The following is a 67,920-nucleotide window of genomic DNA, read 5'->3' as shown; positions in this document are numbered from 1 at the left end:
AGATCCTGCTCCAAATTTGGCACCTGTCGTGTTACTCAAGTTATCACAAACCTGGTGAATATTGGCAGTCCAATTAGGTACATTACTTTCGTGAAAAAGAAAGGGGACTTCAGTTATAACATAAGGAACATAGTATCAGATATCATCTGCGTAACCGTTATTCCATAACAGTCAACCAACTCGTTATAGCAGCCGTAAAATTGCGAAGTGATGATCTCATCTTTACCATATGGAACTCTTAATTTATCCTGCAAGCAACAATCCTCTATTAAGGGCATACGATACAGTTTTGATCCTGCATTTACAAGTTCGTGAACATTTGTATATAGGCTATTTTTTACCTGATTAAATCAAATATGTAATAAAAATATACCTTCATGTGCTACTTTTTGAGTAAAATGAGGTCGAAATTTTGTATATTTGCTCAAAATTTAGATTTGTGACCGTATTTTCTTTTTCAAAAGAAAGACATAACTTTTTTGTTATAGAAGATAAACACAAAATATTTTTGTTAAATAATCGGTAATTTCTGTATTTTATAAGTAATCTAAAAAATTGTGCAATTTTTTTCAGAAATAACTCATATTTATCAAATGTTCATGAATTGAGAAAAATACGTCATTTTTTGCTGCATGTTTATTAAAATTAAAAAAAATCCTTTATTTACAGTTTTATAAAATTTGGGTCACCTAATCTCCCTGCAAAATGAAACAAATTTCTGTTTTGAAAATTAGGGGTCCATGAACTCGTTTTCAAATTTAATCAGTTTGAATGATAAAAACCAGTCGAAAAATGCATCTTTTCCCGATATGTCATAGTTTGACGTCGCGAAATAACATTTTACGTTAGCAACGTCATTACCTCCCCTGTAACTGTATCGTATGCCCTTAAGGACATAATTGTAGGAAATAAAAGCCCGGGAATATCGTATCAATTAGGAGATATATACTCCGAATGCAGACGCTGCCGAAATATTGCTACATATATAGGAATGAAACGTTCACATTTGAAACGCTGAAATCATCTCTTTAGTCGTAAAGTTGTGTTTTCAACCGACCCTCATTGTCAATTTTTAAATGTTACTCAAGATATGACGCAGACTTAACTATATCTGATGTTTTCTTTTTTTTAGTTCGATTTTAAAGATACGTTCAACATAGTCACTTAAGTTTGAGTTATTTAGTAGTGGAATACGTTATGAACATCAACTATATAGTTAGGTCATCCCTCCTGTCATGAATACAACTATGCATTAGTTATGGGCTCTTTGTTGCGCTCATTAGCGTACCTCAATGACATGAAATATGTCCAAAAAAAATCATTTACGTCTATAAAATATCTCCAAAAATGTATATTTACATCCAAAAACAGCTTTAAATCATTTTAGAATTTACTTCGACGAACTATATTCTGACGGCAAGTTGAATGTTGTTATAGTCATACAATATCAAAAACAAATCCGGACCACAAACTAAAACCGAGGGAAACACATTCTTTATAAGAGTAAAACAACAGAATAGAAGAAACACTGAACTACAACAAAAACAAACGCCAATATACATTAAAACGAGCTAGTATATAACAACTGCTATATTTTTGACTTGCTACAGAACATTTTAGGGAAAAAACATGATTAATCAAATTAGCAGCTAATTAACTCATGTTCACGCTTGCCCAAACACAAATACACTTAAATATAATAATTTTAAGCTGTGAAATAAATTGGATGGCTTATCGTGAGACATATTCTCATATATAAACAAACATATATATTGAATTGCATGCTTAAAAAAATCATCTTTTTAAAAACACACACATATATATATATATATAGCAGACAGGAAACAGTAAAAAATAGTTATTGGAATATACCTGTTAGATAATTGCCGACTAAACGTAGTTTAAAAAGCTGCACTTTTTCTTCAGGCTGCTTGCCCCATTGAACACGAGCTGTTTGTTTTGTTATGTTGACCTTTACTATTGTGCCTACATAACTTTTGTTTTCAGATGTCCATACTATTTTAACTACTCTTGAACCTTCTTCTTTTTCTCTATCAAGAGAACATGTATTCTTAAATACTAACCTTAAGTGTAGGTAAAACTGTGAGAGTTGTTTCTTGACTTTTTAAGTTTAATAATAAGTTATTCCAATCACGCATGTGCCAAGTGGGAACCAAATAAATTTCAATATAAATCAATACAAAATATACATTTTTTTTTCAAACAAACATTATATTTCGACTAGCTGCTACGTTTTCTAATTTTAGGTAGACGTCATCAATGACACGACTCACGGTGTTCCCGTTAAAGTTCATTATAGAAATACAGAGTACAGATTCTAATCGAAACAAAAGTAACCAAAACAATTTAATTGCAGTTTAAACAAGCAGTGGCAATATTAATTCCATAAAAAGAAACACACAAAAAATGTATAAGCTACGGTTTGCCAATTACGACAACCAAATTTAGTTAAAAAGAATAATTTCTTCGTAGTCAATTGGTAAATTGTATACATTTGAGCGCCTGCATACAGAATATCAATATCAATATGAAACACATACGTATGTACTTGAACTAAACCATGACAAATTTGATCAACACCATGACAATCTCTAGAGACTTAAAAATAACTTACCAATCGCCTAGTAACCAAATCAAATTAATTTCAATATTTTAGTTCTCCTGTGAAAATTTCTTAAAAAGAACAATTTCAATTTAGACTGTATGACTATCAATAAAGATTCAAACATCTAATTTGATTTCTTTTTATTAACTTGAAAATATTGGAAGCAATCGTTCCTGGAAGTAACATAACTAAACAATTATCTACTTAACCAAAATCAAAATGTACTAAACGCTCCACGATATGATGATGTCACTACCCGTGATTAATAGTTGTTGCCAATTAGACGACCTAATGTACATTGTAATACGCAGACTTAATTATATATTTTATTATTTTGATCTTTCCGCAAAAGTAGAGATCATCATTAACTCTGAAAACAAAAATGCAAAAGCCCCAATCTAAAATAAATAATCTACATGAGTAATACCTGTTGGCGAATGGTTGACTAGACTCTAAACGTATATCATGAAGATTAACTTTTTCTTCCGTCTGGTCCCATTGGACATACACTTCTCTTCTTAGTGGCTTCATCATGACTATTGTACCTAAAGGCTTTTCTTCTTTGGGTATCCATGATTTATTTACCACTCTTGAACCTTGTTTTATTTTTTCTATGAATTAAAAGATCAGAAAAAGTCAAATATAATCGTGTAAAATTTAAATTGTGTCAAAGTACAAGCGTTTGTTCCTGAAAAGTTTTTGGGTCAAATATATTTAATATATAAATACATTATATAGTTGCAACATGTAACTTCGAAATTTAAGATGGAATGCAATTCATTTTACACTAATACAAAATATACTATTATTTTATTTTTAATTTTTTCCTCCAAAGACATGAAATACTAGATAGGATATCTAAGATTGATTTACAAAAAAGTAACAATTGAATGATAACCGACATTTGATGAATACAATACTTAAAGTAAAACAATTCTTACCAGTGGCACTTAATTTATTACAATATACATTTTTTGTAGATGACTAAAATTACAGCAAAAAAAGAGTGGGTAGAAATAACAATAGGAGAGGGATGTTAAAAGTTACCTACTGATATCATAATTTGAATTTGGCATTCCGAAATAACTTTGCAGTGTTTTATAGAGATATAATAATCAAAACTGTTAGTTTTAGTTATAACCTTCCAACATCTTATGAGTGGTGTAACATTTATCCTTTGGCCATGGATTATATCTCAAAAAGGGTTCTACAGTGATCCAAAGTCCTTAAAGGGGCGCTAGCTACGAGATAAACAAAAATCTAATATATTATTTTTATTGCTCAATCATTTATGAAAAGCTAATAATGAAATTATTATTCTCTTTTAGCAGCAGGTATGGTTCAATTTTGTCAAAATAAAACAAAAACAATAAAATAAGACAAAACGTTGATTATACTTATTTACTTGCAAGTGAATAATTTGACCTTATTGAATCCGTATTCATGTGAACCCTCTGATCTTTGGATGTGAAATGTATGTGTAAAGCTATTTATAGGAAAAAAATGTCAACATTGAAAGTGAAACAAAAGTAAATCATTTGAATGACTGATTCGATCCACAAAAAATCATCTATTTAGAGATAAGAACGATGATAAACATTTCTTTCTCATCTATAATATGAAATCAAATAGACCAGCAAATACCCATGGCCAACATCACGCATTTGCTCAATCTATTTATATCTATATTTATGTTTACATCGATTATATGGTCATCGGATGACTTTAGAGGTCAACTCAATAGTTAATTGGATGGCGTATAGACTTAAATACACGCAAAACGAAGCAACATATTATCATTGCTGTGCCCTATTAATTGTTTATTTCAGACTTTAAACAGTTTAGATAAATGCTTTACATCGTTATAAATTAGATATGAGAATTTGATTTAAATCGGTGAACATGAATTTGAGAGCAAGTGCCCCGTTACGTTTTAATTCAGTATCACAATTTTCAAAATTATTATTCACCTATAGACAAAGTTACAGCTCCTTGTATGCGTGGGAACTCCCTGTTTAATATGTACAACTTTCTTGTATGTTCTTTCTGAAAGGGCACGAATTAGTGTTTTGTTTTACCAGGAACCAAAGTATTTGAAATCCAGATCTAATTCAAATTTGAAGACCCGATCAAATTAGAATGAACAGATAGAGTAGTAAAATCAAAAGATTAAGAGCTTTGCAAGAGGATGACATAATCCTTAGCATAAACTAATTTCTTAAGTTTTGAAAAATCACATTTTAGTTTGCATATCCCACTTAATTACCTTAGACAAACTGACTTGGCATTTCTCTATACTTGTCAAAACAACTCACTAAATTGACAAGTCTTATCTTTAGTCTTTTCGCTTTTCGGCTTTTAAAACACTTATCATCGATGGCACTTGAATCGGAACTCAATCTGATTATAATACAGATTCTAAATGTATGCTAATTTGATTTAAATACAGATTCTAAGTGTATGCTTTGCATACAAGGATCGATCGTACAACGGTCTAATTGATCATTATTTTAATTTAAAAAAATCGGAATCCTATGGTTTTGACCCAGATAGAACCCGCTTAAATCAAAGAATAACAAGTTCTCAATTCGTTTTGAACATTATTAGTATTGCTATCTTTCTATATTTCAAATGGCCTGAGGAAAAGGCGGACCTTCATATTTTTTTAATTGTATTGCTTTACCGTAACATTTTAAAATACCCGAAATCATCTATTTCATTTAATCTCTCTGTTTTACAACAACGACAAGTTCGCAATCAAAATGGAAAATTTAAAAAAGTGCATACTTATTGGCGCATTGTCTAATAAACGTAGGTTAACGTTTTTTCCAATCTGCATGTCGCTTACTGTACTGCTGGGTATAATAGTCCGTGACATTAAAACTACTCTTGAACTCTTTTCTATAAAAAAATACAATCATCAGAAAATGCTTAGTATCAATTATGTAAAAACATATCAAACATGCAATTTTTTAAAAAGACATGTAAATTGAAAATAAAAATTACATTACTAATTTAAAATAAAAATGAAAAAGAGACAGGTAAAACAATGTCCTATAGTCAAGCCAAAGTTATAGCAGTTATATAATATAATACCTTTATGTCGCAAAACAGTTGTGCACAACATTGCACAAGGAGACAGTATTTTGCTGACCTTTGGAAATTAAAAAAATAATCCCTGCTATTTACTGTTAAATTAATGACAGAAATTACTTCACAGAAAACCAAATAAAAATTCAAGATTGAGCATTATAAAACATACACGAATCGGTGGTAAACACAGGTGCCTCAGAATGGTCAGCTACTGTTTAAATCTAATATAAACATAGTTCATGATAAAAAGTTAAACAATCTATCATTATCCCTGAACTATTATATATTTGTTTAGGGGCCAGCTGAAGGACACCTCCGGGTGCGGGAATTTCTCGCTACATTGAAGACCTGCAGGTGACCTTCTGCTGTTGTTTTTTATTTGGTCAGGTTGTTGTCTCTCTGACACATTCCCCATTTCCATTCTCAATTTTATTAATTGGTGAATACCTGTTGCTGCAACTAAGCGTAGATCAAGCAGTTTAACGTTTTCTTCAATTTTGTCCCATTGAACATGGACTTCTTTTCCTGATTTCTTCACCTTGACTATTGTGCCTAACTGCATATCTTCCTTTGGTGACCATGATGCTTTTACAACTCGTGATTGTTGTTTGATTTTTTCTATAAATGTAAGAAGTTATTAAAACATTCCAACCTTAATTGTTAATATTTATATATTGGTTTTTTTTTTTGTGTTGTCTGTTTTCTAAGTTGGATACTTTGGAGATATAAATGTTGTGTTAAACTGCGTTTTTCTCTCTAATTACATAAGTCGATTTTCAGACAATTTGTTCACTTTTTTCCTTGTGATTTGCAAAACAAATGCGCATTTTTGACGTCATCATTCGCCTTTTTTAAAAACAACACAATAGGAAATTCATAGGAGAGCACGAAAATTTGACACAAGGAACGATGTTGACCAATGAAGTACTGACTTCCCCCACGGTAGTTACATAAAAATAATCAATAGGTCAAGAAAAGGATCAACCTGATAAGAATTTTAAAAAATGTTAAACAAATGCAATGCCCTGAAATATGTTTTTAACCTGATATGGTAGCGGTAACGGAAATAATTCGACAAATTCGAAAACTTGAATTTTGGTAACTTTATATTGAACAGACATGTTATTCTGCATTTTGAGACATTCATGATGATTTATTTGATAATAACCGGATTTCCTCATAATTCTGGGGTTTTTTTTAATTTAGCAAATATCTATTTAAAGTGATCATGTTTAATCTAACAGAAAAGGATGTTTCTAATCGATGTCATATATTTGTAACCATAATCTAATCTTGTAAATGTTTTTAAGTTAAAAAAAAAAACACCCCAAAAAAACCGCATCTAATGTCATCTCCATTTCTAGATATACAGTGTACGCTAAACTACATGTATTATGAAAATATGCGTAGCCTTAACGGTTTTGATAAAACTTTTTTAACATATGATTTTTAGAATGCAAAAACAATCCTATATTTGAATATATGATAAAAAGCCATTAATTACAAAAACACTCACCTCCAACATAGCGATCAGTTATTCTTTCACCAGCAAAAGTTAAAAAATATGACAAATAACCCTGCACTCGTGGTTTGTCTTGAATCTCTGTCTATCAAAATATTTACTTCAATATACATTATTTTCCGATCATCTTAACACGTGCATGCATTAATTTTAAAAAATATCAACCTAAATCAAACAGCATTACACAATGTCTCTTAATTACCCAACCGTCTTTCTATTCTCTATTCTATTTATGTGCCTGTCCCAAGTCAAGTGTCTGCAATATAATGTGTGCAGTTGGTTCAATGACGTCTTTCCTATTACTTTGCTATGGGAACTTTTTGTATCTATTTGTTATAATTGGCTATAAATGAGCCGATTGTTCAATAACCTCTTTCAAATGTTTGGTTCATTTATTTGTGAAAATAATTATATAAGATCCTCCAAATATTGATGACAACTTAATAATGACAACAGTACCATCTTACAAGAGAGTTATTCAGATTGATACTTGCAAACAATGCACAGACTGGGTTAAACATATATACATTTTACTCAGATTATGTTACCAAGCATAATGTAACAAGCTCTAAGAAGTACAATCAAAGTAACAAAAAAAAAGGATGAATCGTATGAACTCGAAAATGAGTAAAAGAACATACAATATAGAAATTAACATACAGAAATAAGGTCATATGTATTGTAGTCTTGTTCTTTTGTGACTGGCTGTGTTTGCCTAATGTCGTCAAACCCGCTTGTTCTCGATGTTTCACCAGGAGTAATATTTGATGTATCCGTTTTGAAATCATATTTTGAACTCGAAACTGCTGTCATACCTATAATTAAATAATGTTTATTCTATTTGAATGTTTCACAAGTACAATATAAGAATAGTTAATAATAGTTAGAAAAAAGTATTTAAACCTGTGTCATACATATATGTGAAATATCCAAATCGTGAAAATCTTGAAATAGTGTTGATCTTTGAATAGATAATATATTATCAGGTCGTTGCACATTATTCAAATGAACTTGATTATTATAAAAGAATATGTCTAGATTAAGGCAGATAAACTTTCAAGGACAATATATCGTATTTCCATTAAATCAGAGATTTCGACAGAGGAAAAAAATCATATTTTTATGCTATACATTTCATCATATTAAAGTCGTATTCAAGTGACCAGGAACACAATTAGAAATACATTTATAATTTCAGGTGGACAATAAGTGTGGTTTATCTAATAATTTATGTATTTTCTAGTTATTGTTTCTTTTTAACTTAAAAAAATACAAGAAGGAATCATCTAGCTTTAAAAAAGAAATATGTATATATTTGTTAACTATTCGTAGGGATGTAAACACACATATTAGTATGCTAAATAATGTAACTATTTAATGAACGAGTGATTGCACAAATTTACAAGGCTTATAAGTTAGTATGATAATGGTGCTTTTCATATACATAACGGTTATCAAAATAAGACTGTTTATGGAAAGAAAACAAAATGTTTTGTCTATCTGATGAGTTAAGCCTTTTTCAACTGATTTTTATAGTTCATTTCTTATGTTGTACTGTTTTACCACTGTCCCAGGTTAGAGGGAGGGTTTGGATCCCGCTAACATGTTTAACCCAGCCACATTATTAATGTATATGCCTGTCCCAAGTCAGGAGCCTGTAATTCAGTGTGTGTCGTTTGTTTATGTATTACATATTTGTTTTTCGTTCATTTTTTTACATAAATAAGGCCGTTAGTTTTCTCGTTTGAATTGTTTTACATTGTCTGATCGGGACCTTTTATAGCTGACTATGCGGTATGGGCTTTGCTCATTGTTGAAGGCCGTACGGTGAATATAGTTGTTAATATTTGTGTAATTTGGTCTTTTGTGTATAGTTGTCTCATTGGCAATCATACCACATCTTCGTTTTTATAAGATAACTACCGAGACTAGACTGTTTTTCTAATTTGTCTGTCTTGAATAGGATTTCGTTTTTTTGGCACTAGCATTAACGTTATTTATTTAAACGAAAAAAAAATGAAAATAAAAGTCATATCAATTCAAACACTGCCACAAGTGTGTTATGATACATCTCATTTCGAGACAACTATACTACAACATTTTAACTCCGCGGCTTGCCAAGCTTTTTAAATAATTAGAATATAACTGTTGACTTTTAAGAAAATATTGCAATACACGAGTTATAGTGGTTGAAATTTGTTTCTCTCATGACTTTATCCTTCTTTTCCAAAGCTTTGTAGAAAGTTATTATCTTTATATGTGACTTTGTCAGTCATAGTCCCCTTTTTTCATAAAGTCAAAATTTGAAGATTCAGAAGAAACCTAGACAGATTCAATGTTATAATAAGATTTCGACCAATCATTTGCCGGGAACAGATATCTCACTGGTGAGAAGAAATGTTTTCCTCAAACCGATCAAGATTTGTGAAATTAGCACAACAGTTAAAGAAAGCATTCTTCATATTGACAAATATTCTAATAGATGACCATATATTTTTTGTCTTTCATTTATTTTTCTATTTCATCATATGTGTACATGTTCTAGTGTCAAATCAAACTGAACCAGTAATGCTGGTCTGATCAGCTTTTAACGACGGAACAATAAATTATTAAAACGTTTTCAGGTCCATTTTCAGACTCCAGTAAATTCAGTACTGTTTGCTTACGGTGAAGAAGGTTCAGTCCTATCTGTTTTATACAACAATATGGCGAAGTTGTTATTGTTGACCTATTAAAAAGATCTACAGCCAAATTAATTGTACGTAAAGCTTCAGAACAGTACATAGTGCGGTGACGGATTAGGAAAATGTCGACTATTTAAATAGTTTAATTTTACATCAGGGTATACGGCTAAAAATTGGCACAGTCTTAGAAAAATGTTAAAACTTGAATTTAAGATGGTCGTCAAAAAGTTGTATGGTGCAGTTATTTTTATTTAAGCTTTTAGCCAGAACATTTGACATTACATGCAGATCATTTGTGGCATGCAGTTTGGCATTTAATTCAAACGCTGTCCTCAAACATCTTTTTTTTTTGTTGTATTCAAACATCCCACATAATGTTCTATGCATTAGGCGAAAAAGATAATCATCAAAGCCTTTTGAAGACAAATTATAAAGGTAAACATTTTTGTAAACGGGAACAATTTTTGTTTCACCTGATTCCAATATCATATGATAAAGCGCTGATGAATGGACTATATCTTAAAGAATACAAAGTAAGAAAACTGCAATTTTTCTATTCATGTACACAAATTTTTATGAGGTAAGATTGTAAAAAACAATATTTTTTCAAACTTTAAAACATCTCTTCTATTCTAAAACATTTCCGGAAAGTGGTGTCCTGTCCATGATTGGGCTGAATACATAGTCTTCATCAAATATTTTGGACTTGATATTTCTTGTTTTTGTTGATGTTTTCTTTTTTTGTTGAATTATTTGGGTGTCCGTTATTCTTTTTTGAGGTTGTGCTCATATAGTTTTATTTATATCAAAGGCAAAATAAGTTTTTCAGTTGTTTATTGAAGAAATAGGAATCCAACAACATCCCACAAAGATGACAAAACTAGAAAGTCCGTTGAAACTTGACATTTCAAATAAGCAAACACTCAGTTTAATTCCTGAAATAATGTTATTTTCTTAAATGCAGAAGTGGATATTGTATTTACCACGTACAGTAGACTGTTGTTTTTTTACATGTGATCATGTATACTGTCTCAGAGGTGGCTCTTTTACTTTTGTCTAGAGATATTAGTAGTTGCAATCAGGACAGGGTTCATTTGCCATTTGTCCTATAGGTGCACTGTGGAAAAAATTGTTTTATATTTCCCCATTTATAGATTTATACGGCAAAAATGTATTCTGCAATGACAAAATATTTTGAGTTTAATGTCCAATGATGCTGGATAAACCTTCCATATAGGAACATATGTATTCCAGCTTAAGGTCATAACTTCGTTATAACGTTCCAACATTACAAAAGTCATTTGAGGTCTGAACTTCTGTTCAAATGTAGTAATACATATATTTAGTGTTATATTAAACTGTCCTTGATAGAAACATTTTTTATCTTGAGATTGAATAACTAAATCTTTATCCATATTTTAAATGAAAGAAAAGGCGGTTCTGTTATTAAATATGTCTCTTTAAAGTTTTTAGTCTATTTTACAATGATTTATATTCCTATAGATACATTTCATTTCAAAGAAATTGGCATTACATTGTAGAAACTAAACTATAAATTTGTTTGAAATATTTTTTGTTGCCTTTTGCATGTACCAAACTCAATGTTTATGGCCAAATCTTAATATTCCGCTTTTACTATTTCATTGAGGCATATTAAAAAACATATCTGTCCATCTGTCTTATAAATTAAACAAAATACATCGTTTTAAACTGAAAACTATCCCCCTTTTTGTAAAGTCGCAAACGTGTACTCGAAAATCTCATTTAATGGTAGGTTTCCACCTTTTTTTAATAAGAAATTGAATAAGGAAGAAAAAGGAATTCAAGTGTTCAATCATTCTACTATAAAAAGTGTATTTAAAGTAGAATTGAATATTCAATTTTGTTTTTTCTAAAAAAAACGACATGTGCTCTTTGATCTTGATTTCTGAAAAAAATGCATCATATTTTTTTTTTTACGACCAAAATAATCTCAAAGTACACATATTTTCGAATCAAAAGATATATGATACAGCCGTATACCATTTTTGACGATTAAAATTTCATAATACCGACATCGGTCACCGGTCGAACATGATTAACTTCAAACAAAAAGTCATAACAGTAATGAATTTACAAAATCGGGTGTGAAACGTGAATATTTGTGCATGCGACATGTAAATTGTTAAAATCTAATTAAGATATGTCTATTAAATTATCAAATAATGTAAATGCGACACATATCTCTGTGCCTCCGTGTTAACATTTTAATTAAAATTATAACATTTACAAAAAATGATCTTTGTTTAAAGATGGAACGAAAAGTTGTAGTTAGTGTATGCACCTATTTTTATAGTATTCGTTGAGTAGAAGATAGACAATAACTTCACAATTAAATCTTAGATTATGAACATAAAAAGTAGTTATTCATAAACAATTGTTGTACGGATCAATAGCATTCTTTAGCAAGGTAAATGTTCGGAATCATTTCACAAAAATTCGCACGTGTTAATCTTTTGAAACAAAACAGTTTAGTTTGTTCGTCCAAAGAATTGAATTGCCCAAGAAACCAAATTTTGAATAAATGTCTAAAATTCGATCCCATTTATCTTAAAATGTAGCATATACAGTTATTTTCTCTTTTATATATTTAAACTGACTAGGTTCAACATAGCTTGTATGCAAATTTTCCAAAATAAATAAATCATCGTGGAAACAAATCTGTACCGTATGCACTTTTGGGTTTGGGTATTTTGTATGTTGTTTTTACTCATAAAGTTTTTCAACTGTTTCGATTCGTTTACATCCTTGACTTTCAGATATTTGTCTTTGATCATTCTTGATGCCGGTTCATTCATTTAAGGAGTCTCCCGGATATAATATTTTCAGAAAAAAATCAAACTTTAATTTTTTCATTAAAATTTTTATTTATTACCTTGAGTAGTTGTTACTCTATCATATGGTACAATAATCATTCCAAAAAAAATCAATTCGTTTTGGCACCAGGTGACTTTGAAAAGGTAGATATCATTAAAAAAAGCTCCAAATTATCTCCCTTTGGTGCAAACATACCATTTTTTGATTCGATTCGTTTACATCCTTGACTTTCAGATATTTGTCTTTGATCATTCTTGATGCCGGTTCATTCATTTAAGGAGTCTCCCGGATATAATATTTTCAGAAAAAAATCAAACTTTAATTTTTTCATTAAAATTTTTATTTATTACCTTGAGTAGTTGTTACTCTATCATATGGTACAATAATCATTCCAAAAAAAATCAATTCGTTTTGGCACCAGGTGACTTTGAAAAGGTAGATATCATTAAAAAAAGCTCCAAATTATCTCCCTTTGGTGCAAACATACCATTTTTTGGCTTTGAAATTAAAATATCGTTTATAAATCATCGGTGACCTATATTTTTTTATTATTGATTTCGAAGCTGTACATAAACTAAATAATTGTAAAATTTAAGCGATTTCTGTAATTCAGTTCTTTTTTATTACGATATTACCGCTATTTCTCCTATTAGATTAACTGAAAAAAGGGGCAATAACAAAAATGTATGCTTCTTCCGAAGGCAGATTGTGAGCGTAAATGAACGGTGACCCCATTTGTTTAATTCATCTTTCTATTAAGTATAAGATAAAGTTCATTTATAGAAAAATATAGAAAAATCACTTAAACCTGCGGGCCACCTTAAGCGCTTGAAATGTATATAATTAGTAATGTGTTGTTTAGCAAACAGGCAAATTTCATTTAGAAAAAATATTAAAACCAGCTACCAAGATCAGTTTAATGCAGAAATTTTACGTTTGATATAAAAAAAAAAAAAATAAAAAAAAAAATATGCAACAATTATATTTTTTAAAATACTTTAAAAGTCACGTTATTAAACAGCTTATTTAATAAATTTCAATCTTGTATATAGATTAGAAAATGTAAACCAGTTGGGCACATGACTGACTCTTACTATATTATGTCATTGTGTCGTGCTGTATTTAAAGGTTAAATCAGTTATGCACACAATGGCAATTTGACGGTTAATTGTAAAGTTGTTTTCTACATTCTACTGACCGAATAATATAGATATAAATAGCATTATGCATTGTAGCTATCAACATTTTCAATTTCACGAGCAAACATGTCAGAAAGTGATATAGATCTGTTCAGCCTAGCTTTTCTTTTCAAGTGTTTACTAATATGCCTTATATATGCAAACAAAATGCTTTTGGAAAAATAATATAAAACATTATACGGATGTTAACCATATATTTGATAAAGGAAACATCATTTAAAGTGTTGAGTATCATATTAAAACTGTTTTTGTCATTTAACTATTCAATCTACAGTATAGAAAATATTTTCATTTTGAAAAGGATGAAATGTTTAAATGATATGATTAATGGTACGATATTGTATATGATTATGTATATTTTCGCGTGACACTATAATAAACTATTTATTACTTCTTACTTACGCTGGATTGATTTCGTTTTTTTTGTTATGTTTTGTACGGGAAAATGTCATAGAAGACAGTACTGATGCTTCATTTACTGCCTTATTTAACATTTTACCATTATTGCATAAAGCTTTTAGATAAAATAAATTTATTGAGAAATTTGATTTCATCACAACAAGATACCAACGGACAGATCTACATGACATGTCTTTTGTAGACAAAACGCGCATCTAGCGTAAATTCAAATTTAATCCTAGTGGCTATGATGAGTTTAGTGTTTATTTACAGGACAGGTCAGAAGGCAAACATATTGAGGACTATTGACAGGTGTATATGATAAAGAATCTTAATTTTCGCTTCATTTCAACTGCTCTGCAGCATTCCTAAGAAATTAATGTCTGAATCCGGCATTTGTTATGTAAATTTTACGAATTGAGCTAATATTTTTCAGCTGATGTGATTTATTTAACTTAGTTGATAAGTTATTCTGTTATTAAAATGACTTATCTATAACCAAAAAACTTTTCCTTTGAAGTTCCGTAAAAACAAATATATCCTAGAATGGTTAACTGATATGCAACACGACGTTTTTCAAAGGTCATAGCATAGGGCTGTGTGGCATAGTATTAACATGTAAATGCTCAGAACTTGTAAGAATTTAAACTTTACCTATATATCCACTGCTGGCGAAGATTTATAACCCCAAGGGTATCACAAGCCTAGTAGACATGAATTGTCATTGATATGGTTATATTTATAAATTAACTGTTTACAAATTACGTAATTAACAAGTACGTATACAAAGCAAATTATTAATAAATATTATATGTCTCCCCTAAAGAGACGTGGTTTCTAAAACATCAGTATTTACATAATTCATCATTCCAATCCTTAAAATGCCTTTCTATTGTCATTATTTTCGTTTGCTCTAAAAGTAGAAACAAATAATTCACATATTCACAACGGGTTAGAATTACTTATTTTAGTTACAGAAACATTAGTGCACCTATGTTTGGACTTCTTAAAGCACCCAAACTGCCTAACAGTTAAAAACTGTACACTTAGATGTATTACTATTCATTTGTATAAGGTCGATTTCTACCCGACGCAGCTCATATCTCATATCTATAAACCAAATGAGTTGATTTATACTTTGAATATTTCCACAATTGTCACTTCCTTGGGAATACAGAATTCATTATTTTCAAAGATCTTAGATTTCGTGTAATATTCAGCTGAATCGAAAGTATATCACTGCAAATTAAGAATTAAACCTGAAATTAGACCCCACTAATTGTCAAGGTTACAAATTTACTCTGCCCCCTTTACTTTGATGCATGGTATGCCTGCATTAACGATCAATCAAAATTGATTGCTATCTGGATTTATCTGCTCATTTGTACAAATTATTATATAAAGTTTAAATTGCTTTTCGAACAGGGTCAATACGGCTTTTTAGAATAAATTATGAACTAATTATATTCTTATTCATTGTTTACCCGTATTGGTCCGATTGTTATTACGGGACGTTCACTTACGGTTAAATTTATAAATGCCTAACTTCATTCTGGACGTATAATAATATTCATATCATACATTTTAATATTTTGTCATTTTAAATAAAAAAGATAATCTTATTCGACGATTTGAAACGGATTTTAGAGAATTTGTTTTGATCAATCCGACTGAACACTTTCTAGATAAAATGAATTGCAGTAGCACATATTTACTGGGAGGAGAAATTGGAAAAGTCATAGTGCATAGTAACTTTTGAAATATTCAAAATTGCATTATCTATATCTTTTAACTTGGTCCTCTGTTTTAGCCCTCGACAAGACAAGTCTCGGTGCCAATCCAACAACTCGAATGTATATCAGGCCAATTTCAGAAACAGCATATTCATATCACTATATTATGCAATGCATAATAAATATTGCATTTCAAGCATGATATGATTACATTTTAAAAGCATGCTACATGTACTTATATAACCGTTGTGTGCGTTTGTATTTGTTCTGTTCGCTGGGTTAAAATGTCTGTTCTTGAATAGTTACTTGTGACTGTCATCTAGGTTCCGATTTAATTTTTACATAGCTTAGATATATTATAGTATTATTTACTAGCTGTTTCTGTATTGTTCCTGGTATAAATTCAATAGAAGCTTTAATACCCCCTAGACCCGGAGAGATGACGTCAAATACAGCTCACCGCATAACTATAGAAGAAACAGCTAGTTCAAACAACTTTTATAAGTTGAGTGTTACCATTCGGACTCACTCGAAATCTTACCGATAGGCAGATTATCAGAACACGAAATTACTTTTAAACTTGCTCTTTTCTAGTCACAGTGAATTGTTTCTTCAATGTTGATATTTGTTTTGTATTTCAAGTCAAGTTTTTCCTCGTTATGGATCAATTTTAACTCATGCATGGTTCTTTTCAGCAGGGCGATATCATTTGTAATGAACATGCTGATATTCTGTATTTATCTGATTTTCATTCACTTTTAAAAATAATATGTACATGTATGTATTGAAGAAAGTAAAATCACAGAAATACTGAACTCAGAGGAAAATCAATTCGGAAAGTCCATAATCACATGGAAAAATCAAATAACAAAACGCATCAAAAACGAATGGACAAGAACTGTCATATTCCTGACTTGGTACAGGCATTTTCAAATGTAGAAAATGGTGGATTAAACCTGATTCTATAGCGCATACCCTTTCACTTTAATAACAGTCTCATCAAATTTCGTTATATTTACATTAATGCGTTAATTTAACAGACACAATACATAAAATAGTCTCAATATGGGAACATCAGTCATCATTGTATACCAAATTTTAAAAGGAACAATTTAACAGAACACAAACACATCTGCTATCTACGAATATATTGATGGATTTGAGTGTTGACATTCTGAATTATAATATAAAATACATTTGAAGTAGACTTACTGTTTAGAAATCAGTATTCCAATCCGACAAATGGTAACTTTGATGTCGTTTATTTTTCAATTTAGTAACATGAAAACAATTTTGGTAAGACATTCATTTAACATGTCTAAGGTATTGATTGACTGATTTTTTTCTCCGAACCATGTGATATTTTCAACCTTAACGTATGGGTATATACATACTATGCACCTTCTACTACTTATGATAGAAGAAAATCGGTTGTGTGATAAATATTCAATCAGGTTTGATATCAATAGGTAACACAATTTAAACATTCAAGTAACAGTAGGATTAATTGACAAGGCCTTAAAATGGAAATGATGTTAGGTAATCAAATACTTTGAAATTACTCAAATAACAACCTTATAATTCCTTTTATTGGTGATTAATAAACGTTCCATCGGCGTTTAAATTTCATGACATTAAAAACGAATTTTGTATTAACTATCACCATTCTTGTAGGAGAAGTACTTTTCACGAAGACCATGAATTTGATCTTTATTCAAATAAAGAAGAAGCGTTCTCAAGCGAGGCAAAATCTAAAAAAAATGTATTTATGCCAAATTGTAAAGATTGAAAATAAAACTTTGCAGTATATCGATAAAATGTTTTAAAATGCACATATGGATAACAATTATGGATGAATGTATCTTACAACAATAGAGTAATAGAAAGAATGGTTGTATGAACTGATTTAGAAAGAAATTAAGTCTATTATAAATTGTCGATTTGGTTAATAGCGTTAATTATAATGACTTTCAATCATTTGACCTAAGAACAACATGACTTCAATTTTTGGCTTTTGATTTTTCAAGGTCGATGAAGCTTTAGTATTTGGTGTTTAAGGTCACATACCTTTGTCTTATTAGCTTTGGCAAAAGTCATCGCACCATTGTTTCTACTAGTATTATTCTTACTTATATTATTGTCTATTTAAATTCTATCATAACACTTAACATTTACATGTAGCTTTTTATCATATTCAATAGATGACCTAAATATATGTCCTTACACGTTTTATATTGATGAGATATTTTAGAATGTGATAGACAGATGTAGATTTAATCAACTCAGTCTTTTTGTGATAACTTTATTTTAACAATACGGCGGTGTCAAATGAACTCCATCTTTACAACCTATATAAGTGTGCAAGGTTTTGCATCATCAGACGAACAATTTAAATATGTTTAAACTTTATACTATTTTAGAAGTCACTTTAGACATCTACATGTTTTAGCTATTAGAAGTCCTGGTGAAAATGATATATTTGTTTTTTATTTGGAATGATTCAGTATCTGTATAACACAGTTACAGAAATTAACCATAATATATGTTTCATGTGCTTTGAAGTTATTTTTGTGAAGAGGAATTAGTCGAGGAGTTCGTTGTAAATATTTGTATATAAAGACGTCATGATTGAATGCACTAATTACTATAAACATTTCAGTTTTGATTAAATTATTATTTTTTTTTGTTCTGGTTATATCTATTCGGTGAATGACACGATAATTAAATAATAGTTCTTGAAAAAACTGGTCATTATCGTGATATATGGACTGCCCGGGTACATGACAGCGGTATTGGCTGAGCCGAAGGCAAGGTCATTATCGCTGTCACAGTCAATACCACTGTCCTACGGACAGTCCCTGTATCACCATAATGACCAGTTCTTCAAAAACTGTAATGTTCATTTCATTGAGGAACCATGTTTTTAAAAATTCTTTTTAATTCAAAATGTCCAGAGCAAACTTGAGTAGCTGTGTGATTTCTATGGCAAAGATTTAAGACTAGTCGTAGTAATACTGCCTTTCATTTTAATACAAATTTGCAGTATATGAATACTGAATCAAGGTCTCTATAATTTTAAAATTTACGAAAACAAATGGTAAGCAATTCAGCAACTTTAAAAGTATTATAACATGTATAACGAAAACAGGAAAATGTTTTATTAAAGAGACATCTCTCTAAACAGAGAAACCACGCTCCAACGGTCATTAACAGACGAAAACCACACCCACTGGTCATTATCATGTAAAAGTCGGTACACGACCGGTTTTCTGGTCCATTTTGTTCTATTAATGACCGATGGAATTTATTACCGAAGAATAATGAATGTCATGTGGTCCCTTTTTATCAAAAAAAGAGAACCTTATTCTTAACCAATATGAAATAAAACACAATATTGCTTAAACTATAACTTCACCATTTGTAACTCTTGGTTACATAGCTTCCTTGTGAGCAGCAATCCTCTATCAAAGAAATCAGGATAGGATATAATGTATACGATGTTTATTAAATTGACAACGGTTTTTTTTTACCATGCGATCTTTTATTTATAAGAGACGTTTATCGAGAATATTAATGACATCAATAGAAAGTTAAGTTATACATATGTTCCCTTGTCCTAATATTTTGTCATTAAGACCGAGAAGAAGGTTTGATGTGTTTCTAATATAAGGTTGGAAAATGTTCATGTTATGTCACGGAAAAAAGAGATTTAAACAGCTTTTCTGTTCACTGTTGATCTTAACAGGTTAGCCGCTTTTTGCCATTGGATGGGAAAATTTGTAGATATCAATGTGCGATCAAGCAACTGAAAAAGCAGCTACGTAACTAGTATCAGAAAACACCAGCACATGACGAAACAATCAACAGATAAAAAAAATATGTTTAACTCTTGTATTGCTTAATTCTAGCTCAAATCTGAGTTAATTAATTACACCATCATGACATCTTGAACAGGACCTGCTTACCCTTCTGCAATACCTGATATCACCCCGGTTATTTTTACTTAATCTTTAGTTTTCTAAAATGTGTGTTGTGTGTTAATATTTGCCGATTTGTATTTTCTGTTTTAGCCATGGAGCTGTCAGTTTATTTCTGATTTATGAGTTCGAATGATCATCAGGTATCTTTCGCTCACATTTCAAAAATTAACTATAAATCTAATTTCAGTCTGATCTCTATGAACAAGTGTAAATTATAGGTTAATAACAGTTTTATGTTACCAATGACTGTACAAATTGAAACTATTCATCTTGGCACCTCAGCTAATTTCAGCGCTGTAAATTGTGTAAAGTTATAAAAATATCAATCAATAATATAAGTGTATATCTAAATTGAGAAACCATAAACATCTTAAACTTTAGGGGACTCTCGGGTCTAAATCATTTTTTTTTATTTGATTTAGGATTTCGCTATAATTTTCTATAAATGAACTTTATCTTATACCTAAGAGAAAAATGAAATAAAAAAAATGGGGTCACCGTTCATTTACGCTCACAATCTGTCTTCTAAATAAGCATACATTTTTGTTAATATCCCTTTTTTCTGTTGAACTTATTAGAGAAATAGCGGTTATATCGAAATAAAAAAGAACAAAATTACAGAAATCGATTAAATTTAACAATTATTTAGTTTATGTATAGCTTATTTAAAAACAACAAAAAAAACATAGGTCACCGATGAGTTAAAAAAGATAATTCTATTTTTATGTCAAAAAAGGCATTTTTATAGCAAAGGGAGATAATTTGGAGCTTTTTCAAGGATATCTACATTTTCAAAGTCACCCAGGGCCAACACAAATTGATTTTGTGGAATGATTTTTGTACCATATGACAGAGTTACAACTACTAAAGGTGATTTAAAAAAATTGTAATAATTTTTTTTTTTCTTTTCTGAAAATCTTATACCCGCGAGCCTCCTTAACTGAACTATTCTACATATTGTACTAGTTAGACAGTAGATTTGCCTTTGCTAATTTTAAACACATGATTGTAATAAATGGGTTTGTTTAAAGATGGGCATTTTCGCAGTTTCTAGTTTATTTTTACCTACTTCAAGTTCATCTTCCAAGTAGTATACAATATCCAAGCCATTTCCGTGCAAATATTCTCAATTGGTTGTTTACATTTTTATAACAGTTAGTGTGCAGATGATAAACGAAACAGCAACATAGTAAAGCAATTGAATGTATTGTTCCAACGTCATAAAGGTAATATCCGGACTAATAAAAGGCATATTTATAGCAATCTTTTAAAAATAATTTCACATTCAAGACTAAAAAATTCATCTTTTAATTTGAATATTCATTTCTTTTAAACCTCATATCAAAATATTTTGAACAACAACACGAAGCTAATTGATATTAAACGGTTTAAATTGAATTTCAATAACACAAACGAAATTCAGTTATTCTAAAAGTGCATCAGCTTTATATTTTGAATAGTTATTTGCAAAGGAACAGGTCCAGTAAGACCCCTTTTCGGCCCAAAAATATTGCAGTTTTACAAAATTGTTAAAATGTTAACTTTTAGTTATTTATTACACATTAGAATGCTTCTGCTACATAAATATGGGCTGTTTTTTGACAATACATTGCACATTTATCGGATACTTGCATATTAAGTCATGCTAAATTACTGAAATCTTCACAATTCTAGCTAAGCATTTATGTTAAATTTTTGACGGTTTTCGTGTAAATTGAAAGGAGCCGCATTCGTGTTCATCCTGTCTATGATAATGTTAGTTGTATTTTATGATAATACATAACAAATATAAAGGTTTAAGATGAACACTGATGCCGCCACTTTAATTTTGGCCAAAACCATCTGAAAAGTGACATTTTTTGACATATTTGGTAGATTTTTCATATTTGAAATCAGATCGTTTTTAATGACTAATTCAATTAACATATTTCACATAAACTAATTGATTCAAATAAAATAGACACTTAAGTGTTTGAAAAGTGGTCAAATCTTTTGTCAGTTGAACCTGAAATCTGAGGCCAAAATCGGTCCTTACCGGACTTACTACTTTGTTTTTATCAAATGTAGACGTTTCCTAAAGTGAAAACACAGAACAACTGAAGAGGTGATACTAAGTTCGACAGTTACCAAGCTTTGGTGCAGTTGTAACAGATGCCATCAGATAAGGTTTCCACTGTCCGCTGGTCCGAATGGAGACTGCTGTTTATTCCTTTCCAGTCTTTCGTGATGTTGTTGATTATAAACTAAAATAGTATTTGGAATCGGCCGCAAGCCGGTTTTTCAGTTTACGGCATATTTGTTGTTCAATGCGGATGCGTTTAGTCTGCTTCCTAACTTTGATGATAGCATCTTATAGAAATTTAAGACCTGCTGCATCTTCTGCCGGATATCAGATCTGCCACTTAACAAGCCAATAATATCACATACAATTGACGCTAAACTGTATTTTGTTTCTTTCCTCTTGAAGATTGACTGAAACTTCTTGCCTAAGTTGGTTGCAAATTTATCATTATAAAATACCTTTTACTTTAAAAAATGTAGAAGTCTTCTCTTCAATATATGTCTTTATCACCAATAAGGTTTCCAACAAGTTACTATTACCAGTGTGAAGATTAACCGCAGAAAAAGTATTCACATTAGGACCAGCCAATGATTCATGGTTGGAATCAAGTGATTTCTCGCAGTCAGACATGCAACAAGAACGAAATGCTGCTATATAACCATAGAGAAACTTTGAATCACCTGAGTAACCCAAACACACCCCTTACATTTTACTTTTTCATCAAAGCTTGTCAGGAGTCAGATGAGTTGCATATACCAATTTATTCCATATAAACCATCGAATCATAACAAGCATTAACACAAACCATGTGTTCAGTAAAATTTAAAAGTAAAACGATTAACATTGTATAATTATTTTGTCATTAAAACTTGTAAATGTAGCATTTGGAACTCTGGTTGACACTCGGTGCTATATAAGATTTCCATATTTCATCGTAAAAAGTAAAATCACAAAATACTGAACTTAGAGGAAAATCTTATCGGAAAGTCCATAATCACATGGTAAAATCAAATGACAAAAGACATCAAAAACGAATAAAAGAGAACTGTCATGTTTCTGACTTGGTTCAGGCATGTAGACAATGGTTGATTAAACCTGGTTTTATAGCGCTAAACTTCTCACTTAGTTGACAGTCTCATCATATTCCGTTATATTTACAATGATGCGTGAACGTAAATGTCGTTTATTTTCTATTGCATTTTTCGGAAATTTAAATTTTGAGAGAAGCCTTACCGTTTAACACCACATAATTATCGAATGTATAAAGGAATTCTTGTGATATGAATATCATTAACCGTTTTTTAAGCAAGACATACACAATATTTAAAGGACATCTGTTAATAATGGCAAACAAATCCAACATTTACCAACATCTCTGTAAAAATCATTCGCTTCATCCTTATCAAGTTGAGGTTCGTGTTGCTTAGTCTTAAGTTTTCTATGTTGTGCCTTGTGTACTATTATTTGATTGTTTGGGGTTTTTTTTGTTTTTGACCATGGTGTTTTATTTTCTATCTGTGAGTTTGACTGTCCCTTTGGTATCTTTCGCCCCATCTTTACTGTACGTATACATTGTTTAGCTTTGAACAAATACAGTTTATAGATTCAAGTTAACTAATATGTGTATAACAAGGAAGTGAAGAACAACAAATATTCCCAGCTAGATGGATACTCGAATACTGCAGTAATCGTTGTCATCCTTATAATAAAAAAACATTGAAGAATTATGTATCGACATCACATTTTTTAAAACAAAACATTACAAATCTTCACAAATCGATGAGAATTTAAAATTTCTCTACACTACAGTTCCATACAAAGACAAACAAAAACAAAACTAAACTAAACATAGCCGCCTTCTCCCCCGCCATCTTTTCAAATAAAGCAATAAGATAATTGAAAAAAACTACAGTTTATTGTACAAAAATCATTAAATGTTAGACACATGATTTAAAATGAAAACACATTACATATATAAATGCATACATATTTTACTTATATATTGATCACATATAACGTTACATAACGTATAATCAAACATCTTTGTTTTGATTTCTTCTTTGTCATCATATCTTCTAAAAACTTCTTGATCTACAGAAACATTGATTCATTATCATCATTACTATTGTTATATTATAGAACTATTTTACATCTTTTTTAACTTCTATAGAAAGTAAACTTTGTAGATTAGTACTATCAGGATCACGCTGTTCAAATCACTTTTAAAAATAATGCAGTCCTTTACGAATATGAAGCTGTATTTGAAAACAAAGACTGATATAAACAAGTGTTTGTGTTTTATTTAAATGATATTTCTGTATTCTAGTCTTTCGGTTTAGTGTTTTGTTTTTGTCTTTTATTGTTTTGTTCTTGCATATGATGTGGCCCTGTTATTGTGTTATTGTGTCATAATAAACGATTGTTTATATATCTGTTTGGTTTTTTTTATAGTCATTGAGATAATAACACAACGTTGACTGCTATATTCACTGAAATATTATTTATAATCATTAACATCTATCTTATCTGCAATTTTAAAATTTGCTTCGAATTTAAGAATTTACCTTTAAACATTAAAAGTACTAAACATGCTGATTTTATGTTGCTTTCTTATTTGATCACCTAATATCGTTTAACCATTTTGTGCATTGAATTGCCATAATCTGATTAACAGGCATGCTACATTTCTTCAATAAGCATTAAATATAAACGCTTTCTTGAAGATGATAATATCAAATATATAATACAAACCTCTTACGATTTTAACTTCTTTTTTTTTATCTACTTATGAAGTTTAAAACTAGAAATTCTAGTTTGAGAAATCAATTATGAAAAACACATTTAAAGCTACCAAGTAAAGACCATATAACATGATACATAAAATGAATATCTTAATAAAATTGAGATTAGAAATGGGGAATGTGTCAAAGAGACAACAACCAGACCATAAAACAGACAAACTGCAATGTAAACAACCTTAGACCTAATCCATATGAAATATATCTTTCGGTCTGTGATGATTTTTATTAACGGCTGAATCTATAGATGTTACACAATGGATGGAGTGTAGTGTTTGTAAAGCACATATGCGGTTCATTATCATGAACGATAACAGTGTCTTACTATTACAATTGCGTTGATGCAGGCAGGACTTCTTGTTCATTGGTGTGCTTGAACTGTGCCTTTATCTGTAACAATAAATTGATGCCTTTCATAACTATTATTCTAGAAACAAACATAATTTGAAATCCGCTATTAATATTCATATCATATCACATTTTGGTTGCTGATATAAATGTAAATGACTAGCGTTAGTTGGATCAGTAGCTTGTGTGTTTGTACCCTTTATAAAGGAATATCAAGTAGTGTTTTGCATGTTTTAAAAAAAGAGATAAATACATAATTTTTTAATTTTTTAATAGTGGTAACTTCGCAATAGGTTAAACATAGATTATGAAAATAAGGTTCTCTTTTTCAACTATCATAGATGACGGATTATACCGACGCGTGGCTGTTTGTAATTTCAACCATAGTATAATGCGTCAACCATTACAAGGAAATGTTGAGTTTTTTCATAAGTGTATTTCATGATAACTTTCTGTCTATATATAACAATGCTTATGTAAGTGTGATATCAGACAATTGTGCAAATCTTAGTGCATCTGTTTACGAAGTGTATGAAGCCCAATTGATATGATTTTCCCGCCCGGATTTGTATTTTCTACCTTGATTTCTTTGATAGAAAGATGCTTCTCACAAGGAGGCTATTAAACCAGGAGCTCTCAATGGTGAAGATTAGATCATCCCTCCGTACATTTTACGGACGCCATCACGAGTTGATTGGCCCTTTAAAATAATTGTTTCACAGACGATGTATGATATGTTCCGTACGTCGTAAGTACATCCCTTTCCCTTTTAATGAATTTGAACTAGCGAGTTAGACTATTTACCAGGTTTAAAATAACATTAGCAACACGACGGGTGTCACATATTGAACATGATATATTAACCCTTAAGCATCACTGGAGAACACCCCCATATTGTTATGAGAAACGTATTGCTAATTATTTAGTTTTCTATGTTTTCTGTTTCTATGTTGTGTCCTGTGTCTGTTTGTCTTTTTAATTTTAAGCCTTGGCGTTGTCAGTTTAGTTTTGGTCTATGAGCTTGATTGTCTCTCTTGAATTTTCGGCCCTTTTTGAGGGGTTATGTACAAGTTTTAACAAGAAGATTTTAGATATCATCTTTATTTATGCGATTTGAAAAATATTTTAACATTGTTCATATGATTTATCGAATAGTGCCGATTTTACTTTGATGTTTCTTGGTAACTAAGAGAAGAAATTGTGGCACAAAATTTCTGCATGGAGACGTAATAAACACCTAATGGTCACCATACGGCCTTCAACATCGATCAAAGCCAATACCGCATAGTCAACTATTGAAGACTCCGAAATGACAAATGAAAAAAATTCCAAACGATAAAACTAACGCAAAACAAAGATGTTACACATCAATAAACGACAAACTCTAAATTACAGGCTCTGACTAAGGATGGACACAAATATACAGAATGTGGCGGGGTTAAACATGCGGGATACCAACCCTCCCCTAACTTGGGATAGTGGTGTACAATTACAACATAAAAACACTTCGAACTAAAGTAAAAAATACTCCATTAATATTAATAACAAATGTTTGAGTAATGTTATTATTTTGCTTGCAAGAAGATAACAAACCATAGATTTTATCTCTTTCAAATTGTCGTGGTTTATCTTCAATATTTCACTTTTGATCGTCTTCAACAAGTCTTCTTTCATCGTCCTTACCATCTTTTCATTAAAAAAAATACAATGACTTTATAATTAAACATATGCAAGTAGTTCTCTTAATTTACACATATCAAACAATAGGCTAACATGTCTTCAATATCAAAGTAAAACATACAAGTAAAAGCATCGTACAACTTTCGTTGTCTTTTATAGGTTATACCGTTTGTATTCCCGTTTAATGGTTCTAAGCTAGTAATTTTTTGTTTGGGCCCTAAATAGCTCGCTGTTCGGGGTGAGCCAAGGCTTTGTGCTGGAGACCGTACCCTGACCTATAATTATTTACCTTTATAAATTGTGACTTAGATAGAGAGTTGTCTCATTTGCACTCATACCACATGTTCCTATATCTATATAGCATAGTTGTCTGTTTTGTGGTTGATTGAAAGAATTATTTCCAACACTAAATTGTTGTTCTTGTATTAATTTGGTTTTGGCATGAAGTTAATGATGGAATAATCTTAAATACTTCTCTGAATAATTAATGAAATGAACGAATAATTCGAAACCATTTACACCAATAAACTTAATAAAAGAACAAACTTAATAATATCTTTTATTTTTTTATTTTTACCTCGTCACTTCTTTTATGCTGGTACTTAAGCTCTTTGTTCATAACGTCCATCTGATTTTGAAGTTTCTACGAGGGAGATATAAAAATTAGAAAAGAGTCTGTGTACATCAATACTGAACTTTTAACTGAGATTAGGTAAATAATGTATTATGTTACATACTGAGAAGTTAATACCGATACATTATATATGTAATACGAATATGATCAATCGAGTGTTTGTAATAAAGTCTTACTTTCCATCTTTTGCTTGCGATCAATTAGCCAGGGGTATTTCCTGACATATTTTCCTCGCACGTCACTCGATATAATATGTTTGTATTATACAACATAAACAAAGTTTTGATAAAGTTACATCTCTTACCTAAAAAGACGTCATTTATATTTATATGTATGTCAACATGTGTTTTCAATCTAATCATTTTTTCTAAAGGGATTGATCAGTGCACAATTGTCTATCTCATCATCAATGTCAAATTAAGTTTATTATATCTGATTATTTATTCTACTTCTATCTTTACAAAACTGTCAATGTCTGTGTCATTTTGATTTCTTGTGGAGAGTTGTCTCATTGTCAATAATACCACATCTTCTATTTTATATGTGTATGGTTGAAAACAAATTGCTCTCAGAAATAATTTGTTAAATAAGGCACACCCATAGATTATGTAACCTGTTGGAATTTTAACTTCCAGTTTTTATTTTTGTATGTTCTGTTTTCAATACGATTGTTGCTTAATGTTTGTTGTAGTTATCTTCTTTGAATGTCCCCGTTGTATCTTTTGTAAATAACGGGATTTGGTACGACTGTCGTACAAAAAGAGGGACGAAAGATACCAAAGGGAAAGTCAAACTCATAAATCTAAAACAAACTGACAACGCCATGGCTAAAAATGAAAAAAGACAAACAGAAAAACAATAGTACAAATGACACAACATAGAAAACTAAAGAATAAACAACACGAACCCCACCAAAAACTAGGGGGGATCTCAGGTGCTCCAGAAGAGTAAGCAGATCCTGCTCTACATGTGGCACCCGTCGTGTTGCTCATGTGATTACAAATCTGGTAAAAGGTCTAATTCGGTAAGTCACATTCATGCAAGGGAAGGGGATTGTAGTTATGACGTAAGGAACATATCCGATATCATTTGTGAAACGGTTATTCCGTATCGGTCAACCAACTCGTGATGGCGTCCGTAAATTTACGAAGGGATAATTTAAACTTAACCATTTGGAACTCTTGGTTTAATAGCTTCTTTTTGAGCAGTAACCCTCTATCAAGAAAATCATGATAGGAAATGCAAGCACGGGAATATCGTATCAATTGGGAGATATATACCCTGTATTCAGGTGCTGCTGGAATGTTGCTACTTAGAAATGGAAAGTTTACAATTGGACAGCTGAAATCATCTCTTTTATCGTAAACTTTTGTTTTCAACCGACCCTCATTGTCAATTTAGATTTAATTCAAGATATGAAGCCGACTTAACTGTATCTGTAGTATCCTTTATCTCCAATTCGATGGGATAGATGTGTTCCACATAGTCACCAAATTTTGAATTGTTTAGTGAAAGAACGTCATCTATATAGCGGAAAGTAGAGTTAAAGAATATTGCTAACTTCTTATATTTCTTCCTACGAACTTCCTGCATGAAGTCAGCCTCATAATAATAAAGAAACAAGTCGGCAAGTAGAGGGGCACAGTTTGTCCCAATTGGGATGCCGACAGTCTGTTGAAAAACACGTCCTCCGAACGTAACACATATGTTGTCAATCAAGAAATCAAGCATCTTGATAATATCGTTTTTTTTTGTTTGAATCAGAGTGACTCTTTACAAAGTATGATTTATCCCTCCCTAAGACAAGATACTTGTATCTGCGTTGACCATTCTTTTTTATGAAGCAAATTAATACCAACTGTTTCAATTTGTCTTTTAGTTTGGAATGTGGAATACTTGTGTAAAGAGTAAAAAGTCAAATGTTTTAAAACTGTGAGACAAGTGAGACATTTGGCGTTTCAAAACCAGGTTGAATCCGCCACTTTCTACATTTGAAAATGCCTGTACCGAGTCAGGAATATGACAGTTGTTGTCCATTTCTTTGATGTGTTTTTTTTTCATTTTATATTGACATTTGTAAGGTAAGATACGTTTTGAATTTACTCAGAGTTCAGAACTTTTGTGATTTGACTTTTGCCTATCTTTTTTATTTGACATCAAATTCTTACCGTTATTTTATCCTCTTCTGTGATCTCAATTTTCCTATTATATCAAAACACAAACAAAATTAGTTGTTAAATGATACGACTTATTCGAGACAAGCCGTACAGATAAAAATAAACATGACTTATTTATAAACAATATACATGTAGTAATGATGATATTAAATAAGATATTTATAATTAATATAATTCTACTTTTCCGACTATCAATTGCAAACCGTAACGAGCAATTCATAAAGGTAAAAGTGGCAGTTTTTGCTAAAACACTTTTCATCATCAATTATATGTTATAATGACAGTTAAGGTGGTATGGGAGTCTAAAATAAAAATGATAGAATTTGTTCATACTTTGTCAAAATGTAGTATCAATTGATACATGTTTAAAAATATCATAAAAATGATAGGTCACCGCGCATTTTCTCAAGCTACAGGTTGTGACAAAATGACAAATTGTGTATGGATTATACAGGAAAAAACAACATTTTGTGAATAGAAACTAAACAAAATGATAGAATTGTAAAATAAATTAGGAAAAGATTGATTTCAGACAATGCTTTGAGAATATCAAAAGAAAAGATAGGGTCACCGTACGTTTATTTCGGCTAATAGACAAAATAGGAAAATTTCATGTAGAGTCCTTCAGAAAATGCACTGTTTTAGAGTTACCTCCCCTTAAAATTGCCAATTTGAAAATAGTAAAATAAATATAAAAAATAATCTACTCTTGTAAAAATATTAATATTTTTAAGTTATATTCTTATAAATTGGTTCTTTTAAATGAAAATTCACATTAAATATTTGCATTCCTGCATCAAATTTTACTAACTTGATAGAATATATGGACCTTAGATTCTCAGTTTTTTACAATCCAAGATGGCGAAAGACACCCATACCACCTTAAGTCCACCGAACTACGGCAAGAAACTCACACTTTTGACTATGTAACACTCACGCGAGTTTAGATAAATATATAGAGTATCACGGTCGTTGAAAAATATATTTAAGCATCAGGTAAACAGTAAAAACGACTTTCAAAGATTCTACATTCAATACAAAACGTACTTCTATTTAAATACACTGCTTACTTTTACTTTAAATAAATGAGACTTTCATGTTTATTTTGTGAGAAATAACATACAAAAGATTAAATCGGAATTCCAAATAGTGGCTTTATTAGTTACGGACTAGTTAAACGTGGAGTTTAGTCCTTCACAATATTTGTCAACGCCCTAATAACAACTATCGCTACACACGAATTGCATAAGAATACAAGTTTATTACTCCTTTGACATAGACGCTCAGATTGCATAAAACTAAAAGTGTATCACCCCTTTGACCTAGCAGCTTAGATTGCATACTACTAAAAGTGTATTACCCCTTTGACCTAGCAGCTCAGATTGCATATAACTAAAAGTTCATTACCCCTTTGACCTTGCAGCTCCAATTCTCTCCGCTTCTTCTGTTGACTTTAGTTTCAGATCATAGTCGGCGTTGTACAAAAATACTAAGGTAAAAGAAATTTAAATTAATTAGATTGTATATTCAGAACATATGAATGTTGAAAATATGCCGTACAGCCCAATCTTTTGACCTATGATTTAAATACTAGTGCGTATCAACTTTCCGCTCTGGGATATAATTTTTCATGAGACTTCAAAGTAAAAATGGCACAGATGTAGCCGCAAACGTTGTTTCTATTTCAAATTGAATTGTCTAATTATACAGAATTGCAGCCTATAGCATGTATAGTACTAGTATCATTTTCAATAAACACAATATCAATTTTAACTTTTTTTTAGTTGCAGTTGCCATATTTGTTCATATATTATATATACGTTCTGTGTCCTTAAGGATGTGTATAATCATTAACATAAATATTAAGACACTATTTATTTTCTCTTTACGAATGTATGGGATATGAAGATATACATGTACGATCTTGATATTATTGAAATTCATATTACCTCGTACAAACATTGGATTTGTTTTTAACTTGTCCCTTTCACATGTTTCACTATCATAAGAACTTGAATTGTCATGTTGATCTTCATGTTCAACTTTATTCAACCTTCCATCTTTTATTTTAAAGCAGCAATACTTAGTTAACCAAATGAGAACGTGGACAAGACCAAAAGGTACCATAAGAAGCTTCAAATGTATCGGGAAAATGGTCTCTATGCTATACTCTTCAAGGAAATCAGTCTGAATCTGTGACCAATGGAACTTGCATTCATCATTCACTTTTTTATATGTATCACTGAAAATATTCGTCTAGTATCAGCATCATAATCTATGTATATGACTTTTAACAAGATGTACAGAAGTATATATTTCATATTAAAGAAGAGTTACAGGTGTAAAACTATCAAATTATTGTACGTCACATCCGGTTGCTTGCCAAAAAAAAGGTCTACATAAAGTATTCCCCGGATTTGACATTTGTGAAAATTTAATTCTACATTACATTACAGTCAAGCATTTCTGGATCATGAACATATATCTTAGTGTTTTAAGTCAGCATTATTTTTTCATTTGGGTGTTCCTATAGAATATTTCTAAATATTGAGGTTATTTGTGTACTAAAATTTGTACACGGATGAAAAATAGGTGACAATTTGATTGGTTAACTTCTAGTGATGAGTATATTATCTTATACAATGAAGTATTTTGTGAAAGTTTGTGTATAGTACTGGACCGGAAAAAACATGACAAGTATTTCTTTATTTGAAATACAGATAATTTGTTGACAATTTTTTGAAAAGTGCAAATTTAACAAAGACTAATATAGGAATATAAATTGTGGTATTGAACATGTTAAACCAACATAGTTCATGACTGTTAGTTTAGGTTGAACAATTAGTATTTTTAACATTTATTCATTGAGTTCAACATCTAACCATAGCGATTTTGTACTTTATTTGGCCTTAATATTCTTTTTGGATTCGAGCTTTACTGGTGAGTCTTTTGTAGACGAAACGCGCTTCTTGCACATATACAAAATTTAGTCCTGGTATCTATGATGAGTTTATTTTTAATAAATATTATACTTAACTGCTGAACTTGCTCTATTAAACAGATATTATACCAAATGATCCTAACTATCAATATCACCTGTTTGAAATCTTACCTGTAGATTGCTATGAGCAAATTCAAAAGTATAATCACTGCAATCAAACCATAGAGGGCTTTCAAATATGGTGAAATGTGTATTCCCAAATGCGTCGGACATCTATCCCGTTTCAGTGTATGGTTACTACTAGTGTAAATGTTTTTGTCGTCAGTACAATCAGATACTAAAAGTAAATTAAGATAATTTCAGCTCTTGTTTGTTTAAACGAAAAAATACAAACAGATTAACATTTCTAGAACTTGACAAATCTAAAATTTATTCATATTGCTAACGATAGTTTCGAAGAACTGTGTGATCAATACATCATTGTACATGAATTTGTCAAAATTATTGAGATAAATTTCCATAGAATACTCTTTCATGCTCTATTGGTTCAAAGTATGTTACTTTCTATAGTGTGTCATGTTGCGAGACGTCATCTAAGTCAGAACTGAACTTTTCACATAAAGGGAAATCTTCCTAGAACAGTTTTTGTTAATTCAGTGATAAAATTTGATAGCATACGAGTTTGAATGACAACAACAGCTTAAATGAAAACATAGACATAACGGAAACACACACAAAGTTGAGAGATGAGCTTAACAGTTTATTAGATTATTAGTTAACCCACGTGTTTCGCTGTCTATTAACCCAACTTCTCCAAAAAGCGTCCAATAACCATTCTGCATTACATTCTCTATCTCTGCCCAACTAAGTTCAGAGTTTGGGTAGAGCAAGGAATGATATGACACATTGTAGCTCGTCATGATAACTGTTAAAATAACAAGAAAGACAAATGTGTCCTTGAACTGAAAACAGAGAAAAAGTTTTCAAATCAATCGAACAACATGTACACAATCAAATCAAAAATCATATGTGAAACAGTACTTCTTATTTATATATTATGTTTCGTGTGTTTATTTCTGTATGCATATTATTTAATTAGATAGTAAAACCTTTAAACAAGAAAAAAGGACATTTATGTTTACATATTGATGTATACATTATATCAACTTGGGACACCACTTGTATGAAGTTATATAATTTTATCTGTGTAACTGTATTATCTTATTCCTTAGATCTACACGCGCTGATATAAAATCAATATTGACTGCTCCTATTTTCAGGTGTTTTTTTTTAATATTGAATTTTCTGTTAGTATGCGAGTCTGCATATCACTTTTGCATCGTCAGTCTCTCTTTATGTGAACATTATACTCAAATGTCCTTTATTGTGTTGAGCTCTGTGATGTCAGCTTATCAATGTCAAGAATGAGTTTCTCACCAAAGACATTTATTATGCTTCTGTTGCTTGATTCAAACAAAAGCCTGTAATAAAATAACTGTAGTCATGCCTTACTGTGACCACAGTATGCAATATAGACAACTGTGCATATAATACAAAATACTGGTATTTCGCTGTCAGCAAACCTTATTACAGAAACCATGTGTATGATTTGGTGCCGCAGACAAGTGGTTTGCCTGCTGAAGACTCACAATGTATCAAACATAATGACGTTCAAGGCTTTAACTACCGAACGTTTGTGAAAGTTGTGCTCTTTTGATAATCTTTCTGTTTAGATTACTCTGTTGAATTCAAGATTGCAACATTGTATAAACTCTAAATTCACAGAAGCGGAACATATATATTTCAAGTCAGCACAAAAGTTCTTAAAACTGGACAAGTTTATTGCAATTAATCAGCATTTTTAAAGTGGAATAATTGTCAAATAAAATTATGATGACGTGTCTTTTTTGGGGAGTATTGTTGTTTTCTTCTGTCAATATGTTAAATTAATCTTACCATTTTCTGAATTATCACAAGTTTCGGTCCAAGATATTCAGATATGCTAAACATGTTTAATATGCGAATGCTGAGTAGAATAAAAGTTAAAACCAATAATATTTTTGTCGAGTCTTCATATGTAACATCCTTTCCCAATTTTAAAAACATTCCAATTGCGTACACAAGCATGACAGTCCAATCTAAGAGGTTCCATACATTACACATATACCGTTTAAATCTATGTCTTATAGCTGAAACAATTGCCTTCAAAAACCAAAGTGTAACTTAAAACTATATTATTGATTTGTATATACATGAATAAAACACTGTGTATATGAAATACCGTTTGCTCGTACTATCAACATTGATGTTGCTATTTTGAGTACTATGAATGTGTATGTCTTACTTAAAACATGTCTGATCTTAAATTTATTTGACAGTAATCGGTTTTTTTTCATCTTAGAATTTCACTTAGAATCATTGGTAGGAATAAACCAAAAACTATCCATTCTTCCATTTATTACACTGAAATAGAACATTCTAGTAGATTTGACATCATGTAACTTTCGAAAAAACTAACATGACTTATGTGATTTTTTCAAAATATATTGCTTCAGTGAAGAAATAACATGAGTTTCGTAATGACAACAAAGTGGTTACAAAGAATTTGAAATCATGCATTTACTTTTGTGTGTTCGTGTTTTGTTTTCTAGAAGATTTCGTGCTTTCTTCGTGCTAGCTCTTATGATCACATTAAAAGTATGCATACCTTTACTCTATTAAATAATCAAATGACCATATATTTTCGAAAGAAATATAACCGCTTCATCTATACACGAGGGAGGTTATAATATTTAATTCAGATTCCCTTTTTAGACATTTAAAATCATGGTTATGTCAACAAAAGAGATAATACAATTATTTCCCCTAAGTAGCGTTTCCATGCTAGAAAAATCTGGTAAAACACATATTATACCCCTTATCACATACAAATGGAGTTTTATATTTCATACACCAAAGCAATTTATTGGTGATTGTTTCTTGCAATTACAGTACATTTTTATTGCCACTGGGTAATGATTTCAGACATTTTAATCATGATTAATTACTATTGTGCTCAAACTATAAATAAACCGTAGACCGAAAACTTAAATGCATTTGAAAAGAAAATCTCACTTAGAAACATCTATGTCATTGAATGGACAGATTTGTATTTTTTTTAATTATGGTATATAGGCTAAACAATGCATACAGTAAAGTAAGTCTTGTCGTATGACACATAGTTTGGTGTCAGAATTACTAGAAGTATTTCACGGAGACTCATACTTTTTGGTTCAAATGTACGCAAGGTTCTATTGCAACTATTAAATCATAGCAGATACTTTTTTCTTTAAAAAAAGAATTTAAAAACAATACAACTATTTTATATACCTGCTTAATTTCATTGAGCAAAAAACTGATCATCCACCCTACTATTATTCCATCTGTCCAAGAAAATACTTCATGTATGTAGTTAAAGAGCAACATGTATGCATATATCATCAGCAAAGCCAAGTATCCAAGCTAAAATATGAGCAGATCAACTTTAACGATTGCAAAACAAAATGCTCTATAATTTTATGTTAATATACTTTTAAGTTGTCAAAAAGGTAAAATCACAAAAAGTCCGCCCAAAATTAAAACAGAAAAGTCCCTAACCAAAAGACAACATCACAGCTAAAACACATTCAATTTAATGGTTAAAACTGTCATATTCCAGAAATGGTACATATATTCTCTTATGTAGAACATTGTGTATTAAACCTGGTATTATAGCTAGCTAAACCTCTCACTTCACTCGTATGAAATTAAATTGATTTTTCTGATATAAATTTAGTATTATATAATTCATATTCAAATCATAAATAAGAGACAAACCTCGCATACCATACTAAGCTGTTATCACGATAAAAAGCTATTCAATTACTGCTTTTAGAAATCGTTTATTGTTATGTAAGTTTAGATATATCGTTTGATATGCAGCTTCCCCATCTTAATTTTTCTGCATTTACATTTTTTTTCGTAAAGTCAATCGATATATATTTCTTAATAAATCTTCAAATATGTTTACATAGAACTTTCATTCAGTTGACCATTAGATGGTGGTATATCGTATGTTTCCTTAAAGGAAATAAATATTTCTTACCATTTGAATCAAGGCTTTCATAAAAGGAAGATTGTATTTCCGGTAGAACCTACAAAAAACACTGCATTATATCTTTATTTCCTTGATTTAACGTACATTCTTTTAAAATTATCATCTACTAAAAGAGGGACGAAAGATACCAGGGGGACAGAGAAACTCATAAATCGAAAATAAACTGGAACGTCATGGCTCAAAATGAAAAAAAGCCAAACAGACAAACAATAGTTCACTTGAAACAAAATTTAAAAAAACTAAAGTTTAATCAACACCAGCCCCATAAAAAAGTAGAGGTGATATAGGTGCTCCGGAAGGGAAGGCAGATAAAAGCTTCACGTATGGCAAAAAACCCACACATAGTAATCATCAAACATCATAAAGTTACATTATAAAAAGGTTAAACTGTTATATGTTGAAATACAGACATTTAACAGACCGGTTTATTTCTAAAGTGAACATTGATTGGTTAAATATTTCTCAGTGTGTTTGAATTTGTTTTTTAGCTTTTTGGTCATGAATGTTTGTCTTAATAAACTGTGCATTTGTATTCTGATATCGCAGATCAAATTTATTCGTTCATTGTGTAATCATACGTTTTTTGATTGAGTTAAGTCTGACAATTGATATGTTATCGTATATTTTTCTATGTTGTGATGTTATGCTATTGTTTCAGAAAAAGGGAGAAGGTTTGGATCCATTTAAACGTTTAATCCCGCTGCAAATGTTTGCACCTGTCCTAAGTCAGGAATCTGATGTACAGTAGTTGTCGTTTGTTTATGTAATATATACGTGTTTCTCGTTTTGTTTATATAGATTAGACCGTTGGTTTTCCCGTTTGAATGGTTTTACACTAGTAATATTGGGGCCCTTTATAGCTTGTTGTTCGGTGTTAGCCAAGGCTCCGTGTTGAAGGCCGTACTTTAACCTATAATGGTTTAATTTTTAAATTGTTATTTGGATGGAGAGTTGTCTCATTGGCACTCACACCACATCTTCCTATATCTATTTAAAACATGCATGTAGTATTTGAAGTAAACTATATTGACAATGGAAATTGGGATGTGTCACAGAGACAAAAACCCGACTGTAGAGCAGGTATGGTACTTGATACGATAATTTAAATAGGTTGTTCACATTTATAAGTACTAATTAAAATATGATATGACAGCTACATTTGTAATTGTGGTAATCACATCGATTTCATATCAATCCAAACTTTATTGTAGATGGTGTCATTAATACACCAAATGCAAGATTAATAAAAAAAAAAATCTTCTTCTCCCTTTCAATAGATTATGATACAAACCTTTACTAATTTTTGAATCTTTTCATGCATGTTGTCATTTTTAGAAATCATTACAATGATGCATTGAGTACTTACCATTTAAGAGGAGGAGCTGTAATGTTGATCATTAACACTGGCATCACAAGTAAATGTAACAGGGCCAACAGGATGAAAATGCCAACCTAAATAGTACCAGGATTATAATTAAGAACGCCAAACACGCGTTTCGTCTACATCAGACTCATCAGTGACGCTCATATCAAAATATTTATGAAGCCAAACAAGTAAAAAAATAAAGAGCATTGAGTTAAATATTTACAGTGTAGATCATGTGTTGTTCGTTGTACTTTGTCATGATAAAACGTTAAAAAGATACTGTTTGAGGTTCCGGAGTATGTGAACTCATTCACAGGGTTGTTTATGTATCGTAACCTTTGGTTGTGTGTATCTGTGTTCTTTTTCGTTTTGACATGGTGTTAGTTTGAAATTTGCAACTCTTTGGTTTTGATTATCCCTTCAATAAGTCACATGTTGTATACAAGTATTATTAACCCAACATTACTGCAGATCTTTATAAATGCGAGTTGGTGTCGTGATATATAGAACATATTGTATATTTTGTCTTTGAACAAAATTTAATCATTCCAAAAATAAACCTCCCTGATACATTTCAAATACCTAATGAAATTGAGAATGGAAATGGGGAATGTGTCAAAAAGACAACAATACGACCAAATATCGGCATATAGCTTAAAGCCATCAATGGTTCTTTAATACCTCCGGAAAATCCCGCACCCGGAGGCGTTTTTCAGCGGGTCCCTTAGCTAAAATATTATATTTTAGTGATAATGGAAGTAAAAAATTCTTCTTAAGCACTTATGACAATGTGTTTATTTTGCACAAAAGGTTTCCCCATGTATTGTTAATTTAAACACGAACAGACATCTTTACAGTTTTTTGTTTATATGAATCACAAGTAGTATGTTTTTGCAGGTACATGTAGTTGCACATTCCGTACAAGAATGGGTTTGCCCTTACAAATTACATTCAATTTGGTAAATTACTACTGCCTTTTAACCATATTAACACTACACAAAATATTAAAAACGTAAATTATATAAAATTAGTCAATTCTTTAAAACCATCAAACAGTCAACTGCTAAGATAAATGTTCTGAGCTTTAAAGACGTTTAAACGTCTCAATATATAACCAAAAGGTAAAACAAGTATAACGTACGTATTGTAAGAACTATTCAAAACAGATTCCTTAGAATACAAAATATCTAATTAATCTCATCATTTATTTATCATTTAAATGAACTGTTAGCAGACGTGATAGTTTGGCACAATACTCATGTACACAAAAATCTTGCATGGTTACACATATATAATAAGAAGAGGGAATCTTTGGTTTATCAATATCACTAACTTATAATATCAAAGATAAAACATAATGATAATAACCAAATAAAATACGAAAATTAAAAAAAAAATAAAAGCAAAATTTGAATTGTCTACACATGACTTGTCATCATATATTTACATATGTCAAGGGAGAGCCGACTTTTCAGGGATTGAATTTCCGGCTCTTCATTGACACCATTTGCGAGTATGGTCTTGAGGGAACGATGATAGTTCGTCGGGAGGGGACGATAAATGGTTGACCTGTGTTAAGAGAAAGCCATAATTCTTGCACATTCTTGTAGATTTTGAAAGAGTTGGCTAATGCCGCTACAAGGCAGCACTCACACCCGCAGAGTGTAAAGGGATGAATATAAGTTGCAATTACTTGTTTCCCAATCCACTATAAATATATATGTTTACAACAAACTTAACCGTTAGCCGAATGTCTAATTCTTTTTTTTTTATTTATTTTTGTTCTATATTGAAATTGTAGATCATTTAAAAAAATGAAAATATCAAACTTTAGAAGATTGTGGTTAACTATACAATACTGCAAAGGTTGTTAATAATAAGAAAATATTTGTACCCAGTAGTGTCATTATAGAAGTTATATATTAGGTCGTTAATAGAAAATACAATTACAGTTATGTGCACAATTAAACACCAGACTGTTTGATATTCTGAAACGTACACATATTATGATAATAAATGGCTGGACCATATACATATAGGGTATCAAGCATTCTGGCAAACAAAAATAAAACTATAAAACAGTGTATGTAAATCGGCTGAACAAATGTGTTATTATTTTGAATACAGATGTGAAAAATTTGAACAATAAATGAAAAGAGGGAATATATAAAACTTGAAAAAATATGGTGGTACATTATATAAAACAAACCATTTTCAAAGTTTAAAAAAAAACTATCCAGTACTGTCATTTTTTTTAATTATTAATAAGTCGTAAATGGCAAATACAAATCATAGCATGTACACGTTTGGAACACGACATGCCTCTGTTTTCTCAAGAAAAGAACCTCATAATTTTTTGAAGATTGCATTTTTAATCGGGTGAGTTTTCGGGGTAACTTTAGTTGTTGAGTTTATTGTCTATTGCACAATATATAAGTTTGCAATATATTTAGTTTGCATAATTATAACATACCTGCCGGAATACAGATTCCTCTTCCCCGTACCACATTTTATGCAGGATATCGGTTACGATTTTGTTTTCAAGAAATGGCTTGTTTTGTGTTCTAATCGCATCCTCTAAATACCCGTGGTTCACCAAAAGACGCCCAGCATGATTGACCGGTTCATCAAGTTCATTTTCAATTAAATCGTTGTTTGAAGTGGCCTCGTAAATAAATCCAGTAATTAGGGTTGCACGCTCCGTAAAATATCTATAATAAAGAAACATTTTCTGAATACCAAATATGGACCGAACCTATCAATGGCTTATCTTTAACCCGTTCATAGTCTTCGGTTATTATCATTTTCAAATCATGTTTGCAATGATGTAGATGAATCTTTTCCGTATTGTGTAAAGGGCAAAAATACAACATATTTTAAACCAATATGCATCTGTAGTGTTTGAATGTGCAGTTCCAAAACATAATAGTTTTTTCGACAGATGCTATGACAGTCGACAATCTGTCAATGTCACCTTGATGGTTAAAAGGAGTTTTAACTGAAATAAAACAACAAGACATGCTAAAACATAATATCGATTCTTTGATTTTTTAAAAACTTTTTATAATTTGGATATTCGTTTTAGTATGTAACTAGTCGAATATAAGAATTAGAGTCAAATTTGTGAATTAATACTCCTTAAATAATAACGCGTTAAATAACATTCACACTAGTATGAAATATGGATACTTAAAAGAATTTGACAGACGGCCTTCTAATGTTTAAAACATTCTATATTGCATCTGATTTGATATTTTCCTTACAGTTTTAATCTTTGTGATGTCTCCCTATGTAGTTGCTCATTCTTCTTATCGTCACTAGCATCTTGTAAAATTTTGCATCCGACTAATATATGACTAATGCGAACCTTTAAAATAGATGAAGATACAAAAAGTACGATTTTTATTTTTTTTAAAATGCTTCCTTCCCTTTCGAAAAAATTCAAATATAACACATTTTTCATGTCTTTGAAATAGTTATGCGCCATTGATTTGATACTTGTTTCTGTCATTAAATGAGGACACGCTATACAAACTTTAAAGTTCCCATTAAAACAAGAGTAAACCAAATATATTGATCAAATCTTAAATTTACTATACATATTTTATAACGATGTTTTTTTTCAATAATCTGTTTTTGATTATGTATAACTGTACTTATTCCGTATAACATTTATTATACAAAGCATTGTTTATATTTCTGCCTTATAATTTGACATAACCAAGTTAAAAAAAATACCGAAAATATTTTTCCGTTAGTAAAATATCTATATCATTAACGAGAAGGTCAATACAAAACATTATGATAAAAAAGATGATTTTCCATTTCCAATTGTTAAATGTCCATTTTTAGTTGATGGCGTTCCCTTGACAAAATCTTGTGTGGTTTATTAATTTTATTTAATACGATTCCCTCGTGTATGTTACAACGAATTAGATTTTAGCAAAAGACATATATATTTTTTTAAACCTATAAAACCAGGGTTTATCATATCACAAACTAGGTAAAATATTGTCATCGGTACAAATACATCATTCGTAAATATTAATCAACATCGTATTATTTCATGTATATCACATCCAATGTTTTATGGGGGTATTCTTTACAAAGCAATACGATGTTGGATTTCACATCAAAGGCAATCAAAACTATTAGTTGATTCATTAAGAAATGATATAGTTATGATACAGCTGTCAGGTCATTAAACATGTTAAACATGGCATATATTGACTTTAGTTTTTATTCATTTATAAAGTACTTGCATTGGAAATAAACACATTTATTCTATAATGGTATGATACTCAACCCTTAACCGGAAGGATTGTTCTAGATGTTCATATGATGACAGCATTGTCTTCCAATCAATTTAATTTAGGTTCGGAGCTTGACTGCTAGTAGTCCTAATGTATGTATCATAGTCATTTTGTTTAGTTTGTTTTGTTACATTACTTTTTCTGACATCGGACCTTGACTTCTTGTAAACTGAGTTTGATGGACGTACTGATGTGTGTTTGTTCCATTCTACATGGCTAGAGTATACTATAGGGGGATTTATGAGATATCAAAAACATGTTCAACCTTGCCAAATTTTGTCAACTAAAACATTCTTTTGGATGCGGTATTATATCGCTGTATTGAAGACCCATAGGTGGCATTATGCTGTTTTCTGCTCTTTAGTCGGGTTATCTGCTCTTTGACACATTTCCCGATTTTCATTTATATCAATGTTTCCTTATATTTATCTAAAAAATCTTTTGACTATTGGGTTTTGGTTGCTCACTTGCTTCGTAATTTATTTAAAATATTCAACCAACTGAATGCGTTAATAGTAAAAGAAATGGGATTATCCCATAATTGTTTAAATGAACGATGTTAAGAAGCGCATATTATATAAATAAATATATATGCAGGGTGCGTACTACTACTAATGACACTAATTACAAACTTTATACAACTTTTCAACTCATTGATGTTGAAAAACAAATTATACATTTAAAGCTTAACTTTACAATTGACTTACAAATCCTGTGTCTACAAGCTGAGTCGCCCCAGAATAAAACTGTTTCCGCAGTAATGTCAAAAATATTAGTCCGATGACATCAGAGTTTGTGATTGCCTTCTCAATATCTTTTAAGTATATCAGATTGTAAACGATTAAAGTAAAATGAGATATATACTGTAATGAAAACAGTACACATCAAATCATGGTACGTCACATCCGGTTTTATACGAAAATAGGTCGAACAAACATATTCCCTTGAGTTTCACAGTTGTAGTAAATAAATCCTATCTTTTATTGCAGTAAAACATTTCTTTTTGATATTACTGACATATTTGTCACTGGTCATTACTCAATGAACGATTCACTCATAACTAAATAGTTGTCAAATGTACCAGGCTTATAATTTGATACGCAAGACGCGCAAGATAATTTTATAACTGCTAGAATAGTTGTCCGAGAAATTTGAATTCAAATTTATGACATGTAGTTTTCACATGTGAACAAATCTCTTGTACAGGTTGTTAAACCTGGTGTATAGTTGTGATCAAATCTAATGTGAAACCAGTTTACATTACATTTAACTAATTGTAAACATGTTTTCTGTACATGGCGATTAGTCTGAACACGGCCGTCTAATATATTTATGAAACATGTCTAGAATATGAACGAACTTAACCCTGAACTGTAAATGTTATAATTGTAGGCCATATCAATAAGCATCTTCCCATTCTTAATGCATTTTCTTTGATAAGTAATGTATAAAGTTTTTATAAACTTGTTTCTGATACTACTGCATTTTTACTAAGATTATCAACTAATGTTTAAAGCATTATCAATAAAAAAAATATTCACCTTTTTCTTTCCAATCTGTTGGCAAATCCCTTAACCTTGACAAAGCTTCCAAATCAGTGCGCAATCCATTACCAAATGCAGTTGTCAAATCCTTTAAGTGAAATGTCATATATTAATGTAGATAATTTAACATCTTTATCGATATCATATATTGAAACCCATATATCATGTCAATTGTTCTTGAATAATGAAAGGTAAAATCACAAAAATAATGAACTCCAAATTTAAAACTAAAAGTCCCAAATCGAAACACAAAATCAAATGATAAAACACATAAAACGAATGGACAACATCTGTCATATGTCTGACTTGGTTCAGACATTTTCATATGTAGAAAATAGAAGTTTGAACCTCGTGTTATAGCGCTAACCCTATCACTGGAATGACATTTGCATCAAATGGAATTACATTTACAACGATGCGTTAATCAAGTAACATTTCCCAAGAATCAAAGTGTTGTGTATAAAGTACGTTTTTTTATCGATACAAATGTCAGATATACGCAGTCAACATAATTTCTGTTATAATATTAATGACTAAAAAAACAAACAAATATGTTACAAAGAAGAACAAGCATATTATCAAGAATACACAAATTTACCATAGCACAAGAACACAATGAAGGGGTGTATAAGTACTGAGCCACGTTAAATATGTAATAAAGAAACATAAAAAGGTGTAAACACAACGCACAAAATGAAAGTCAAGCAACAGAAAAGTTTTACATAGCACAATAACGGGATGTTTAAGTACACAGCCACGCTATATGTATCCAAGTATTTCCAAGTGGAATATAGACGAATCACATTAGCAAACATATTATTGGAAAAAATAATAAAAACCGAATAAATAAGAGATAAAGATTATGAATACGTCGAGGACTGCTAGAAATTGATCGGGTATGGTTCACAAAGATCAAATACGGTTCGGAGTTTGTCCAATACGGTTCAAATTTGGTCAAGTATGATTCAGATTTGATCAAGTATGGTTCATATTTGGTCAATTATGGTTCAGATTTGGTCAAGTATATTTCAGAAATAAGTTGAGTCGTGTTCGACCCTTCTTATATAACTAAAATATATTTAAGATTCAAATTCATTTGCTTTGCTGTTGTTTTTTTTTTTAATTATTTTTCAACAAATAAAATTGGCATAAGAATGGTAATAAAAGTGGTATAACAATGTATAATAAAGACCAGTAATGTTGATATGTCTTTGAAAGAGTATTTACTAGAGTGACTACCATTTACTTTATTGGATATCTGTATGAAGTAATGTAACAATTATATTTGTATTGCATTTATTCGCCAAATCAGGCCGTCATGTTGAGGAACCTTTATCTAACATTGATATTACAAAAAAATATTCAAAGCATAGTAAAGAAATAATCATATTCGTGATTATTTTTACCCGAACGATAGCTTGCATCAATTATTTGGATTTTGATGAGGACAGTTACGCCACTGTCCATGTCTGATGTTTATCAGTGTATAGCGTTTTTGTAGGCTCTTTCATGAAACTCCTTTTTAAGTAAAAAAGCATGTTACATGTAATGTCTTTTTCAGAACGAAGGAATTTGAACAGCCAACATGAACATTGTCGTATCTAGGTCAAATATGTCGATTTTTAATTGTAATACATTGAATTTATTGTATATCTTTTATTTACAACGTGTCCATCATTACATAGTTTTAAAAAGTGTTTAAACTAAATAAAATATATTAAAGTTATTGTTCTGCAGTAGTCAAAATACGTATGTTCAAACAAATTGTATTGGTTTCCGAGCATGGGTTTGTTTATAAAGCGATAGAATCACGTCATATTAGAATTTTAGATTAAAGCTCCACATCAAGAAAGAAACTGGTATAAACAGTGCTTTAAATCATATATCAGTTTGAACGAATTATAATGTAATCGGTATTATAAACTGTTTCTTGAACTGATCGTATAGGTTAATATTTTCGCTTTTCGTCTTTTTTAATCAATAAAAACAAATATTAACATGATGAAAAGGCTTGCAAAACAACTAAATGTTCGATTGGCACCATACTGAACTTATCATTATAAATACGTCATATAGTTATCAAAGGTACCAGGATTATAGTTTAGTACGCCAGACGCGCGTTTCGTCTACATACGAATCATCAGTGACGCTCATAACGAAATAATTATAAACCAAACAAATACAAAGTTGAAGAGCATATAACATTTGTTTTTAATTGCAAAAATATGTTTGATAACTGAAGTCATAACTAAAAAATATATTTCATTATTTTCATTACCTTTTCATATATGTATTCAATAGATCGATAATCAAATGCCATTTTGATGGCGTCTTCCGGAATTTTCCATTTTTCAATCTTCAAAAGATACATCGATAATATGTTTGCGTACACGTCTTTATCTGTGTCCTAAAATAGTTTGTATTTTTACTGAAAAAAAGTAAAACCACAAAATACTGAACTCCGAGGAAAATTTAAACTAAAAGTCCCCACTTAAATGGCAAAATCTTATGATAAAACACATCAAACGAATGGACAACAATTTTTATATTCCTGACTTGGTACAGGCATTTTCAAATGAAGAAAATAGTAATAGGACCTGGTTTTATATCGCTAAACTACTAACTGGTATGACAGTTGCATTAAATTACATTATATATACAACGATGCGTTAATTAAGTAACATTTCCCAAGAATTATAGCGTTGTGCATAAAGTACGTGTTTCTGTGTGAAGATCGGTGGTTCTACCCGGAAAATGCGGCTTTATCCAAAACGGTGCTAAAGTTGACGCATAAAACCAACCAATCAATTAATATCAAGTTGCTGTTTAGTTTATAGAACGATTGATACATGGTATTGTTTATAAACATTGCTTTGAAAAAAGATCAATTTTCACGTTGAAATTTTGATGTGTTTGGAACATTCCATTGGCTACCGTTATGAAGATTTAGAATCGTCTTATTATTGGAAAAGACACATTTACCAAATCGAAATGGCGTGAATCCCTACCTTTGTATTTTACAACTTGTTCGCAAGATCAGTAATGAGCCAGTTCTCATTTACAGTGGAGGACCTATTTCTCGGACATGTCTAAAGACGCACCTTAAGTTTGGAGCAAAGGGTTGTGAAAAAAAAGGTTAAAAGATACAAGAGGGACAGTGAAATTAGAGATCAAAAGGCGTAGATCGATTGTTAACCATAGTTTTATTGTTTTTATTCAATCAATAACTGTGATTCTGGTTATGATTTTTTTTTCAATTGAGTCTCTATTTTGTCTTGGAGAAAGTCGTACTCTGTTCCGATTAATCTGCTTCAAAGGTTATCTAAAATTGATTTCAAAGCGTTTTTTCTCTCTCTCAAGTGTACTAGTGTGATTAAGAGCAACTCGGTGGCTATAGCCATTGGACTGGGATGTGCTTACTCTTCAAAGGCACATGAGACCACACGATAGTTTGTTGTATTTTGAGTTTCACTGTCTTTGGTATATTACATGTGCTGTTTCTTTTAAGAACGTAAATAAAAATAGTTGTTTAATTAGCATGGTAAATTTGAACTTACGTATATGTTTTGTTTGTTCGCCATGAAAACTGCAAAAAAAAGGAAACATGATTGCATGATAGATATAAACATCACATTAGTTAAGATCATATGCTTATATATCATAAAAAAACATAAAATAGACGTCTTCATTTGGTAGTTTATACGCAAATTCGATGAATCGTTTATTTGGAATTAAAAAAAAGCGGTTAATGCATATCATAATCACGAACAATGTATGCATAGATTCCTTTAAATTTCGTTAATATCTATACATATGACATCTAATATAAAAAAAAAAAAAAGAGTGATATGATTTCCAACGTGTCAGCTGTCCACAACCAGACCAAAATGACACAGAAATTAACAATCATAGGTCATCGTACGGCCTTCAACAATGAGCAAAGCCCAGACCATAACCATACCGCATAGTCAGCTATAAAAGGCCCTGAAATGACAATGTAAAACAATTCAAACGAGAAAACTGGCGTACTAAATAATAATCCTGATACCTTTGATAACTATTAATGATGGACTATTTGAAACGGGCATACCTCCAATAACGACATGACATATCAAAGCTCCGAAATCCAAGTTACTTTGCACATCACTTATAGCTGATATTTCTTCTGCTGTTTCTGCATTCTTTATTACAATAAGGGATTCTGATTTTCTGACAGTCCACGGAGTCTTTAAATTTGTGATATGTTCAGTTGCTTGTTCAGTAGAACCATCATTTGCAAGCGTTAAAATTGTTGCGTCTGGACAGTTTTTCTACAAAAGCAGATTATTAGAAATGCACAGATATTGTCTAGAATAGTGTCCCTGATAGTAATCAAATGGAATATCTAAATGGTTTTATCTTTTGACATCATAATAACAACATATATCTTACTTACTAAAACTATAGCAATTTTTTTTCAATGAAGGATACCCGTCCTGAACAATTTCATAAAGCATTGTATCACTTTGAAAAATACCTTTAACAAATAACATGTTGTTAAATTAATTTGGTACCTTGAATCGAATAATCGGGAGTAATAAACTGCTAGCACTGAATAAAACGTCTTTATGCAATCCTCCATTACGTAAGGAAATAATTACGGGCAGAACTTTCTCATCCAACACATCTGAAAATGTAAAAGTAATATCATAATGCAAATATTATAAAATTTAATATTAATCTTTCAGTAGAGAGTCGACAGGTATCAAAGGAACATTCAAGCTTATAAGTCAAAAATTAAACTGACATAGCAAATACAAAGAAAAAGATCCAAAAAAACAATTACAAATCAAAACATAGAAAACAGACAACTGAGAAACAAGAAGTGTATGTCATAATGTCAAATTCAAAGAACATGTGAACAGGATTGTGATTACGACAAATATTGGAATGATTATGATTCGCAAGCAACTATCTTTCTAGGAAAGCATGTTAAATAAACACAAGCCCATGAGCATCACTTAAACAAGGATATAAACATCTCAGAATGCAGGTGCTACATAGAAATTGCAGTTCATAATAATGCATCAAAATCATCTGTTTTGTTGAAATTTAATATTATTTTTGGGGAATACTTACATTCTGCCATTCTAATGAAGTATTTAATTTCAGTTTCTTTGGTGTTTGTATCCCCTCTTTCGAAAATCCGGAATCCTTTCTTTACTAATTCCTATGTTTGATTAAAACAACAACGTATAACAATTCATTATGTCAACTTACTATTTAACAAACAACTTGATTCAAAAGCAAAACATACACTTAAAAAGTCCAAAAGTCCGAAAAAAACATTTTTTGTATTAATTTGTATGGGCTATTACTCAACATTCAAAAAAAAGTATGACTTGTGTTTTAGTTTTTCTTCACAACCTGTATGATTAGTATAGTGTTTTTTGTATTTTTTAAGAGCTGAATTGTAATGCAATTTGTATTATATGAATCATATATGCAAAGAGTCAGGGGATAGCTGAAATCAAAAACGTGTGTACCATGTAAAACAAACAAGTAAACTGCAAGCTACTGCTCACTGATGATACCCCCGCCGCAAGTGGATAATATAAACAGGAAGTTGTCAAGTGATCAATCTGAAAACGCATCACACGGTATAGCTGACTTATATAAATCCTGAAACAAAATTTCAGAAATCCTTGTATTGTAGTTCCTGAGAAAAATGTGACGAAAATTTTCAACTTGGCTATCATGTGTAAAATCGTACAAGTGTTCGGTAAACAGGAAGTTGTCAAGTGATCAATCTGAAAACGCATCACACGGTATAGCTGACTTATATAAATCCTGAAACAAAATTTCAGAAATCCTTGTATTGTAGTTCCTGAGAAAAATGTGACGAAAATTTTCAACTTGGCTATCATGTGTAAAATCGTACAAGTGTTCGGTAAACAGGAAGTTGTCAAGTGATCAATCTGAAAACGCATCACACCGTATAGTTGACTTAGATAAACCCTGAAACCAAATTTCAGAAATCCTTGTATTGTAGTTCCTGAGAAAAATGTGACGAAAATTTTCAACTTGGCTATCATGTGTAAAATCATACAAGTATTCGGTAAACAGGAAGTAGTCAAGTGATCAATCTGAAAACGCATCACACGGTATAGCTGACTTAGATAAACCCTGAAACCAAATTTCAGAAATCCTTGTATTGTAGTTCCTGAGAAAAATGTGACGAAAATTTTCAACTTGGCTATCATGTGTAAAATCATACAAGTGTTCGGTAAACAGGAAGTTGTCAAGTGATCAATCTGAAAACGCATCACACGGTATAGCTGACTTAGATAAACCATGAAACCAAATTTCAGAAATCCTTGTATTTTAGTTCCTGAGAAAAATGTGACGAAAGTTTCATGGGACGGACTGACTGACGGACGGACTGAAGGACTGACGGACTGACGGACAGACAGAGGTAAAACAGTATACCCCCCTTTTTTAAAGCGGGGGTATAATTAGTTTGCTATATGATACATACATGTTATCTACATTTACCTTGATTGTATGATTACTGGTGGTATGGTGAATACATACTACTCGCGAAGAACCATGCAGAAACAGTACCTTCTTTCCGATGACATGACATGGTAATTTAGTTTTTTCTGTAACATAACCGTTGCAGAATTATAGAGATACAATGATTCTATTCATTTTTAAAACATTTAATTAAATATCAGCCGGTATAAAACAGAAGACGCCAACATTTAACAATGCAATCTGTCAGGTTTATTGTTACTTCGTGACATATGAAATATAATTTACATACTTAATTTCTTAATAAAAGTTATAGTTTTTACCATAATGTGATTTATTCATTTATATCACAAAAAAATAGAAATTATATCAAGAAAAGACAAAGATGTAGCTAACAAAATAGTTATGGTGATATGTTGTCACGATAGAGATGAGAATTAAAGATTTATAAATATATAAGACATATGTTGTATGTATAATTACTTTACCGTTAAAAGTTTTTAGTTACTTACTTGAATATTCAAAGACTTCATCCATTAGGAGACATTTGTCTTTTTTGTGATCTGTGTCTTTATTATTTGCGAAAATGAGGTACAACACAGGTTTATATGATCGTTTCTGTTCCTTTTCAATCCGATACCGTATGTTCACCTGAATCTGATTAATTTTATTGGTATTTAAAAAGTAAATCAAATATATCAAGTCAAATTCAAATGGAAAATGCATTAAAACTGACAAAATTGAATGCAACGAATTAACACAACCAAAAAAAAACTGTCATTGTACTTTCTCCTTGACGTGGTACATACTTTTTCTAAGGAAATTGTTGTTTAAACTTGCTTTTATAGCTTACTAAATTGAACATTTACAATAAGGTATTATAATAAACACGATTTACAAACAAATCCTATTACTTAGATATCTACTCTAATTGTGGTCATTTTGTTTTGTATTTACCCTTATAGCGTATACTCTTACTTCACCAACAAAATACATGGCTAAATTAGATACCTTTCTAAAACATATTCCATCATCATACATTGAAATGATGCAATTCACGACCAAAGATGGGCACAATTAGCATTTTTGCATCTTAAGTGTTTTTAATTATAACACAATTTATGAAATCAAGAAAAAAAAGTTCACTCATCACATGCAATTTGAAACAAGACGTATTTAAAAAAAGTTTTAAATTAAAAAAATAATAACTTACAGTGTACGTACAAAATTCACTGACCTTTTCTGTTATGTTGTTGTGGTTGAAATCAACGTCAACATGGCCTAGAGTATCTATTCAAATAATTACAATTAAAACGTTTTATAAAGAGTTTGAAGCAAATGTTAATAGCAAAATTAATCGTTGGGATCAGTTACGTTGACCTTCATTGCATGTGCGTTTATGAGCGTGTAACGGTCTAATAATATGGTTTAATCTATGTGTATGCATTCGATAGAGATTGACGTTAGGTCTCAAATTGACGTGAAATAAAATATTTTGTTGGTCGAACACCCTGTGTGCTCATTTAAGTTTCTTATCGATGTCCTTTTTCTTTGCCTCCCAACAGGATCAATCAAGAACAGCATCTTAAGGTAAATGGAAAACAACGAGGACAAATGATTGACCTCGCCCATTGTGAAAGTCTTATCCCCGAATCATCAATAGTTCAACCACTGTCTTGCTAACCTTTAATTGACGACATTGTCATGAAATCGGACAATATTGCATTATAAGCATGACAAATGCGTTTAATTGTCAATGGCTTTTTTTGAAATCATTCAGTGTCAATCTTCTTTTCAACTTATTAAATACTAGATATACGTTTTATTTTCCGTTATTCCCTTTTTATTTACTTTGAATAGTTTCGTTCTACATTTATAAATGTAATATAAAATTCCTATATCTTGCACACATGTATGCATTGTTTTGGGCTTGCAAAGGAGTAGGGGCAATAAGGCCCTTATTTGGCCCAAAAATTACTGCAAATTCAAAAGTTATCATACATATTTTTAAATTGCTGTACTTTATCTAAGGTACAAGGTATTCAGAAAAACAAAACAATTTTGGACACTGAACAAGTTACCATGGCAACAATTCATGACTTAATTTGCATAATTTGTAAAAATTCTTGATTTTCTTTGTTTTTCATCAAATTTTAAGTATATTTTAGATTGAAAAAGTATGTGCGCACCCAAGAAACAACTTTTTATTTGGTGAGATTTTGTCAATAGTTATAATAAAACTTCTGTTAAATTATTAAGTTGTTTCTTGGCTGCGCACCATGTTTCCACAACAGAAATAAAGATAGTAAACTGCATAAACACTGTATTTTTCATCGTTTTTGTGAAAACAGTACACATTATGACATAATTGTGACGTCATCACATAAAAATCGTAATGTTTTTCATTGATATTTCTTGACACTATCCATTTCTAAACATTATGTGCCAATTTGAAAAAGTTATCAATCATTTTATTTTCTTGGGCCAAAACCAGGCCTTAATGCCCCTACTCCTTTCTTTTTCGAACCGTTCAGCATAGAAATATAAAAAAAATGATGTGCGTAGCAACAACGGTACATGTATTCCTTTTTTCCTATATGTCATTAATTAAGATTAAATTCAAGAAAAAAAAAGTTTTTCATTAGTTTGAATATTGAGCCTTATTTATAGAAGGTGAAATGTTGAAACGAGTTATACATATAACTTTTATCAATTATGTAGTGAAGGGCCGTAATACTAATGTTTTAGGCACATTCAAAATTAAATTGTACCATTATTATTTTAACATAGTCGTTATCATGTCTTATAGATACTGATTTAAAGAGTTAATAACTGTAACCTTTTCCGAGTATCGGTAGATGGTCCGGATAAAACTGCCGTGCTTCTGCAACCTCGCATTGAAGTTCCAAAATATTGTGTCGACTTCTTTTATGATTAGTCAACCATTGTACGTCAACTACATCCTCACGTATTGCTAGTACTACACCTTGAATTGAAACAATTGTTATGTAATATATCAGTAAAAAGTTTATTTGTTACAATTTCGTGTTTAAACTATTTATACGAACAGAATATCTTAATCTTTATCAACAGCGACTTTTTAATTATAATTAGAAATGAATTTACGGAAGTGACGAATAAAATCGTACCCAATCCCTAGAATATATACACATGAGATAATGATTTTGAACGTTTTAACATTACACTTTCATAAATGAAATATATGTCACCCTTTAGCTTTACAGTTTACAAATATTGTAATTAACTTTAAAAGTAAATGAAAATTTCCAAAATACCCATTCCTCTTTACAAACCACTTTTGATAAATGACGTTTGAACTTTGTTTTGATTTTGATGATGTCTAGTTGTGTTTATAAGATGTACAATTACATGTACATTCGTATTGCCTTAACTAATTATTTTTACCCCGTTGTATTTTTTAAACCTGTTGTTAAGGAGTTTATATAAGTAAACAAATACATTTCTACATGATATTATTCTTTTCATTTGAATTTTCCATCTGACAAAGCTAGACGAATTAATCAATCTTTTCATATATATATATATAAGCTAGACGAATTAATCAATCTTTTCATATATATATTTATTTATTTTTTCTGTGACGTATTAAATTTATATTCAGATCCATTTTGTTACATCTTGTGATCAATTTTATTTGGCATTCGTCAATGGCAGTCAGCAGGGTTTAAGAACATCGGTTGTTCGACCTGTTAGTCAAATGCGTTTTGTTTAAATATACTTTGTCACATTTTTGGTCTTTTGGAAAATGTTGTTTGTGCTGTTTTTAGACCCTTCTACAACGAAATTTGTTTGACATGCACACGTATAAAAATTGCGGTTTTTATCCAACGCAATCATAGGTTTGAACGTAGTTTTCAATTTAGACTCGTTAATATTTTTTGTTTGGGCATGTATCATATTTTCCCTCCGGTTTATATGATCCGTTCATCCTATATTGTCTCTTAAAATTCAAGAGTCAATCTTAAATTGAGAGTAAATTATATGGCCTTTCAAATACCGTTTCGATCCCTAACATCACTGAAGAGACATATATTGTCGAAATCTAGATCTGGTGTACTAAAGAAATATTGACACCGAATGTTTGTGGCACAACATCGTAGCCACAAGTTAACAAATTTTTTTTTCTGTGACGTATTAAATTTATATTCAGATCCATTTTGTTACATCTTGTGATCAATTTTATTTGGCATTCGTCAATGGCAGTCAGCAGGGTTTAAGAACATCGGTTGTTCGACCTGTTAGTCAAATGCGTTTTGTTTAAATATACTTTTTCACATTTTTGGTCTTTTGGAAAATGTTGTTTGTGCTGTTTTTAGACCCTTCTACAACGAAATTTGTTTGACATGCACACGTATAAAAATTGCGGTTTTTATCCAACGCAATCATAGGTTTGAACGTAGTTTTCAATTTAGACTCGTATATATATTGCCGCTAGATTAAAACTGACGTGGAAAGGTAACATATGGCCAGCGAAAGCTCTTTTTTTGAGAGCCCAGGTGGTCGTGTGGTCTAGCGGGACGGCTGCAGTGCAGGCGATTTGGTGTCACGATATCACAGTAGCATGGGTTCGAATCCCGGCGAGGGAAGAACCAAAAATTTGCGAAAGCAAATTTACAGATCTAACATTGTTGGGTTGATGTTTAGACGAGTTGTATATACATTATGTACACAGCCATGTATCACCATCATTGATGGCGATCCGATGGATACATCTGTTGTAGGGTTGTCACTGACTCAGACGTACTTATGAATGTAATTATTTTCTGTGACTGTATTTTACATTAATTTGTAGGATCCTTTACTATAGATAATTTAGCTGATCTGTAACAATAACATCTTCATGTCTTATATATCATGTACTGTAGTACGCCGCTAGATTAAAACTGACGTGGAAAGGTAACATATGGCCAGCGAAAGCTCTTTTTTTGAGAGCCCAGGTGGTCGTGTGGTCTAGCGGGACGGCTGCAGTGCAGGCGATTTGGTGTCACGATATCACAGTAGCATGGGTTCGAATCCCGGCGAGGGAAGAACCAAAAATTTGCGAAAGCAAATTTACAGATCTAACATTGTTGGGTTGATGTTTAGACGAGTTGTATATATATTAGTTACGGACAGTCTCCCCAGAGGGCATAAATGAAAAAACATAGAACGAGTCCCTCATTTTTCTGTGACCACCTGTTTTAAACAACGCCGGATTTAGTACTGGCTTTACAGTTCGAAATTATTTTTAAAATAACCGTTTAAATTACAGGTTTTCATTGATTCGGGATGATGTATAAGTACGTTGTCACGTTCAATTATTTAAGCTCAATATACAAAACTTATTTTTTCAATCACTATTAGACTGCTATTCGTTTGGAAGGCTTTAATATGTAGTTTCCGTTGTAATTGCCCTGCCGTTGTCTAATTTATACCATCCTGGATCGGTAAGGACACTTTTGATTATTTTGATTTTTTTGTTTGAGGACTGCCCTCAATGCAGTTATTACATCTCAACTGTCACATCCTTTGGAAATCTAAAGTTGTGCCATTTCACATCGTAAATAACTATTTTTATTTTTGGCATATTTCTGTAGTCTTTGCGGTGTGTTTGGAAATTTTAAAATTGTTCCAGCGTTCGCTTAAATTGTATAAATCAAGATTTTGATACAGTCTCAATTTGAATTGACATGATTCATTTGACATCGTGCTATTATTGAAGAAGGATATCTGTTATCCGAAATATCTAATATTTGTATATTTTATAGTTATTTTATGGTGATGTTGTACCCTTTTTGACTTGTTATATATTATATTTTGTAGTGTACAGAATCATATTACATGATCCATCGCCTTGTAAGATTGATCGTTGACTATTTATTCAGTCATTTTATATATATATATATATATATATATTAAAGAAATAAAGAAAAAAGTATCATTAATGGTCACTACGACTTTTCACAACTCTCTCTTGCTGTTAAAAAACAATACGAATGTTTGTAAATATTTCGTTTCCTCATAATACCATCTAAGTAAATAACTAACAATATAACATTGGAAACAATCCTTATAATGATGTTTTTGTTGATGAAAAGCGATATATAAATTGTATCGACTTGCAGTTTTTCGATTTATTTTAATTTCAGTGTTCATAAAAAGAACCAAAAAATAGTTAGTGGTCGCATTGGGATGTTTTAAAATGTCATCTTGTCATGTTTATCAGATATATTCTCTTGAAAACTACCACAGAGAGAAAATAAGTTAAAGTATGACAATCAAACTGTAATGTTTATACCTCTTTTTCTGTTATCTTTTCGAAGCGACACTTCTGCATTCTCCAATATGCCACATGCAAATGCATAGCCAGTCAGTTTCACATCAAACCGTGCTGCAAGTTCTTTTCTGGAATACAGATATGAAACGATTTTTTAATGGAATTAGCTTCTTCGTACAAAATATTTTGATTGTCGTAAATTGTGTGTAACGAATATGAATGTTTATTTCTTTTCCTTACTCGTAGAGATTGCAACTGTTACTCCGCGGTGGGTCAAAGAACGTCTCGTCTTTTTCTTCAAACAAACCCCTTGTTGACAGATATTCGTATAAACATCACAACTGATACATATTGACCTTAAAATATAAATCCTAGGAACTGAACCCACTTGAAATCTTAATTACGTGGTCATGTGTTTTCATTTTATATGTCCTTGTATAACATGATAGATTGTATGTTCGGTGTGACTCGGTGTCAGTAAATATCTTCATTGTGCTATTGTGACATTTATTTGTTGACACAATTGTTTGTTGTATAGTAAACGATTAAGATTGGAACAATGTTGACAGTTGTATCCTAATTTTTGCTCTTCATGTCGTATTATTTGGTTCTCACTTTGTTGTCAATACATTTATATGTGTATATTAATCAATTGGTGTTTATCACCTCTTAAAGAGCTAGTTTTTATTGGTTAAGGACTCCGGGGTGCAGAACTTAGGTCGAAAGCAGATAATTCTTGTTGAGTATGATTATAATTGAACAGACATCAACGTTGGCAGTCTTGTCATACAGTAATTGTGCTAATTATACCACTCGACCACCAAATCCCCTAAAAAGTGTAAAGAATGAAAGGGAGAAAAATGGAGATAAAAATAGCAGATTATTACCCTTTTGAATCCTCACTTTGAATGCGACTAAAGATATGATTGACATTGTGTTCATCAACCATATAACAGACTGTGCAAAGATCGTAGCTGTCGCAGTGGAGACACTTCCATCGTATGCCACGTAGAGGATACGTATAACATTCATCGCATGTTACGTTGGCATGTTTCACTCCTTGAACAAATAGTGAAATACATTTTTTTTAAAAACAATTATAACAGAGTACAACAGAATACAGCAGGGAGATCTCATTTAGTTAAAACAATGTGTCAATAAAACTATTATAACGAGTAGTGTGGGTTTTAATGGTCATAATATTATTTCATGTGTATTTTCTAGGATTTAGCCTTGGTTTGTAGCTATTGTGTTATGAAAGATTGACATGATTTGGTGCAAAAATCATAAGGGTTTTCATTTTAATGTATTGTTTGCATTCACCTAGAATTCGGGATTTAGTTTTCGATACTGATCAGTGTTCAGAGGAGATGAAAACATGGTTTGATATATGTTCTGAGTACGAAGTTATTTTCATATAATTTCTTCATCCAGAACTCTCAAACCGAAACATATGACGTCCATAATTTCTTTTTTTTAAATCGTTCAACAAAAATAATTCCTAAATAAAAGTATCATAGATACCAGGATGAAGGGACATGCCCAACATCGTTGGATATAACATAAAAAGGAAGATAATGGTCACGATTTTTTTTTCAATCATTGACAAGGTTTTTCAATTTCAGCAATCACAACATAATGGATCTGGTCTCAATCAAAATTGACTAACTGTCATTACTAGTATATGTATGGAAAAACAGCACTTTTTTCATTTTTATTTTACTTTAATTATCAATTATGATTACATTTTTAAACATAAAAATAAGAAGATGTGGTATATATTTGTTGTGGGTACAACAATCCACAAGATGACATAGAAGTTTTTAACTATAGGTCATCGTGCGGATAAAGCTTTACACGATTTACTACCATCAGGTATACTTGATGTAAAATGTTTAAAGGCAATCATTTATAAGAAATAAAGCAGTTAGAAAGGTGTGTGACAAAAACAACATAATAGACAAATATATCTGAATTCAACGGTGCCTGATACTTTATAAAGTTAACTTTACCTTAAAGATAGGAAGATATATCTAACTAGAGGCTCTTAATAGCTTGTATCGCTCACCTTGGTCTATGTGCATATCAATCAAAGGAAACAGATGGATAGATGACAAAATTGTGTTTTGGTGATGGTAATGTGTTTGAAGATCATACTATACTGATCAGTCTTGCTACTTACAATTTTCTCTATCTGTAATGAACTTTGACCTTTAGTTACAGAGGAAATCATTTTGTAAAAACTTACCAAAATTTACCAAAAAAATGAAAACTGTAAAAATTGACTATAAAGGGCAATAACTTCTTTAGGGATCAACTGACCTTTTTGGTCTTGTTGACGCATTTGTGGATCTTCATTTGCTAAACATTATCGCCGTTTACAGTTTATCTCTATCTATAATAGTGTTCAAGATAATAACCATTAACGGCTAAATTTCTATCAAAATTACCAAATGAGGGGGGAGCAACCCAACAACCAGTTGATCAATTCATCTGAAAATGTTAGGGCAGATAGATATTAACTATATAAACAAATTAACTTCTTGTAAGATTTGCTTTAAATGCTTTGGTTATAAAATCTACATTTTACCGCCATGTTCTATTTTTAGCCATGGCTGCCATCTTGGTTGGTTGGCTGGGTCACCGCACACATTTTTTAAACAAGATACCCTAATGATGATTGTAGCTAAGTTTGATTAAATTTGGTCCAGTAGTTTCAGAGAAGAAGATTTTTATAAAAGATTACAAAAATTTACGAAAAATTGGTAAAAAATGACTATAAAGGGCAATAACTCCTTAACTGCCATCGAGGAGAAGATTTTTGTAAAAGTTAACAGACGACGACAACGACGACGACGGACGACGGACGCAAAGTGATGAGAAAGTCTCACTTGGCCCAAAGAGCTAGGTGAACTTAAAAGTAAGATACTGGTTCAAATGTATCGTTTTGAACTCATAGTTGAAAACCTTCTTGAAACTTTAGAAAAGAGAAGATGAAAAAAACACAAATAGATAAATGCGACTAACGAAAACGGATACCAACGAAAGCTTTGCATGTTTTCTTATTTAAAATGAATACAATTGTTTCAGGTTTACAAACTTTGAAAAATATAAATCACATATAAAAATTACAAATTATAACTATGAACTACCTGATGGCGCATTGTCATATAAGCGAAGGTCAAGCGGGTCAACTTTTTCTTCAGGCTTGTCCCATTTAACTTGAACTTCATTTTTGAATTGATTTATGTTGACTATTGTACCAAAAGGTATTTCTTCTCTTGTTGTCTGTGATCTTTTAACTACTCTAGAACCATTTTCTATTTTTTCTATAAATAAAAATCCATAATTCGAAGATGTTAAGCTTAATTCGGTACTCAAATGTAGCGTTTTGTTTCTTGAACATATTGAAGGTCTATTATATCGCTCGTGGCATGGAATATACAGTGTTTGGTTTTAATTGATATTATAACAGTATCAAATAACATGAAACATGGTCTTTTCGCTTACATTATTAAAATAACCGCATATTTCTGGTATATTGTTAACACACACAAAACAAGATCGCACAGAATCATAAAATAGTACACACAGCTGCTTAAATGTTTCAGGTATTTCAAAATGTTATGCATGTAAACATTAATTTGTCATATAAAATGGAATTATAGTTTGACATTATTGAGTATAGAACTCGTGTGGTGTACCAGTTGAATAGTTTCAATACATTATATGGTAACTGATTACTCTCATTATAGTATTCATTAAAGCAGAATTAGTTACAAGAGAAAAGCTAAAATATACAGAATTAAAACGTTGTATGCGTAAAGTTGAAATATTAGTTGTCACTCAAGTAATGAAATAGATCTCATGACCTAGTATAAGACGCAGATCTCTTTTCAACTTTTTCAACTTTTCAATAATTCGAAATCGTCTCTCGATTAATTTTTTTTTATGAAAATATTTATAGATTATCGTTGATCATCTCAACGATATTGAATTTCTCGCTTTGAGCCGTAACGGCGAAAGCGAGAAAAGCAATCGAGTTGAGGTGACCAATGATTATCTGTTTATCGCTATTCTACCTGTGATGACGTTGCTAATTTCATAGCAACGCCACATGTATCCTTAGTTTCTAGCTATAAATTTCTATCACAAGGGAGTAGTATAATACAAACAATTATCACAAAATAGCGATAAATAGAGTAATCAATTAACAGTTTTAAAGATATCATTATTTAGTTAATACCTGTAAGATAATTGCTGACTAAACGTAGTTTAACCATCTTAACTTTTTCGTCTGGTTTTTTATCCCATTGGACACGAGCGGTTTGTTTTGTTTTGTTGACCTTGACTATGGTGCCTAGACAATTTTCTTCGTTGGCGGTTGACAATAATTTTACTACTCTTGAACTTTCCTTTTTTTCACTACAAAAAAATGTGAAAAATATGTATGCAATCTGTTAACGTGTAAACATTTGTAATTATGCATTTTATGTTTAAAAGAAAGGAAATTAATATTCTGTATGGTATGTCAAATACAAACCAGTTATGTTTAAATAATGAATACTACAATATATTTATTAAAAATTTGATGATAACAATAAGACTGTGCGATATATTTTCTAATTCAATTCAAAAGCAATTCAACTAATCAGGTTCCGTAAAAAAGGCATAAGTTTTAAAAGGGATACTCGAATAAAGATAACAGTAGTATACCGTTTTTCAAATATGAAAATCATTAGTAAAAAATAAACTGACAATGTCCAGGCAAGAACTATGCTGTTGCTATTAAAAAATCTATAGCAGAACAAAAATAGAATCATATGTACATGTATTATTTGTTAGAAAATTTTACTTACTTAATTCTTAATATATCATTAAACTCATTTTTTATTTTAAATAACCAGACTTTAAATAAGACTTCCACATATATCTTGAAAAGGATGTTTTCAATTCACTTTTTCAAAAACCCGATGTCAAAGCTTATGCGTTCTATTCAAACAAATATATACAACAGCCACGTGCACATTATTAATAATTTTTATTCAAAATACAATACAGCAATACCTGTTAGTGCAATGAAGATCAGACGCTAAACGTATATCATGCAGGTTAACTTTTTCTTCAATCTGGTCCCATTGGACATGAACTTCTTTTCTTGCTTTCTTCACCATAACTATTGTGCCTAAAGGCATTTCTTCTTTAGGTGTCCAAGATTTTTTTACTACTCTTGCTCCATGTTCTATTTTGTCTTTGAATACAAAATATCAAAATATCAAAACTTATCCACTAGAATATTTGGGTTAAAGTATAACATTGACATGTAACTTTTTGGCATCGGATTGATAAGATAGATTTTAATTCATATAAGAAATTCACATGCGTTATATATAAAACAGTAAATTTCTGAAAATCTGTCGGTCATTGCATCAGTGGTATAACATATATGCCATAGACTGAGAGATATAAAGCATTTGAGAGTGTAAAATGTCACTAATCTTTATTCAATCCAGATTGAGGCTGTAACAACCATGAAATATCATATGTGCTTGTGTAAGCGTTGTAAAAAATTTAAAAATATTTGCCTGAAGATTTGCTGAAAAATATTACAAATACATTTTTTATCCTCTCGAAACAGTCAGACATCAATTATTGGCTATGTTTTGTTATATTCGTCCTATTTCTTTATTTGTAAATAATCATCATCCTGTTCTTTTTTTTAGTATATTTTATCAACTGATGTTAAAAGCAAAGTTTCATACATATTGAGCCGTATGCATAACATTGACTTTTATGAATACCCTAAATCATATGATTAATATAGACTCAGCTAAGTGCAAATACGTAGAATTCACAATCAGAACAAAAAATATAAGAAGTGCATACCAATGGGTGCATTGTCCAATAAACGAAGGTTTACTTTTCTTTCAGGATGAATGCCGCTTGCTGTACTGTTGTTTATGGTTGTTCGAGATATCAATACTACTCTTGAACTTTTTTCTTTTTTCTCTATAGAAAATACAATCATTCAGAAATTTTTATAAAATTCAATTAAAAATATGTGTTTCTTCACATTTATTTGTCAAAGTACACTTGTAAAGATATAAAATGTAACTTGAATATTCCAACTTTTTGTCAAAGGCAAACAAAAACATCAGTATTTTAGATAATGCTAAACTCCTCAGCTAAATATACTTAAAGCCGTTAGGAAGGTAAAAAAAATCGTATCTAATTAGGATCTAAAACAAAAGTGAAGTGATATTTTCTTTTACTTTTACGTTTTTTAGTTTTCAGAAGCCTGACAACAATAAAAATTCAAATACTGAGCTTCGGGGAAAATTCTTAATGGAAAATTCCTAAGTAAATGGCAAAAATCAAAAGCTCAAACACATCACACTAATTGGATAACAACAGTCATATGTCTGACTAGATACAGGCATTATCTAATTTAGCATCATAGTTGTAGCATTGTATACAATTTCACGAATATGCCAAAAAACATAAAACAGTTAAAGCATTTTAGAGTGCTGACAGTAGTTTAGTGATTATTTAAACCTTGTTGAAGGTTGTTAAAGTAGCAAAATACAAATGTTCAAGCGTTGCAATGAATTGCAATAATATACGTGAATCTTTATAGCTCCAATATCAACAAACAAAAGAAAAGCACCCAATTATATATTTAATTACATTGTGTTACCGCAAATATCAACTCAAACGAAAAAAAAAGACCATTATTCGGTTAAAAAGATGTGATAATACTGCTGTTACTGCTAATAAAGAAATTGCATGCACGTGAACCATGCCTTCCATGGTATATCCAAATATCAAGATGCTTACGCTTGCTTCCATTTGGTTCGGTGTTTTGACAAATTATTCATTTCATGTTTACATGATACAAAGACAAATATCGAAGTCTCATATATGACTATTTATAGACTTGCAGTCAACTGGGGTTTCCTTTAAAGATAATAGACGTCACATGTGGTAACATTACTCTGTAGTCAGCTTCCGGAAACACATCTAAACAAACTTCGTGAAAGACTTCCACGGATCGTGGAACCCATTCGAAGCATTACCTGCTTAGAATGCCATTTGCAAATATTTCTGTTCCAAAAGGATAATGGTTACCTTAAGCTTAAAATAGGTACATTACAACCAAAAACAATCAAGAAGTCAACATTAATAAGACGTCTCATGTTATCTTATCGACATCTATGATTGCGTTAGGTATTGTGTTTTCTATAAGATGGTTTGAACTTAAAAGACTCATTTGTCGGACGAAAGCCGGTTTCTGTCGTATGTAACAAATGTCCGATTGAGTCTTTGAGACCAAACGAGAAAAATATTGAAGGTGATGGATACATCAGGGAAGTTTGTCAACCGATTGTTTTTCCAAATGTTGACAATCACCACATAACTGCAAGACCTGTTTTCGTCGATGACAGTGGTCAAGGGCTGTATTGCCTACCATCATCGCGAAACCGTTAATTATTCTCTACAAAATAAACGTCGATTGGAAGCAGAATCGCACCTAAAATAATGATATCTACCACAGCAGAAATTCGACGATTGCCTACAGGTGAGAAATGCAAGGTTAAATCTGTCATCCATGCACTTGGTGGTTTCCTTCGGTTTTACACTTTGCAATATGCCAGTCGTTAAATGACTTTCAAAATTGACGTTTACTTACTGAAATCTTTTCGGTAATTATGAACTCAGAGGTCAACACTTAAATGGTCATGATAACTGGGGTTGTGATTTAGTGTGAATCTATTGATCAAATTCTCATTTAATTTGATATTTTTTGCGTGTTTTTTTAATTTAGTGCAATGGCCTAATATGCCACATTTTATTTTTTTTAGGCGAATTTTGATCCGTAATTCTATCCAATTAAACAATTCGTTAACTCGAAATGATAAATAACAAAAATTAAGGATTAAAGACCTTGAGACGGTGATTAGAACGAGTGACCTTTTCAAAATAAAAATTAAAGTTTAAAAAAATGCAATTTGATCGTACCTGTTGGCGCATTGTCAAGTAAGCGGAGATCTAACTGGTTAACTTTCTCTTCAAGCTTGTCCCATTGCACATGTACTTCTTTTCCTGATTTCTTCACCTTGACTATTGTGCCTAACTGCATATCTTCCTTGGGTGTCCATGATGTTTTGACTACTCTTGACCGTTCTTTGATTTTTTCTTTAAATATATAAATTCCAGGTTTAAGAACATGTAAATGGATTTTTTTCACGATTTTATATCAGCTCAAAAAACCTACCTTTAATCTATAATATTGCTTCCAATGAACATTTATACAAATTTGAATGGATTTTTCACCTTTACTAACATGAGTATCAGTAGGTGGCTTGGTTAGTTAATTTTATGCATTACATGAAGTAGCTTTAACCATGTTCAATTCTTCATTACATTTGATGTATTGATGAATTGAAATTTGGCATACTGACAAATTTTTAATTCATTTAGAAATACTCCATGTATCGGCTTGGTTTGCTTTATTCATTGAAAACTGTATTGAAGATACGTTTGATGACACATAGGTAATTGAAGAACTCCTTATTTTGACATGTTCACATATTATTTCTGTTAGTTCAAGCTTTGCTTTTATTATTGTGAAATTTTATTGACTGTCATACAATTAAGAGGTTTAACTAGCATTGGAAGATGGTTTAATCCCTCATTTCCGACACATGGAAATACTTGGACGCATTCAGGTATAGATATTTGTTTTTAATTCGGTTGATGTGCTTCAGCATTGATTTTCCTTTTGACAAGGGTCTTCAGATTTGAATTTTCCTTGTAATCGGTATTTTTGCTATTTTACTTTTTACATTGCATGTCCCTTATTAAGAGATATTGAGTGTAGTCACTATTATCATTCAAATATGCGTAAATGCGAAGGTTTTGATAACATTCTCATTAATATTATGATTTTAGCATCCGAATAACATATCTACTAGTATATATGAATATAAACACTTCTTGCAAAGACACAAACCTCCAGCATAGCGATCAGTAATTTTTTCTCCAGCAAAAGTAGAAAAATAAGATAAATAACCCTGGACTCGTGGTTCATCTTGAATTTCGGTCTATAAAAAAAGATTTATTTCAATATAAATAATTATTCAAATTATCTGTGAACAATCCAATGCTTGGAAATGTATAGTTATGAATAAACAATCATCACGCCATGTCTATTTAATGTCTCCTCGACTGCGTTTCCAAAATTTTCCGAAAATGACAATTCATCAAAATATTGTCCATCCAATCGTTTAATATATACAAATATAAAAAAGTCAAACACTACCAAAAATAACAAAGTTTTACCTGCACATATCAAACTAATAGATACCTTTAGATTCAAATTCACCAGAGAAACTAACGTTGTTTTGAAACAGATTTTTATAAATGTATAAAAGGATATAATGAAGAAAAAACAAACATCTATCTTAATTTGCAGTGGAACGTCTGAAATTTAAATGTCTAAAATTAAAACAAGCCTATATGTTAGATCCAGATTGCCTGGAAGTATTAATGTTAAGTTGAAAACTCTATCTTTTGATTCTGTCAATTTTTTTTAATTTTTCCTCTTGGAATTTATTAAAGCCAGAGGGTTCCGTATTTGTGTTATACTGTTTTAAAGTAGTTTACCAGATCATTTTTAGCAAGCCGCATACAGTCTGAAATTCAAACGTCATAAGAATTTGCAAGTAGACCTTTTAATTTTGTGGCGGCACTTACAGTTATCTTTCAAATAGACACATTCTTAAGCAAGGGTTCTTTACTGATACTGTTGTTTGGTGTTTTTTATTACAACATCTCATTCATGACCTGATTTATCATATTTGTCATATAGATTTCCTGGTTAAAATTAGGACCATGGTAACCGTATAAAGAAACAATAGATGTGTTGGTACGATAAGAATCTCTCAGCAAATTCCCAAAAAGTCGACTATTGGACAGAAAAAGTATAATAATGAAAAAGAGTGGAAAATCTTTTTTTTTATCATGACTAAGAGAATCGAATCAACTCAAACGGCATAAAGAAAAATATAATATACATACAGATATAAGGTCATAATTATGGTAGTCTTGTTCTTCGGTGATTGGTTGTGCTGGCCTTATGTCATCAAATCCGTCTTTTCTCGAAATTTCACCTAGAGTTTCCATCTTAAAACAATCTTTTGTAGAAGAAACCGCTGTCATACCTATAAATCGTAATTGATCAATCATTACATAGAATATTCCAGGTTATCTTAAACGCAAAAACTTCTGCCATACATATTCGAATCGTGTATGTATTGATATCGGTTCCTAATGTTGATATTTGTTATGGGTAATATATTCGCAGGTTGTTACAATTCATTTAATGAAATTCATTATCATAAAAGTATAAGTCTAGATTCAAGTATATGAAATTGGAAGCGTAATTTATCGGAGTAAAATAAACTCAGAGTTGTGGACAGGGAAAAACCTTTATGTGGTGAATGCTACAATGTCAAGCGTCTTACATATTAGTCATATCAAGTGGACCAGGAACACAACGACAAAACCATTTATATAATGGTCTACATGTTGAATTCACAGTGCCTTTGAGAAAATTGAAAACATGGGTTTAAGCATCTTTATAAGGACCGTTGTCCCTTTTGAAATTGTTATGCGATGATGACTGATGTACCCATATTTTGACTATTTTATTAATTGTGACTAATTATTTAACGCATCATGTAAATATAACGGAATTTGATGAGACTGTTATTAAAGATAGAGGGTTAGTGATATAGAACCAGGTTTAATCCACCAGTTTCTACATTTGAAAATGCCTGTACCAAGTCAGGAATATGACAGTTCTTGTCTATTCGTTTTTGATGCGTTTTGTTATTTGATTTTGCCATGTGATTATGGACTTTCCGTATTGATTTTCCTCTGAGTTCAGTATTTTTGTGATTTTACTTTTCATTAGCAAAACTGAATTAATGTTATAAGTTTGAGATCTTAGTTTCT

General features: G+C 30.9%; 1 protein-coding gene across 1 annotated transcript; it reads right to left on the bottom strand.

Annotated features, from left to right (window-relative positions):
* Positions 1–27,539: 27,539 nt before the first annotated feature.
* On the bottom strand, positions 27,540–67,118 carry LOC134727554 (uncharacterized). Its single transcript, XM_063591935.1, has 32 exons — positions 66,982–67,118; positions 65,915–66,005; positions 64,921–65,097; positions 62,788–62,910; positions 61,969–62,152; positions 61,148–61,326; positions 60,054–60,230; positions 57,789–57,960; positions 56,923–57,029; positions 53,443–53,589; positions 51,841–51,893; positions 51,116–51,260; positions 50,625–50,731; positions 49,209–49,299; positions 48,644–48,756; positions 48,181–48,400; positions 47,648–47,676; positions 46,369–46,497; positions 44,088–44,178; positions 43,254–43,360; positions 41,497–41,600; positions 40,707–40,944; positions 38,234–38,319; positions 36,856–36,904; positions 36,102–36,233; positions 34,689–34,934; positions 33,517–33,694; positions 32,904–33,069; positions 31,741–32,033; positions 31,199–31,280; positions 29,783–29,816; positions 27,540–27,623 (listed from the first exon to the last, which is right to left on the bottom strand). Exons 1-32 carry the CDS (start codon positions 67,084–67,086, stop codon positions 27,540–27,542), a joined length of 4,239 nt encoding a protein of 1,412 aa, XP_063448005.1. The 5' UTR covers positions 67,087–67,118.
* Between the last annotated feature and the right edge of the window lie 802 nt (positions 67,119–67,920).

This window comes from Mytilus trossulus, chromosome 8 (assembly GCF_036588685.1).
Source record: "Mytilus trossulus isolate FHL-02 chromosome 8, PNRI_Mtr1.1.1.hap1, whole genome shotgun sequence".
NCBI classification, from domain to species: Eukaryota; Metazoa; Mollusca; class Bivalvia; order Mytilida; family Mytilidae; genus Mytilus; species Mytilus trossulus.
The sequence above is the reverse complement of the archived record's forward strand: the minus strand, read 5'-3'. Positions and strand labels throughout refer to the sequence as shown.

Coding starts and splice junctions, on each gene's coding strand:
- LOC134727554 (XM_063591935.1), bottom strand. CDS start 67,086: ATGGAAACTCTAGGTGAAATTTCGAGAAAAGACGGATTTGATGACATA. Junction 34,935..36,101: donor TGCTCAATGAAATTAAGCAG/GTATATAAAATA, acceptor TGGTTTTTGAAG/GCAATTGTTTCAGCTATAAG. Junction 27,624..29,782: donor CAGAAGAGGATAAAATAACG/GTAAGAATTTGA, acceptor TCTCCCTCGTAG/AAACTTCAAAATCAGATGGA.